Here is a 71,829-nt window from a genome sequence, read left to right as displayed (position 1 = left end):
ATATATATATATATATATATATATATAAATATAGTTTCATTTGCATTTGGATTCGAAAGAGCCTATCATGGACCCTGGTGTTCTCAACTAAAGAGCATTACGTTAGTTTTATAGTCATATGGTATGGGATTGAGAAATTGGAATTCAGATTTCAAAATGCAATCACTTAAAATCTAGAATTCATAACCATTCATTTTGTTTGAAGAAAAGGAAGTGTATAACAGAAATAAAGCCACAATTCAATATTTAGTTGCTAAGAGGTAGAATTCTTAACAAAGAAGTTTTAGCTCCATAACAGTCTATGCAAAAAAATATTCAGAGTGTGAGATGTTGAATATTTCCAACCCCTGGTTATTATCAGCCCTACAAAATCTCTATTTTTAACACCCATCATAGAATCTTCTATTCAATACAATGAGATTAGGATCTTCCTAGAAAGTATAATATTTTATTGATTTTTGTCTCCTTATCTCTTCATTTCACAGAGTGAGAATGTCAATACCTCTAAATCTCTCCATGCAAATGCTGTGAGAAGACTTATGCATAATGGGCTTTCCATAAAATTGGTAATTCTTTTTTTGACGAAAAATTTGAAAGCTAATGAGGAGGCAGTTTCTCGTGAAATATGTGATTGCTTCCTTGCTTCAAAAGAGAATCTCGAGAAAATGTGTTTACTTGCCAAGTCCGGCCACTATGGCTATGATTAGATCTTTTGGCTACTTTTTAGGAAATTTTGTTTCCATCCAAAATTCGAATTACCTTTAATGGATGCCTTTTCTTAAGGTAACTTACACTTTATTTGTGGACCACAAACTACACTACCTAAATTTTTACATGTACCCTTAGTTGTTAGAGTAAAGCATATGGATCACAATTCCATGGTAAGTGGGTTCACAGTCCCATGTAAAGAGGAGCAGAGGATCCACTCTGGGAGCGGGGAGTGGTGTTTTTGGAGAGAGATCATCCCCTGGGGAGGGTGCTTCCCTTGACTATGTGCTCAGATATATTCATAGAGTGAGCGTAAAGTAGATGTGCACGGGTTCTTGAAAGCATCACCCGACTTACAGGCTGAAATTAGTATGCAAGAAAATTCAATGACTTGAGGTTTTTCTGTTTCTGTCATGATTCTTCTGTTGGAATGCCTCAAGAACTGTCATCCACTTATTTTTTTGAACAATGCCTGGAGATGTAGACGATGGAAGTGCCTTTACAGCCAGAATTCAGTATCAAGTCGTTTGTAGAACGTCAAATCATCAAAAGGAGTGGAGAATCATTTCTCAAGGAGTATTGGCATCTGCAAACTTAATACAATAAAAATTAAACTTTTCAAGCAAAAAAAAACCATTTTTCAAGGATTTGTTGGGGGACTAAGTGCTGTGATTCTTAACCTTGGGCAGAGGATCGGGTGATATGGCTACTTGCAGGGAAATCCTTCAGCCATGGAGGTTGAGGAGTTTATAGAGGCTGTCAAAGGAGTGTTGTTGGCACATTGTGGAGGAAGATGGACTAATGCCTATTCGTCAATCCTCTGGTTCTTTCCAGTTAAATCATTTGTCAGGAATTTGGTGGTGTACTGAAAATAATACACAGTGTGATCAAGCAGTTTGGATCTTTCATTGCTTGTTTTCTATCTCATTAACAGATTCATTGACAAAATATGCGCTGGTGATTCATTTGAGTTAGAGGCTTCTACTTTCCCAAGTGATGGTTATTTTGGTGGTATGCTTTCATGTGGTTCTTTGGAGAAATTGGAAGTAAAGAATAATTAGAGTTCAGGTCAAATGGTAGGTCACATATTAAGTAGCATGGTTGCCGGGATCGCCTACTTTAGTAGGCAATCCTTTCTAGGATCTCGATTATATCGCTCCCAGAACGGATTTCTCAGGCATCTCGTTTTTTTAAATTTTGGGATCTTGATTGTTAGGGATCCCGACTCTTGCTATTAGGGATCTCAATCCCAACCTTAAAGACCAAAACAACAATCAAAATAATGACTTTTTTCATTTGTAGCCAGCTAGCAACATAAACTGTACTTTTAATATAGTTGCATTGCTTGCTTACAATAAATAAAAGGATCCCTTCTTTAAAGAGTATATATAATCCTAAATTGTCATGCACTTTAAGGTAGGTAGCAAGATTGGGATCAAGATCCCAAAATGTCAGGATCAAGATTCCTATAAGGTTGGAATCTCTATCCCTAACATTTGGGGATCTCAATCCCTAATATATGAATTGTATGGACGACGCTTCCAACCATAGGGATCTTCTTGCATTTCATAATCCCCCGCTCCCAATCCCAATCCCAATCCCAGTACCATTTCTGCTCCCGATCCTAGTGACTATGGTGAGTAGAGGCAATGTCATTATCTGGGAAACTTGTTTGCCATTTATGAACTGTCAGCAATGGTAGATATGGGCCATAGGATCACAAACATCCAACTACCAATGATAACATTTGAAGAATGGCATCCCCCAGGTCTGGAAATCTAAACCCCAAGATGATGAATACTCGAAGGACAATTCAGGACCAACAAGTATTGGAAGCTGTCGTGCTGGGACTATTAGCTAGCAATTTGGATGCTGGGACTTTAAGCTGCTGTAGTTTTGGAATTGTTCTTTTGTACTTTTCTTACTTTTTTCCTTCTCCATGAAAAAATGTGTCCAAATTCCATCCCTTTCATTCACTTATTTTGGAAGAAACCTAGAATCTGTAGGCTTGAATTGGGATGGAGCCACGATATTTCTCATTTTGTTGAGGTGGGGAGAGTTGAGAATCCATATTCTTTATTTTCTGGATTTTTCACAGACACTGTGTGCCCAAAAGCTTGCAATCTTTAGAGAAGGTGCTTGAATGAGCTTAAATTGATGAAAAAATGGAACGATATAACCCCAGAAGATCGACTGGTTCTTGAAATGTGGAGTTAAGTATTGCAGACTGATATCAGAGATTCTTGGACAGAAAATGGCTTGAGAGATGTTTATATTTGATGAACTGCATCATGTCATAATTGATAAAGGAAAAATTAGAAAAATTAAATGTGAAACAATTACGTGAAACTTCAGTTTTGAAACAGGATTCTTGTGGAGGACCACGGGAAATAGGTGCAATACGAGCTCATCGGAGTCAAATGGGATCCATTGTGTCTAGGTGAAAGTGCATGAAAAGTAAAACAACTGAAAATTAATTTATGCTTTAAACGACGTTCCTGAGGAATGTTATCAAAACTGGACCGGACCTGGCAGTTCAGCTGGGCCAGTCTGGTCCAAAAGAAAATCGTTATTGATAAATAAAAATCATCCGGAGCCGGTCAAAATCTGGTCTAGCTGATTGGTTCACTCAATAAGTACTGAGTTGGCCAATCCCATTTTACTATTTCTGGCCCCCTAAGGTCCTATCTTTGGGCTAAATTTTCTTTTGCCATATTTGACACCATTTTTTAGAACTTAAGCCCAGATGGCTCACCATCCAATGAGGTCCGCCATTAATTTGAGCAATTCAAATTTGATTTTCTTCATAATAAATTAGTTGTCTTCTAATAGTAGTGTAAATGTGGTTGTTAATGGGCTCTCTAATCTACTTTCTCTCCAATGTGTTTAATCCCTCTCTCTCTCTCTCTCTCTCTCTCTCTCTCTCTCTCTCTCTCTCGCTCTCGCTCTCTCTAGATCGCTTTAATAAGAATCGTTTCTCCATCTATAAATTTATTGTTTTATATGTTTTATAAAATTATTCCTTTTTTCTTTAGTTAAAAAGTACCTTTTTAAGTAAAAATAAAGAACAAGTTCAACTGGTTTGACTGCTGGTTCAATCGCTAAAGGCTGGACTGGACACTTTTTTGGTCCAAAGCCAGTCCAGTTCTCAAAACAGTGGTTGTGACCTTCCTTTTTCTTTTTAATTATGAATTCACTGCTTGAGCTTCCTTGAATTTTGTTACTGTATATAAACAAAAAGGGAATGAAGTAAAATCTTTAATTCATCATGGCAGTGAGTTTCTCATGTGTAATCTTTATGTCTCACTGCTGTGGATTCCAAAGTGTCTAGAGAGTGAATATGGATGTCTACCGATACACAAATCAAAACAATAGGTTAGACCTCTTTTAGCTTTCCACAATCGGTTGTGCTTAGCTGCATCTGCAGGGTTAGGAAGGGAAAGAGAACCACCATCACTGCATCCATCTTGATTCTTTCTTATGAGTGGAATCTTCGCCATAAACACTTGCTTGATAATGTGTGCCGAATAGCTTAGAACCTGTACTGGGGTGGTTCCCATCTGTTCCCAACATTATTCAAAAGATGAGCTTCAGCTTGTGGAAAAATGAGTTGAGATGAATTTGCCGTTATCGACAAACAGCAAGGAACTCCTATCAATATGAAGGAAGAATGGCAACCTGGTGATAAATGAATGACGATATGGTGTATTTTAGGCTAATTTATGTAAACGTGGACACAGTGTACTTTTAGGAAGGGAACATCAAATTCATGTGTAATAGATGTGGGAAAAAAATAGTGGAAAAATAAAAGCGTATATTTGTTGACTTTAAACTGCAGATTTTCTTCAAAAAAAATAATTGTGAAAGCCAATGATTCAAACATTGAAGAAGATAAAGTTGGACATAAAAAACTGAATATAATTTTTAAGCGCATAGCAAGGCAGAGCAATTTCCTTTGTTTCGCAGATTGGGGTAACGTAGTCCCAGTCACATATTTTGGTTGACATAACAGCATGAGAATTGGATGATTTATTTTTTGTCTTTTCTTGTCAGATAAATCACCTACATTCTTTTTTGTTCGAATACATTTGAAATAAGAGTCAAGAAAGGGAAAACTATAAATTTTTATTGTTTTGTTGTTTTTGGTTAAGATAGAAATTCAATGTTTGAAAAGAGTCTTGTCGTGAAAAGTCTTAGCTCTAGAATGAGGAAATAAAGAACCTGAAAAAGACGATGCTGTGGAGAATTGGAGAAAAGACTGATCATATGCCATATGCACAAAGAATTTAAAAAGATTAAGATGACTGAAATGCAGCAAATGCCTTATTGGACTGTGAATTACAGTACCAATGTGGAATACACGAATGTAGGGAGGATTCCATGAAAGTAATATTTTGATGCAAATGACAAAGACGGAGAAGAGAATCTACTTTCTGTTGCGAAGAACTTTACATTGACTCTTCACCAGACTCAAAATTCAAAGGAAATTGCCATTTAAAAAAAAGAAAGTCAAAAGTGTTTTTTAAAGTAGTGGTCTTGTAATGTATTTTGCATGTATGGATAGGCGCTTTGCATTTCCCAAGTGTGGTGTTTGAGGATATGGATGAGCAAAGGTGGATTTTGACATCGTGTATGTAGAACATAGCACTTGCTTGGGTGTATATATACCTCTAAGCAAACATGAATCCTATATTTGACAATGAAAACTTGAGAAACGCGTATGTTTGTGTTCTTTTATGAGAAGGGTGCAATAGTTAATGATTATCAAAACCTGAAATCGTGGAACATCGTTAGAATGTTCACAGCATTTAATGGTGCTTCTTATGTTTCAGTAATTACTTTCGCTTTATTCCCTACATTAATAAAAATATTTGTAAATATATAATGTTATCTTTGTATATATATATATATATATATATATGAGAGAAAGAGAGAGAGATACTTTTTCTTTAACTGCCTTGAAATGGGAATCCTTGTTCACTATTCAGATTCAAATCCGCAATTGTCCCCCCACCCCACCTTCCCTGTTATGTGTGGGATATTAGTTTCTGAGTCTCTCTTATTGGAATGTAATGCCTGAGGGCTTCGTATTGTGAAATTTGTGCAGTTCTAAGGAGAGACATTTGGGATCATCCTCCACAAGTCTATTTTCCCCAGACTCTATGTATGTTTTGTTTAACTCTGGCTTACCTCAGATTCAACGTCATCATCGTATGGGGGCACGATTTGTTGTTAGAGCTGATAGGGTGAGTATATTTTCTCGTCATTATTCATGTTTGATGTTGCTTGTGGTCAAATGTCTATAGTACCTAATGCTTAATATTTGTCATTGGCTTTCTATTGTATGCAGGATTATTATTCTGTACTCGGGGTGTCTAGAAATGCTAGCAAATCTGAAATAAAGAGTGGTGAGGATCTTGTTATGCTGTCTGCTCTCAGTGGCTGTTGGTTATTGGGTTTTCTATATTTCTTATTTTTCTATGTCTTATTTCTATGTTTTTCTTTATTAGTTTTTTTTTTGTTCATGTTTATCAGTACTGGTGTTATTTTTATTATTTCGTGGACATGAAACTTACTTGTTTTAGTTGCTCCAAATGAGTTATGTGGTCAACTGTTGGGAGGGGTCATATTTAAATTTAACAAAGAAATCCAATAATCTCAGTTCTGTTTTGGAGTTGAATCAAAGATTTTTTCCAAGTGTGGTTCCAATCAAAGACTAATGAGTCTTCTCCAAGGAAGATAACAAGTAGTCTTCTCTAGAAAGTCTACCATCTAAGACTTCATCAGACAGCGGAGATGGGGCATTCTACAGTAGTGTTGAATAGTTCTCCATGATGTCCCATCAACAAAGTTTCAGATGGTGGATTTTCTTGGGAGTGCAGCTATAGAATCCTCTGTAGGGGCTATTATTTATTGTGCCAAAAGATTAAAGGATGACTGCTGCAGTCTTTGAATATTTACTATTTTCTCTTAGTTGTTCTGTGTCAAATCTGATATTGGAAAGTGCTACGTCACATGTTAATCTCAGATCTGTGATTTAGAATTCACTTCCACTAGTTGTAAGCAGTTGAGTGCCAATTTTGTCTAACTAGTCAATATAATTAAGCAGTCTATGTTTTGTGGTTGTTTTTTTTTTTTTTTTTAAGTTCTTTTCTGCTTATGTAGAAACAAGGACGTAGTTGAGATTTATGACCAAGAAATACCTAAAGAGATTATTTTCAATGTCTTGGGATGATAATCCTGGAGAATGGAGGGATTGAGAACGTTATCGTGCATAGAATTCGAGCTGATTGGGCGAAGTGATGGGCATCCGGAGTTTTATGTGATCGCCGCATGCTCATGAAACTAAAGGGAAGTTTGATAGAATGGCTATAAGACCAACCATGCTTTATGAGACGGAATGTTAGGCATTTAGGAAACAAGATATCGGTAAGATGAGTGTAGCTAAGGTGATTGAGATGGATGAGTGGGAAGATAAGAAAAGATAGAATTCATAATGAATACATTTGAGGGAATCTAGGGGTGGCTCCAATAGGGGATAAGATGAGGAAAAATAGACTTAGATGGACTAGCCATGTGCAGCGCAGATCTAATATAACACTGGTTAGGAATGGTGACTTAGTTTACATGGAAAGCTCTAAAAAGGCAAGGGGAAGGCCCAAAAGGACTTGATGGAAGTAGTAAAAAGAGATATGGTAACTTATGATCTAATTGAGGGTCTGACTCTTGATAGAATAGAATGGCGCAGCAAGATTCATATAGCCGACCCCAAATAGTTGGGATAAGGCTCGGATGATGATGATGATGAACTCTTTTCTACTTATTCTGAGAATACATATATTACTATTGGTCTTTGAACATCTCTTTCCCTTTACTCTTTCTTGAGGATGTTTGTCTTCTGGAAAATGGCAATTTATGTGATCCTGTTTCAGGCTATTATAGCCCTCACTTATGATTTTTGTCTTGATATTAAAATCCAGATCATCCATTACAGATCACTTGGATCTAGGTGTAGTTTTGGAAAGGGATAGTGAAATTCTGGGAGTACCAATTCTGGTCGAGATGATTGCTTGTATTTGTAATATTTTGTTGCACCAAACATATTGGCTTCTCTTTGGTAATTATTTTTAACTATCTAAGCTCTCATGAAAATTCAATGAACTTCAATTGTACTGATGATCGACTGTGGTGTCCTACCTCAAAGCTTGTGGAGATCATCAAAAGCGTCAAAACTATTTTCATTTACGTTGTAGCCAAGTTTCTATAGGGGCATCTTGATGAAGGTATAAAGCAGATTATTAATTGGAAAAGAAAAGGGGAATATAGCATATTATTTGCTAAAGCAAAGAAAGAGAATTTCACTATCTTTACCCATGTTGTATTCAAATTTCTAGGGCTGTATATCAATAAAGACCAGACAGCAGATTATTTGTTAAAGCAAAACAAAATGAGAATTGCTTGAAGGAAAGCATGCCATGGTTATGAATCTTGTGATTTATCATGTTTGGTTGTGTATCATCCTTCTTATTCCCGGCAGTTGTATATTTATTGTTAGTTATTGACCCTTATTTTCTGATATTTCAGCTTATCGGAAACTTGCAAGGAATTACCATCCTGATGTAAACAAGTGAGTTCAAAATCTTGATCTGCTTACGTTTGTGGCTTGTTCCCTTATGTGAGTAGGTGTGCTGTGTAAAGCTGTAGTTCAAGTGTGTTTGTGGTATGTCTTATTTGTTCGGTTCAATTGGCTTAATCTGAATAAGGCTTCATCCTCTCCTTTTGTATATTGTAGGGAATCTGACGCTGAACAAAAGTTCAAAGAGATCAGTAATGCTTATGAGGTACTTTTTTTTTACTTGTCTCCATGTGATTAGAGATTGTTTTTTTTTTTTTTTTGTTGACAAGGTTACGAATGGGACTTGAGATGTGCTATGAAAACCCAGCCTCTACCGTCTTTACCCAAGCCCAATTCGTAAGATTTGATTGGAGATTGTTCCACTGTTGAAAATAGAATATGTTTAGATATCAATGCAGAAGCTGTCGGCACTGTGACTTCCTCTCTAGCTATGATATTGTTTTTTCCAGTGAAATTTTTCTGGGGATAAATAGTGTTTTCCATTGACTAATGATGGTCTAATTGGACGATGGGATGTAGGTCCTGTCTGATGATGAGAAAAGGTCATTGTATGACAAGTATGGAGAGGCTGGACTCAAGGGTGCTGGCATGGGCACGGGGGTAAGTAATTCCATCTTCTTGCTGCGAGGCAGCTATCAGTTCTATTCCTTCGCCTCAGCACACCTCCCTCTCCCCCCGCGCCCCACCCAAAAAAAAAAAAAAAAAAAGTGATCACCACACCATGTCTTTCTCTGTACTAATAGCTGTAAAATTTCTCCCCAAATATGGCACTCTTTGTTCATATAAATGGCCTCTCTCTCTCTCTCTCTCTCTCTCTCTCTCTCTCTCTCTCTCTCTCCTCCCCCCCCCTCTACCCCACCCCCCCGCCAAAAAGAAAAAATAAAAAAAATCTCCATACAGATTACTGCAATTTTTTCCCCAAAAAATGGCTCCTCTCCTGATATAAATGGCAATCTCTGTGTAGGTGTGTTTATGCACGTGTGTTTGTGTGTGTAAATCATTATAACCCTCCTATGTAAATAGCTACAATCTGCTTTCTCTCTCTCCTGCAGGATTTCAGCAACCCATTCGACCTCTTTGAGTCCCTTTTCGAGGGCATGGGTGGCATGGGGGGTATGGGTGGCATGGGACGTGCTGCTGCCCGTAACCGGCCCACACAGGGTGACGACCAGTCCTATAGCCTCATCCTCAACTTCAAGGATGCTGTCTTTGGCGTCGACAAAGAGATTGATATCACCCGTCTCGAGGCCTGCTCCACCTGTGACGGCTCTGGTGCCAAGCCTGGCACAAAGTCCGTCAAGTGTACCGCATGCAGTGGCCAAGGCCAAGTTGTCACCTCTGCCCGCACCCCACTAGGTGTCTTCCAACAGGTCTCAACATGCAATGTGTGTGGCGGGACCGGCGAGACCTCTACCCCATGCCCTACATGTGGAGGCGACGGCCGAGTATCGAGAACGAAGCGTATAAGCCTTAAGGTGCCAGCCTATGCAACTTGGACACATATATACATTGTTCTTGCCACATGTTGACATGCAAGACACAACACACATCTGATACTCCACTTTGGAAAAACTTGGATACTGTTTTTTTGTCTAGTGTCTTCCCCATTGAAAGTGCTTATTGTCCTAAAATCTCACTTCCCACTCCTTTGTTGTCTCTCTCTCTCTCTCTCTCTCTCTCTCTAACAGGCATCTCTGTCAGACACTGACATTTGTATCCATGTCCTCCTAACATAGGTGCCAGCTGGTGTTGACTCGGGTAGTCGACTTCGGGTTCGCTCTGAGGGTGATGCAGGGCGACGTGGGGGCCCCCTTGGGGACTTATATGTTTTTATTGAGGTTCTTGGGGACCCGGTTTTGAAAAGGGAAGGAACAAATGTTTTGTATACTTGTAAGGTATCTTATATTGATGCAATATTGGGGACGACGGTGAAGGTGCCAACGGTAGATGGGATGGTGGACCTGAAGGTGCCAGCAGGCACACAGCCAGGGACAACGCTGGTGATGGCAAAGAAGGGTGTACCGTATTTGGGGAAGCCCAATGTGCGGGGGGATCAGCTGGTGAAGGTGCAGGTCGAGATACCAAAACGAATCAGTAGTGATGAGAGGAAGCTCATTGAGGAGCTCGCATCATTGAGTAAGGCCAAGACCGCAAATAGCAGGCGGTAGTGGTGACAGTGTTCTCTCTCTCTCTCTCTCTCTTTATTGGTGGTATGAGGCATCTCTCTCTCTCTCTTTTGGGGTATGAGGGCGTGCCTCATATAAATCCTTGAATTTTTTTGTGGGCGGTGATCGTGGATGTTATCTGTTTCTATAGATTTATCATGGTTATCAATGTAATGTTAGGATGTTAATTACTTTTCAAAGGAAATGAAGGAAAATGAAGTCACTGATTGGTGTACCCTGTCAACTCTCTCGCTCTCTCTCTTATCTCGTTGCTGTGTGCGCCTGCCAAGGCTGATGAATGTTGTGTTATACATGTTAAAAATTTCACCTGTTTCGTTAGTTTCTTGATGCCCTTGAAGTTATTTTACCAGGAGACTGGATGAACTGAACTCTGTTAATTCAAGCCTAGAATAGGGGACAGGCCCTGGGCTATTGGCCTAGTGGGTTTTTATAAGGATGATCTCTTTGCTATTTCTTTTATGATAATTTATCAGAATATCTACAAGAGATGAGTTGCTAAACATTCTGTACATTTGTAACCATTCAAACTTATGATCATGTGTTTTTTTTTTTTTTTGTAGATATTTTGAAATTGAATAAACAAGAATTGGGTAAAGTGTTAAATTGAGTAAATGATAAATTTTTCTTGTAATAAAATCTTTTGAACATTGTCAAAAAAGGAGATAGATTCTCTTTTTATTAGGGGCATCCTTATGTTATTTTTTTGCCCCTATATTATTTTTTTTTGAGGGTTTATGTTTTATATTATTTGTTGGGATAATATTTGGATGATGATGATAATGATGACTTTTTGTGTCTGGATTTCGAACAATTTACTAGCACTTGCTCATCTGTGTAATGTCAAGACTAGGATGTTCTGCTGCTCTTCTTTTTTCTTTTGTTTTGGTTTGAGCTGCTAAAGCATTTCTTCTCGTTACAATTTAAAGTAAGGCAGGGAAACAAAATATCTCTAAAATCCAAATGACTATATATCCAAACCAGCAAGTTGTGCATGTATATTGTATACTGCTTAAACATCCTGATGTCCAAGGTGGAGGTTGAACACCATCAGAGGTGTTCCTACAGTTAACCGCTGTGACCAAGGTTTTTAATATGGATCACAATATATTTTTCCCATTCTAAAATAGAAAATAATGTGCTAATGGGATTGTAAAAAGTAATTGTATATTTTGAGACCGTTTATCATTGTTATAAGGAGATCACAATCACTGCTAGTCATTAGATGTCAAATTAGATGGCTTAGGATATGCAAAGAAGTTTTATATTTTATTTTTAATTTTTTTAATTTTGAATTTTATCAATGACACTTATAACTATCCGATTTAAAATTTGACATATGAGAGTAACTGTTACCTCTCTATATTAAAAGTAAAAAGCAAGCTTTCTATGCTTCCCCTAGAGCATAAAACTTGTATACTTCTCCTATCCAACTGTCTATTCGCGATGGCTCCAATCACAATGTTACGACTCTACACTATTTTATTTTTATTTTTTTAAAATATTTTGACATCAAATTTTGGGTGTCCACTCTTCTCTTAAACTCAGACTTGTAAAAAATATAAAAAATATTCTCAATAAAATAAAATGACTAAAATACCCCTGAAATTTTCAAGGGATATTTTGGTCATTATAATTTTTGAAAAATTATTTTTAAATTTTTTTTAGGTGCGCTGCATTGATTTGATGGCACAAATTTCATATTCATACAATATGTATAAAAACAATTAAAAATAAATACTCTAAGACATCAAATCTAGATCAAACGATCAATGATTCACTTGATCTAAATTCGACGGCTGGATGAGAGGGGAAGTACACACCTTCTATGCTGGATGAGGGGGGAAGTATATACCTTCTAGAGGGAGTATAGAAACCTTTTCCAAAAGTAAATAGTCTCTTTGTTCACTTTTCCTAGCAAATGTTGCTCTGGTGTATGGGATACATTATATCAATGGAGATTCTGTAATCCATTCTTGGTGAAGACTGTAGAGATTGACTAGAATTGAATGAATTTCGATCTATTTTAAGAAGAGAGCATGGATTTCACAAACGAATTATGTAATTTTTAGCTATTCCAGTAATCATGGTCACAAATGGGCCCCTATCTCTACATGATGCGACTAAATTATGGGCAGCTTGGAGCAGGCAATCGTCATTTGCATTTGCACACATGTTTTTGTGTCTATACTCATGCATTCCTGAGTGGAAGTTGTGGCAGTGTAGTTTAAGTACGAGTCCGATGAGAAATATAACTCTGAGGGCGTGTGTGTTTTTGTAAATAAATTTTTTTGTTTCAAAAAATGAGGGAGAGAAAATCAAAACTGCCCTTAAGGGTGAGAACCAGCCTTCATCCTAGCCTGCCCTAGTTCCTATAGGGGCTAGGCCAGTCAAAAAAAAACTGAAGAAACGGTCAGTCCTGGCAGAGCTGGGCTTGCTATAGCCTGGCCCTAGGGTCGCAATTGGTGTCCTAGCCCTACTTTTTTATGGCCTGGTTGCCCCACCCATTGCCAGGCCTGGTTGCCCCACATACCCCACTGAGCTAAAAAGTTTGGAAGGTTTGACTTTCACCAAATATGGCAAGTTTGTTAATCATAATGGGTGTAGTTTTTATAAGGTTGCAACCTTAAACAATCTAGTCAAGATGTACCTCCAAATTTTATCATAACATACAATTTTAATGTAAAAAATTCTTAAAATTATCTAAAAATCTATTTTCATGTCTATTTAAACTTAAAAAATGGTTAAAATCAAGTAAATATATAAATATTTGAAAATCTTGAAAATGGACGGTCTAGATAATGTGTTGCAAGATGCACTATTTCTATAACTTAATTTTTTTTTTTTCATATTTATTAATCTCGATGTCGAGATGATCAATGGAAAGGTTTTCAACATTAAAACAATCCTTTCCAATGGGATTTTGAGGCGCATCTGTAATTCTACATTTTAAGGTTGCAACCTTATATAAACTTTTTCCAATCATAAAATGCTTTGAGAAAATAATGACTTTATGGTTTTTGAAGATTATGTCATTTATCATCGTCACAGCCATTCCCAACTATTTGGGGTCGCCAAGACGAATCCTGATCCATCATTTTGCTCTATCAAGGGCCATATTATCAGTGAAGCAATTAGTCCCTATATCGTTTCTCAATATCTCAATACTTTCAACCATGTCTTTTTAGGCCTACTGCTTGTCTTTTTTGAGCTTTTTATTTGAACTAACTTGCACCTCCTAATAAGTATGCTATTGGGTAGCTTTCTATTTGAACTGACTTGCACCTCTTGATAAGTGTTCTATTGGACTGGCATTGCACATGTCCAACCCACTTAGTCTATATTATCTCATCTTATCGTCTATTGGAGTCACACATAAGTTCTCTCGAATGTATTTATTTTAAATTCTATTCATTTTTGTCTTACCACTCATCCATCTCAACTATATTCATCCTATTCGTATATTGTTTTTTGACTGCCTAACATTGTGTCCCATAAAGCAATGTTGCTCTAACAGTTGTTCTATTGAACTTCTACTTCATATTTATTAGTATATGATAATCACATAAAACTCTGGTTACACATCTCCACTTTGCCTAGCTCCAATTCTATATGTGTCATCTTTCTCAATCTCTCCATTTTTTGGATTATTGACCCAAGATGAAATATGATAAAAAAAATTCCAGTTGCACATCTCCATTTCCTGAATCATGCCATTCATATAACCAATGAAAAACATACAAATCCAAATAGGAGTTTAAGCAAAGGATAGTTTTAAGATGGATGTTGTGTAAAACACAGTGTCAAATTAAATAGGGACGGTGTCAAAAACATCCCCCAATAAACAAAATTTAAAGTATTATCTTGGCTTAAATGATGAATACTTAAAATTTTAAATAAAAAATTCTATATTTAACATGAATTGTTGAGGGGGCCACACATGTGCATATGAGTAAGCTGACTCATAGAAACCCGATACTCAATCAAATCACATGTAGATGGATAAACAAACATAATTTTTAGAAGGGTGCAGTTTTGTATAGAGCCTAGGCTCTAAACAATCAAATTAGAGCCTACCTTCAAATAGTATCAAAAAATGTGGTTTCAATACTGAAAATCTTTGTGATAGCCTTAAAATATATTTTCGTCTTTATTTATAAATTTTAGGAAAAATATCTTTGTCCCATATTTTTAACTTCTATATCTCATGAGACCCCATAATTAAAAATATTACTTGTGAGCAAAAAGTCTTCATCTTTTCTATCTTACAATCCCTTGGACTCCTTTGACTACATATTTTTTACCCCAACAAACACTAAAATGATACCCTATCTCAAAAACTCCACCTCTCTCTCTCTCTCTCTCTCTCTCTCTCTCTCTCTCTCTAAAACTTGAGAACGGCTTGGTCCACTGGCCTCGCCATTGGAACCTCTGATAGCCCTAACGATTCATGGAACCCCTTTCAATTTGTTGTCAAATCTGGAATAGGGTTATGGCGCTCGCTTGAGAGGTCCCCAATATCCATGGCTGTCAAATTTGGAATAGGGTATGGGCCCGACCATTAGAGCCTCTTCTGCAATCTCTCTCTCAGTATGGTGGCTTCACATTTTCAATATGTAGGGTGAAGATAAAATTAGATTTTCAAATATGGAATAGGGTATGGGCCCGGTCATTAGAGCCTCTTTTGCAATATCTCTCTGTATATGGTGGCTTCAGATTTTCAATATGTAGGGTTTGTTACGAGAAGGTCGACTATAAGATCAACTCTCTCCACATTTAGTGATGGAAAGTGGATTGCAGAGACATCAGTAGTGGATTTTCCAAAACCGACTGCTTCTTCAATCTTCTCTCCAATGTCATGGATGAAATCTTTTACTTTTTCAAGGAAACCACTTTCTCTTCTTCTGTTTCGATCGTTTCCACTGGTTTATCAAATGAAGCCATGGCTTCATAGAAGACAAAAAATGGAAAATCAGAGATAGAATCAACAAATAAAAAGAAAAATATAGAATTCAATAGAAATAATTTGACCAGCAAATATTGAATCATTCAAATGGTTGGAAATTTAATATAATATAAGAAGTTGATTACAAAGTGGGAAAACAATCCAAGGATCCACGAAAACTTTAAAACTTACTCTGTTTATTTTTGATGATTCTACGGCGATGGGTTTCTTTATCTCTATGTCCTTTCTCTCTAAAAGCAATTCAGAAAGTGCATATTTGAACATTAAGCAAAATTTTTAAAAAATAAAAACTAAATGAAAGAATTAAGAGATAGAGAAGCTTATTGGATTAGCCCGAAATGCTCAAAACAATGTATTACACAAATCATGTTTCTTCTCTCTCAAAAATTGGTTCAAAAAGTGATTAGAATAATAAGGAGTACCTTAAGAGATAAAAAGTTTGATAGATTGATTTGTTTCTTCTATAGGTGTGATCTTCAATAACCTATCCTTTCTCTAACTTGACTGTGTCCTTCGTTTATAATCTCTCTTTTTTCTCTCTCTAACTTGATGAATTTGTTCGTTTCTTCATATCATTAAAAAATAGTCATATTGCATAATTTTATCCTAATTTGTGGCGGTTGGTTTAGTTTTCCGGCAAATGGGTTGCCGGAAAAGGAGGAGGAATTTGTGAAGGGCATGTGCTTTGTTATGAGGAGCGAGGTGGAAGAGTTGAAGAGAGAGAATGGGCGATGAGAGTATTGAGAGAGAATGAAGTTTTGAGAGAGAGATGGAGTTTTAAAGTATCATTTTAGTATGTTTAGGTAAATAATTGATGGTCAAAGGGCTCCGAGGGGTTGTAAGATAGAAAAGAAGAAGGCATTTTGCTTACAAGTAATATTTTCAATTCTTGGGTCTCATGAGATATAGAAGTTAAAAATAGGGGATAAGGGGATATTTTTTCTAAATTTTAAAGTTTCAAAAATAGTGTAGATCAGCAGATCTGTAAAAACATTAAAATCTTGAAAATTGATGGTCCAAAAATACATAACAAAATACACTACTTCCAAAACTTTAATCCATGTTTTTTTCTCATGTCCATGCATCTTAATGTCAAGATGATCAATTTGAGGTTATTTGTCCATATATTTTTCACCCGAATAAATACTAAAATGACACCCTATCTTAAAAACTCCACCTCTCTCTCTCTCTCTCTCTCTCTCTCTCTCTCTCTCTCTCTCTCTAAAACTTGAGAACGACTTGGTCCACTGGCCCTGCCATTAGAGCCTCTTATAGCCCTAACGATTCATGGGACTCCTTTCAATTTGTTGTCAAATCTGGAATAAGCTCGCCTAAGAGGTCCCCAATATCCAAGGTTGTCAAATTTGGAATAGGGTAAGGGCCTGACCATTAGAGCCTCTTCTGCAATCTCTCTTTGTGTATGGTGGCTTCAGATTTTCAATATGTAGGGTGAGGATAAAATTAGATTTTCAAATCTGGAATCGGGTATGGGCCCGGCCATTAGAGCCTCTTCTGCAATATCGCTCTGTGTATGGTGGCTTCAGATTTTCAATATGTAGGGTTTGTTACGAGAAGGTCGACTATAAGATCAGCTCTCTCCACACTTATTGATGGAATGTGGATTGCAGAGACATCAGTAGTGGATTTTCCAAAACCGACTGCTTCTTCAATCTCCTCTCTAATGTCATGGATGAAATCCTTCACTTTTTCAAGGAAACCGCTTTCTCTTCTTCTGTTTCGATCTTTTCCACTGGTTTATCAAATGAAGCCATAGCTTCATAGAAGGCAAAAAATGGAAAATCAGAGATAGAATCAACAAATAAAAAGAAAGGTATAGATTTCAATAGAAATAATTTAACCAGCAAATATTGAATCATTCAAATGGTTGGAAATTTAATATAATATAAGAAGTTGATTATAAAGTGGGAAAACAATCCAAGGATCCACGAAAACTTTAAAACTTACTCTGTTTGTTTTGATGATTCTACGGCTATGGGTTTGTTTATCTCTCTGTCCTTTCTCTCTAAAAGCAATTCAGAAAGTGCATATTTGAACATTAAGCTAAATTTTTAAAAAATAAAAACTAAATGAAAGAATTAAGAGATAGAGAAGCTTATTGGGCCCGAAATGCTCAAAACAATGTATTACACAAATCATGTTTCTTCTCTCTCAAAAATTGGTTCAAAAAGTGATTAGAATGATAAGTTGTACCTTAAGACATAAAAAGTTCGATAGATTGATTCGTTTCTTCTACAGGTATGATCTTCGATAACCTACCCTCTCTCTAACTTTGACTGTGTCCTTTGTTTATAATCTCTCTTTTTCTCTCTCTAACTTGATGAATTTGTTCGTTTCTTCTTATCATTAAAAAATAGTCATATTGCATAATTTTATCCTAATTTGCGGCAGTTGGTTTAGTTTTCCAGCAAGTGGGTAGCCGAAAAAGGAGGTGCAATTTGTGAAGGGCATGTGCTTTGTATGAGGAGCGAGGTGGAAGGGTTGAAGAGAGAGAATGGGCGATAAGAGAGACTACCGAGAGAGAGAGAGATGGAGTTCTAGAGTGTCATTTTAGTATTGGTTTGGGTAAAAAATTGATGGTCAAAGAGGTCTGGGGGTTTGTAAGATAGACAAGATAAAGACTTTTCGCTTACAAGTAATATTTTCAATTCTTGGGTCTCATGAGATATAGAAGTTAAAACTAGGGGATGAGGGGATATTTTTCCTAAATTTTAAAGCTTCAGAAATAGTGTAGATCGGCAGATCTATGAAAACGTGAAAATCTTGAAAATTGATGGTCCAAAAATGCGTTACAAAATACACTACTTCCAAAACTTTAATCCTTTTTTTTTTCTCATGTCCATGCATCTTAATGTCGAGATGATCAATTTGAGGATATATGGGCATCAAAACCAGTGTTCGCAAAACTGGCAGGTCCGAACTGGGACCGGCCGGTTAGATCGGTATCGGCAAGGTACCGATTCCAATTAGGGCTGGTTTTGGAGTACTAGTAAAAATTCGGGGACCTTCAAAAAAAATGAGCATCAAAGGCGGCCGGTTTGAGTTCGAACCGACGGTTTTACTTCAAAACCAACCAGTTTCTACTAACCGGTCTGGTTTTCTGATATAACAGGCGATATATCAGACATAACGATATTCTATTAAATAACGGTTGTTATTTTTCACAGCGGCCGTTTTTTTAAATAGAACCTATGATTCATGTTTTGCAACCTTTTTTTATTAGATTTTCTTGCTTTTTTTGGTTTTTTCGGTGAATTAATGCACTTACACACCTGAAAGTTTCTATAATTAACTGTTTATTGAATAAAAAATCGAAGAAGAACGATTTTTTGGTGGATTGAAATTGCAGATTTCTGCCGCCATTTTTGTCAATATGAGCTTCAATAACCCATGCATGGAAATCGAGGGCTTTGATTCATTACTGAATCCTAAAACTTTTTTGTATTTCAATTTGTTGAAAAAGATGAATTTTGGAGGTTGATTTCGGCCGAAAATGCTGCTGCTCGAAGAACTGTGCTCAATGAAAACAAAATTGATTTTTTATCGATGTATTGATCTTTTTTTATTGAATTGATCAGTTAATTTTGATCATTAAGGCTTCATAAATCGAATACATCAGGTATGTTGATTTATCATTCAGTATATTTATTTATATGAATTTGTTTTTGGCGCGTTTTTGTTTTGAAAATTGCGTGAAGTGAAATATCCGCCATTTTTTGAAGAATGATCTCAATTGTGAATTGATCTTCATGATATTTGGGGCATTTTAATTGTGATTGAAGTATCTATCATATCCTCCTGTCAATTTGTTCAAAAAATGAAAGAATTTGGGCTAATTTTGACTATAGAGAATCTGTGTTCTTTGGCTCGATTAAAAAAATTTTGTTTCTTAATAAAATTACTTTTTTTTTTTTATAAAAATATATTATTTCTGATGGATATGAGAAAAAATGGATTCTTTCTTTTTAATTTTATATATTTTTTGTGAGCTTGTTGGATTTTTTTTAATGTTCTATATATTTTTTTACGAAAATATGTCTTTTTGTGATGAATATGAGAAAAACATTTCTTTTTTTTTAATGTTATATATATTATTGTTTTTACAAAAAGATGTTTTTTTAATGAATATGAGAAAAAAATATTTCTTTCTTTTAAATGTTATATATATATATATATATATATATATATATATATATATATATATATATATATATATATATATTACAAAAATATGTTTTTTGTGATGAATATGAGAAAAATATTTCTTTCTTTTTAATGTTATATTTTTTTGATGTGTTTTTTGTGATGAATATGAAAAAAATATTTCTTTCTTTTTAATGTTATATATTTTTGATGAGCTTCTTGGATTGTTTTTAATGTTATATTTTTTTTTACAAAAATATGTTTTTTTTTTTTGTGATGAATATGCGAAAAAATATATTTCTTTCCTTTTAATGTTATATATTTTTGGTGAGATTGTTGGATTGCTTGTAATGTTATATATTTTTTTTTGTAAAAGTATGTTTTTTTGTTCTACTTTCTTCTTCAGTGTGGAAATGTGGAATGAGTTTGTGTTGACTAAATAATATCAAAATATTCATGTTTCTTGGTTAAGTTTACAATGAAAGGTACTCCATTCTTTACTACATTTTATCTTTCAAATCGTATCCTTTTGCATTGCTACATTTTATCTTTCAAATCGTATCCTTTTGCAGGTTGGCATGAGTACATTCATCATAAATTTCCAGCCACATCTGGACTTTGGAACAATTACGACCTCATTATATAACATTTCATTAGGCTAAATTTTATACGTATCGATATATTGCATACTGTTATTTAGTGAGAATCTATAGAATTACTGTAGAAGTCTTGTGAATTTGCAAGAATTTTATGTTGCTCTATTGAAGTCATGAATTGCCTGCACCTTATGATGCAACTTGTTTCAAATGACTAATATATGACCATTCTAGAAGATGAAAAGAAAAAAGAAAAATGACTTATATATAGTTTAATCTAAGTTTTTTTATTTTTTTATTTTTTAAAATATTTTGAGGGTTTTGGACCCTTTTTTTTTGAAAAAAAATCTACTTGACCGGTTAGTCCGGTTAACCGCCTCGGTTGGTCCAGTTCCGGTTGGAACTGCTCCTAGGTTGATGACCAGTTAACGGTTCCGGTTCGATTTTACGAACACTGATCAAAACAACATCTTCTAGTTAAATTTTTGATGTAGCGTCTAATTTGATTGTTTAGAGCCTCAGCTCTATATAAACTTTTCCCTTTTTAGAAATATGAAATTTACAAGAACTTAATTTAGCAATTAAAAGGATAGATATTAGACATATACACAACAAAAATTAAAGTAAAAAAACACGTGAAAAACTCACCCAGTGATGAAAAAACAGTCTCTAACCCTTTTATTTTTTAATAAATCGTTCGGGGTCTTCGCAAAGGGCTAAAAAGGCCCCACCCTGTATTAGCTGAGTCCTTTTTTATGCAGGGGGGAGAATGCAATGGAAAGGAAGGCTCTCTCTCTTCATCCCCATTTTTAAACCCTATATTCTCCCCCTTTTCTCCCCCTGCAACTCCTGACTGCAAACCCTAGAATATAGCTTCAAACCTTAGAATAATGGCTGATAGGATTCTGAGAATGGGCCCTATCCTTGCATTTATTTTGAGTACCTTATTGCTTGTTGTGCCCCTTCAAGCTCAGTCCATTTGCCCCATAATTTCCATCACCGATTTCATTTTAAGGCGATCAGATATATGTTACACCCTTGATTCCATCTGCCCCATAGCTTCCAGGGTGGAAGTTCCCACTGTTGCTGTGGTATGTTGTTTCCTAATGGAGTTCACTCATTCTTGCGTGGTTTTCTCATCCAATTTCATGCTTTTTCACATTTTTCCTTGAACTTGGTGTATCGGTTCTTGCTTTTTCTTTTTCATTTTCAATGTGCTAGGATCATTGGTAATCTTGATTGCATAAGGTGTGGAATTCTGGTCTGTTTGCTTCGTTTACAGGTTTGATTTGTTTAATAATCTCTTAGGCTTTCTTGCTTATTGGAGTTCTTGGTTTGTAACATGTAAAATTGGTATGTACACCTTTTTTTTCTATGCAGTGGTGAAATTTTTGAAGGTGGGGTGATGTCAAGTTACCTTGCTTTTGTGAGTTTTAGTTGATCGACGGCTTCAAGTGAAATAAGATCGTTGATTTTTTCTGCGATGTTTAAAATTAGTGAAATTTTTTGAAGGTGGGTTGATGCCAATTTTGCATGTTTTTCTGAATTTAAATTGATTAAGAACTTCAAGTGAAATCAAGATGGTTTATTCTTTTCTATGATTTGATAATCAGTTTAAGCTAGATATCAAAAAATAAAGAAAAAATAAGCTAGTGATATGATCGAGATATATAATTTTGATGTATAATGTGTTCTTGTCTCTATGTTTTCACGCTCATGGATATTCTGAATGTGATATTGCATTTCATTTGTGCACTACTTTACTCGCAGAAACTAAAAGATGTATGTCTGTCTGTGCATCTTATTACATTTTAATCATGTGGATTATGGTGTAAGAAAGGTTTTTATTTGTTCCATGAGCTATTTGTTGTGAAATCAAACATTTATGGTTCATTATTTCAGCATTTTTTTTTAATATAAAAGGAAAAGTTCCTTATTTCAGCATTCATACTTAAAGTGTTTATTTCCTTTGGAAGATAAAAGTGGTTTGGTTTCTTAACTATATTTTAACATCAATTTTAAGGTTTTGACTTCAACTTTTTCTCCCATGCATGAAATAACAGTGGCATGAACACTGGAAAGGAGGTCTACAGATTGCCAAATTCAGACTTTCAGAGTTGAAATTTGAAATTATTGGTGGAGTAATAGGAGTGAAATCTCTGGAAATTTAAGCTTCTAGTGATAAGAAATAACCCTATATGTTGGCAAACCATTTAGAAAATTTGGGCTGTCAATTGCCAGTCGATCCTAGTGCTAGGAAAACTTTGAAGTTCAATTGATTTTGTGAGAGAATAACTTGTTGCAGAAAAGTAGCAAGCTTTATATCATTCTGGTGCTCTCAAGGAGATGTAGTTCATCATTTAAGGAGCTGTAGTTTATCATGTAAGGAGGCTTAAACATCTTAAGAATTCTGTGGAAGAATAAAGACGCATGATGACGGCAATAATCAAGTTGGAGCTTTGTACTCCATGCTGATTAGCAGGGCTGGGAAGATATGTTGCTGTCATAAAATAATTTTTCTCTCTACCATCATATTGTGATACAATCGTGAACCATTTGATAGAAAGTAGGATAGTATATAGAATGACTTGTACCCAATGGATCATACTACCCCCTTTCTGATTGATGATTCAATTGGAAAAGAAACATAGGTTTATATTTATGTTAGGATGAAAAAATTAGGCATCTCTCCAACCACTGAAATATCTACAAAATCCTCGGTATTGGAAGAAGTGTGGGATTGGTGAATATATCACATCCCACTTGCAACCTTTCGTCCCTTCTGGATAATTGGAATAGCTTAGGTTATTCAGTTAATGACGCTTTCTGTTCCGGTATTGGGAATCCAATTCAATTGTTTGTCGTTCTAGAAAGAATCGAACCCTTCATGACTGATTATCCCAAGTGGAATCTGTTAAAAAGAAGTGTTAAGCAACTCGTTTATCTCATATCATAATGTCTTTGATTTGTTTTTTTATTTTATTGAATAAATTTTATTCATAGGGTAGAATCGGGTCAAATTGGATCCTTGCTGATACTTCCAGATAGGTACCTATCCATAGGTAAATGCGTCTCTTCTTAATAGAGAAAATTATTTTCCACTATCTAAAGAGCTTATTTACCTACCCAATTTTCCAATCCTACAGGTGCTTCTTGCACTACCATGCTATCCCTTCAACACCATCACTTATGAAACTTTAAATTCTCTGAAGATACAGATGGCACTTATTTAGAAGAGCATAATTAGTCAACAATAGGCATATTTCCTCAAGCTACTGTAGAGATATGGCTTGCACTCATCATCCTAGCTAACTAGGAGATACTTGTGAACTTCATTGCTTACTCTCCAGTGGAGCTCCCTCGGGATGCTTTTGGTTTATCTGCTACCACAATGGAGATTTGGAACAATGACATGTAGTAAGTCTACCACCAAAAGGCAAAAATTAACAATCTCATGCTACAAGTTTTCATCGGACTTCCTCGATCCAATGGTGTCAAAAGATTTTCATGGTTAAGGCATATAGCCCTAGATATCTACCAAACAAACCTTTTACCTTGCAGTCTAACCTGTTCTAGTACCTCAACTTCGGAGATGTTGCACACCATGGAAAACAACTTTTTTTTTTTTTGCTTGCTCTTTGCATAAGTTTTGGTCCTCAACCCCTCAACTTCAGAGGTGTTGCACACCATGTAAAACAACTTTTTGTTTTTGGCTTGCTCTTTGCATAAGTTGGTCCTCAACCCAAAGTATTGTACATCACTTGTGTTGCAGCCACACTTCCATTTTTGGTTAGTATCATGTTGGCATGATCTAGTCCTCTAGACGTATTTTCTTTTCATGTTTGTGATATTGGGACGAAAATAGGGAGCGCTGAGATGTCTGATGTCTGTCCTATAGGTGGACTTCTTCAAGCTTGGTGTCACACCCCCAAATGGAAGCATATCGTGTTTTAGGTCTGTATTAGGATTTGATTGAGGCTTCTAAGTTCTTTCTATTTCTGGACTCCTCATAACTATCGCAGAAACAACAGCAATTATATATAAAATTTTTTGGTTTGGCTTTTGTTCTACTTTTTGGCTCCTCGTTATCATTGCAGTAGTTATTGCAATTTTCAAAAGCATATATAGCTTACCTTAAAAAGTAGTATAAATAATGGGAAAATTTCATGAGTGGTTCATAGGGCTGTTTTCATCCCAATAGTAGACGCCATTAAGGGACCCCATGTTACGTGGTGCTCTATAACATTGGGATATGTCCATTATTCCTTCAAATTAGTGTGCAAAAGGGGGGCATAGTACCAATGGTGTTATAAAACCTATAAAGGGGTTTTATCCCCTCAGCGTTTTACTCCATTAAGGGGCGTGCTATGGGCACACTCAAATTAGCCCTTGAAATATTTAATTGGTCTTGAAAAAATTAGCGAGATTGGGACACATGAAATGATTTCTTTTCAGTGTGGGGTCCAAAAGTTGTGGAATGGGCATCAAACTTGATTGAGAATAGGACCCTGCATAGAGTAAGGGTATTTCTCCAAGGTCTTCCCTACAGCTCCACTTTCCATTTGTTCTTCCCTTTCTTCACTTCTCCTTCTTCTCTCTTCTTGATCCTCTGTTTTCTTTCTTGTACTATCAGTGTATCAAAAAGCGCTAGGTGGGTCCTAGGCAGCCTGAGGGGTCCAAGCCGCCTAGCGCCTAGGCGGCGCCAATTGTCACTCATCTTCCATATGCGGACGACACCCTAGTCTTTTGCAATGCCTCACCTGAAGAAATCAGCAACCTATTTATGTTCCTCAGATGCTTTGAATTTTCCATGGGATCAAAGTCAATTCCAATAATTTTAAGATGATGGGGGTGGCGATAGACTTTCCTACTCTGAAAGAGTTCGTGGATAGTTGGGGTTGTGAGGCAGAAAATCTCCCATCCAACTATCTTGCCTTGCCCCTTTGCATTGGCAAACCAAAGAAGCGATCCTGGTCGCATATTATTAACAAGGTCGATCGAAAACTTGTGGGCTGGAAGGGTCGTTTACTAACAAGGTCGATCGAAAACTTGTGGGCTGGAATGGTCGTTTCCTTTCTCTGGCAAGAAGGTTAACCCTCATTAAAGCCACCTTGGCTAATATTCCCGTCTATCAAATTTCAATTTTCCATATGCCTATAGTGGTGAGCTCTCGACTTAAGCAGATGTTTCGCTAATTCTTTTGGTCAGGAGAAGCAGTGAACCAGAAATTTCACCTCATCTCTTGGGAAAATATTTGTTGACTAAAGAGACTCAGGCGATTAGGGATTAGAAACTTGAGGAAACACAACACGACTTTACTTGGTAAGTGGTGGTGGAGACTGGAAGTGATCAGTTCTGGATTGATATCCTCAGGCACAAGTATTGAATCCCATCGTCCCCCTGGCTACCCAACTGTAGGACCAATAATATATCTTCCAGGGTATGGAAATCAATTTGTTCCTCCTTCATGTTGTTCAAAAGGTGCATTCGGTTTCACCCAAAGCTAGAAGTTGGATCCTATTTTGGCAAGATCTGTGGTTCGGACAAGAACCCCTTAATGAAAGGTACCCAGACCTTTTCTCCCTCGCTCGTTTTCTAAGGGCAACTGTTGCAGACGAGATGATGGTGGTTGGGTCCTCTCGTTCTTGGAACCTAGTTTTCAGAAGGGTGCTTAATGAATATGAGATAATTCACTTCTCCCACCTGGCTGCTGCCCTCCAAGGCTGCTTTATCGCCATACAGGGTTTGGACTCATTATATGTACTCCTTGTGCTTCTAGTATATTTTCAGTCTCTTCCTTTTACCAAAAATTACCCACTTTCCCTCTATCTCCCACTTCCACCGTAGCCCAAGCTTGGTCCTCCTTTACCCCTCCAAAGATTCGGGTCTTTACGTGGCTAGCCCTCTCCCAGAGGGTGCTCACGGTTGAGCAGTTACAAAGATGAGGTATCCCCTTACCCAATCGTTGTGTCCTTTGTTTAGCAGATGAAGAAAGCAATGCCCACCTTTTTTTGCACTACCCTTTTCTTCGCCTCTTCAATTGCCATTGGGTCCTGCCAGCCATCGTACCCCTTATCCTTAATTCCCTCCAACCGTTCCCTCTACCTAAAGCTGGAATTTTGTTGTGGAAATCCTCTGTGTCGGCCTCTATTTGGGCCATTTGGATAGAGCGCAATAATAGGATTTTCCGGGGTGAAGACTCCTCGTGGTTTAGTATCTTCATCAAGCTCAAATCTTTGGTGGTTTTTTGGGCAACTAACCATATAGTTTTAAAGAGGCTACTCCATCTGCCTTCTATCAGGATTGGGGCACTATCCTTCAGTTTAGGCATAATCGACTGCCCGGGGCATCAAATTGGAGACCTCTTGATCCGGGATGTTTCAAGCTTAACTTCGATAGATGCGCTCTTTGGGGAATGACGGCCCCGGGGGAATAGGCGCTACACTCAGGAACCACCTGGGTTCAACTATTGATTCCAACTTCAAAAACATTGGCCATGCCAACTCCATGGAGGCCGAGGCGACAGCTTTACTCTAGGGGCTCAAGGTTTTGCGACTCCATAATATTGTCTTTGTTATCATTGAGGTTGACTCCAAGAATGTTATAGCATGGGCTTCAAACTCTTCTCCCCCTCCTTGGGTGTTGGCTCACATTTTTGAAGAAATTAACCACCTCTATAGGGATATGCGCGTCTTATGGAGGCGTACTTGGAGGGAATCGAATTAGGAAGCAGACACCCTCGCTAAGGAGGGGACGATGCAGGACAGTCTGTAGTCCCCCTTGGTTTTTGGATCGGCTTCTTTTTGTTGGTTGCTTTGCTTTCACATCATTGTAACTTATAAAAAGATAGCTTTTTGATTCTTCCCCCTCCCCCCGATTTATGGTGGGCTTTTCGTAGATAGAGCTTCTGCCTTGTGGATAGCCTATACTTCTCGTTTCTTTGCGACTCTTTATACTACTAAAGTATATGGATCAAAGAGATCCATACTAGTTTAAGATTGAGATTTATAATAATATGGACTATGGAATGCGTTTGACGACCCCTACCAAGAACCAAGATTTCATTTTTATGGAGAAGGAAGCGACAAGCACATCTTGAGCCTCATCAACTTTAGAACCTATGTTGGATGTCTCTTATTAGAAGGTTTCCCAAATTTTAAAGTGATTGTGTTGACTATTGAACTTACGGCCAATATATACACAAGACAAGTATTTTTAAATTGTGATTTGACTTCATTATTATCAAGACAAAATAGGACTATGTCTACACCATGGTTTTACTTTTAATTCTATGTGTTGTATTTACCAGTTATATTGTAAATTTAAAGTAACGGCCATCCAGGGTGGCACAAGTAAAATAATGAAACCCTGCAACCACTAGAAGCATTCGAAGGAGGATTTCTACTCCAATTGATGATGTGGAATCAAGATTTAACCCTCACTGGAACCCACAATTAATAGGTTCAAGTTTCTAAAGATGTGTTGAATCGAGATTCCGAAATTAAGGAATCGAATTTCCTTGGTTCCGATAATGGTTTCTAAAAATGTGCTGAATCAAGATTCCGAAATTAAGGAATCGAGTTTCCTTGGTTCCAAAAAATGGTTTCTAAAGATATGTCGAATCAAGATTCCAAATAAAGGAATCGAGTTTCCTTGGTTCCGAAAATGGTTTCCATGGAGATTCCTTAGCGAAAAACGCGGAATCAGGTTTCGGATCCAAATACGCGAGGTTGGTGGAGAGATTCCAGTAACTATGAGTAATATATTGTCACCTTTTCAGAAAAAACAGGTGGGGGGAAGTAAGAAAACCGCAATTAACTCTCGACTTCGTACTTTTCCTCTCCGTCAAATTCATCTTTTGTCAGGGGAAGTGCCTCTCTGGTCTATAGAGAACATAGAACAGATTTGCATGAAACCATCATGAGAGTCAAAAAACTGTCCTCCAACTACAAGAAAGAACCAATGAATGTGGTGTAAGACTCATCCTGATGTCAAAACTAAGACTGATATCTTTGTTGCTATGGTTCTGGGGAGGATTAGTAACAACCCCACATTGACGAGAATAGATGAGTAGAATCCGTGAATCATTAGAGTCCCAGGAAAGACTAGCAATATCCTCTTCTGTATGACATTAAATCATGATTGAAACTATGTTTCTGGCCATAGCATTATTTTCATCTTCTCCAAATCTGAAGACCTAAAAGCAGGTGTCTATTATGTAGTTAATCAAATTGGTAGTCCATTGTGCTAATTGATTTAACTTTCTTTTGCTCAATAGAAGATTCCCCTGACTCCATTTGATTGTCAAAGGAGTCGCAGTGTGCATTCCAAAATTAGGTTTAATATAAGGAAGAAATTTAGATTTAGTTTACCTGCTTGGATATGAAGAGACAAACAAGTAGTTTGCATTCGATAGCCTTATGAAAAAATTTCTTTGGCAGTGTATCTAACCAAACAATGGTATTTGAGATTAACCAAACAGAAAGAAAAAGAAGGATGCCATTTACAAACAAAGACAAAATTGTACTTCGAGTGTGTTGCAATTCATCTTAAAGAGGAGAAACACTGTTGCACTTGGCTAGAGAGAAAATGAGAAGAACCTGCTTGATGAGAATTGGATGCCAAAGTATCTGAGAAACCATAGTTAATGATAAAAAGAAAAAAAATGGTATTTTAAATATTGTAGTTTTTCTTCCAAAGAATTACGGATCCTAACTGTGATTGTTGGCATTTTCAAATCCTGAAATATGAAATTAGGGAACAAAAGTATCTCTAGGTTTCCCCTTCCACCAAAAATAAGGAGAATCCAGTTAACTTATCCTTTTTTGGGGAGAAATCTCTATATATCTTTACCTACAACTTTATAAGAATAACTGATTAGTGTTGAATGCTTGCACTTTGGTGTTCTGAATTGATTGTTTTCAAGAAAGCATGAAACTGAGGAATAGCTTATTGAGAAATGCTTCTGGATTGACTTCCTGGGTTATTCTGCCTTTTACATTGTTCTGGAATTGTCTAATCTGTGAGCAAGTTATTAGCTGGATGGTTAACTAGCAATGCACTGGCTCAGCGATGACATTTATGAGCATTTGTGATGATTAATGATCATTTCACTTCACTTTATAGGTGCTTCTTCATATGCTTATCAATAAGTTTAATGCTGGAAAATGAATATTTAATTTTTGCAGGTGAATGAAATTTCATTGGAGAGGGCTTTGAACCTGATCCATAAGAACAGCGAGAAATATGTAGCTATACTGTTCTATGCGTCATGGTGTCCTTTCTCCAAAATCTGCAAGACCTCCTTCGCAATCCTCCCTTCATTATTTCCCACCATCCATCATTTTGCTGTTGAAGAATCCACCATTAAGCCAAGGTACATCAGATGAATGAACACTTTTTTCCCATCTTTGCTTTTTCATCTACATCAACTTGCAGGGTGCTTGTATTAGAATAACATTGAGAAATTTTACAGCTCCCTCTCAAAGTATGGCGTTCGTGGTTTCCCCACCCTTTTCCTTCAGAATGCTACAACCCGGGTGCGATATCGTGGCGCACGCAATGTCAGGGCTTTTGCTAGGTTTTATAAGAGTACTACAGGTATATCCAGGTTTCTTCTTTCTTCTGTGTGCCTTATCCATACTTCCAAGAAATGGATGTTTAGAATACTGAATCAGATCCTTATAACAATGCCATATTTGTTTTCATTGCTTGCTCATGATGTGGGTTTTGTGATTGATAGAATCTGAGATATTTGAATCAAAATTGAATGGGTGGATTTTCTTATTTGTCACTATAGATGGTATTTATTTATCTCTCTCACTATCTCACTCTCTCTCACTCTCTCACACACACACACAGACAATGATCACATTTATTAAAGAACCTTAAAGTACTCATCATATCAGAGCAGATCCATGACGGTTACATTTTGTTCATAGGAATCAATCCTATTTCTCCAAACTACTTTGAGCAAAAGCAAATGGAGAGCTTATTACTGAGCCTGTCAAGACTTGGGGATGATGAGGCCGAGCATTGCCCATTTTCATGGGCAAGGTATCCTGAGAAGCTAGTTAGGCAAGAGACATATCTTGCGCTTGCTTGTTCATTCCTCCTTGTCAGGCTCCTGTACTTTGTATCACCAACATTGATTGTGCAAGCCAGACGGTTATGGAGGCAACGGTCAAAGCCCTAGAAATGATTTGAAAGCCTAGAAATATTTCAGCCTGATGTTTGAGCGCTTTAGAACATGGGGATCTGTGAAGTTTGAGATCTTATGAATATCAATTCAAACTTTATTCTGAAGTTTAAGAACATGGGTTCTACAACTTGTTAATGACATGCATATATAGGGCACAACAGAATCTCATATGGAGAGCTTCATGCCACACAAATCGCATTGTTGGACCAATCACAAGATGAACTGCTGAAGGAAGCTGTGGGGTTTTTTTATTCCTGCTGTTGCAAGCAAGGCTTGAATTGAGCTTTGTTTGGGTGTCAAATTAATGATGTAATTGGTCGATGCCTCTGTAAAATGGTGGGGGCTTTGTTGGGTTTGTTGGATATAGGAGCAGGGTGTATAGCATTGCTCAAGGGGGGGTTATGCATCCATAATTCTTATTAGTTGTTTACTCCCAACTTCTGCCCACTTGCTTTGGTTAACATTATGCTGAAGCTGATGTTAATTGTTTTTGTCTATTCAATATTGGGGTTCACTGATTTGGGCTCTCGCTCTCATCAAATTTTGCAAATTAGGACTGAGCTATAGCAAATCTGTATTTGCAGGTTTGCACGTGTTGATAGAGCTCTCTCTCTCTCTCCTCAAATTTTGCAAATCGAGACTCAGCTATAGCAAATCTGTATTTTGGGTTTCACATGTGGATAGGGTTCTTTAAATTGACAGTTATTGGACAGCTCTCTCTCTCTCTGCGTGCAATTTATCTTTATTTTTTTTCTACTAATAGACTCAATTTTATCAAAATTTGCTGAGAACTAAAATGCAACAAAGCCACATACCGCTGTAGAAACTGCTTTTCTGGGATATCCAAACTGTCCCTTAAAACTGTTGCAAATCTGAAGTTTTATGAAACCACAGAAACTAAGGCGTTCAATTGATAACCGTTGTTTTTTTCCTGAATTGGTAATGGCCATGCTTGAAACAGATTTGGTCGTTTTGGCCATGCTTGAAACTGTATTCTTGTTCATGTTGTTTATGCATGTCGATGAGCTTATATGCAGGCACTCATGTGTGCATGCACACAGAGAGAGTGAGAAAGAGAGAAAGTAAGAGTGGGTTAGCCCTTGCAGGTAGAGGTGCATATATCAATGTTCAGAAACTTGAACTAGTCCCTGGGTGAAATGGAACCCAAGGTTGGTTCAGAAGCCGGAGTTAGTTTTTTCAACAATCAATTTTGAAGTGATTGCATGGTACAAGACAAGAGACACTTTACACGCTTTGAACGGAACGAATGCCAAGCATGCTAGCCTAGCTTCGTTTAGAGAGAGAGAGAGAGAGAGAGAGAGAGAGGCTAAAAAAGTTCATCAAGATGGGAAGCTTTCTGATATCAGATAAAGTTTAACTGTGCCAGTCCCAAGAGTAACTCACATACTTAAAACTAATAACTGCTCAAATCCACCACTGCTACCGGAAGCAGATTGTGATGCTAAAGGAGTACACCAACCTTCATTGGTGATTACTTCCTTCCAATGACTTTGTCATCTTGTAATCTATTTTCTTTTAATGGAAATTATTATTTGGTAATGTTAAAAAAAGAAAAAAAAAGTAGAGCAGCCCCAGATACTATCAAGAAACCACAGCGCTGTAGAAATATGCAGGTTCAAAAACTCGATCTTGCATATCTGCATGCGCATGTAACAGGCCCACGTGCATGAAATTCAAGTATGAGGCCTAGAAGGGTGCGGTTGCATAACCACGTATGTACAAGGGCATATATTCCCAAATCCTATGCATGCATGCTCATGTACGCACATGTATGTGCCCCATATTAGCACATTACATGTGAACCTCACAGTCAGAACTATGCACGACATCAGAGGCCCTCATCCTCAATGAGTTCTGAGAGACAAATCAACTTTTGCTGAAAATGTATCTTGAGCAACTCGGAGCTTATTTGATCTAAACCTACGAATTTGACAGGGATGATTCTCCACTTCCATGTTTTTGACCTATGGGCTTTCTCGAGAGGATTCTTCAGAAATCTTGTAAAAATATGAAGACATAATTTTAAGCACCACAACAACATGGTCGGACACTTCGAATTTTATTGAATCCCTGGAAATGATGAACTGAATTTGAAGATGCCCATCATGAAATGTAGAGGTAGTCCATTATATTCCCCTGCATACACATTGACATACCTGTTTGACACTTGGAAGTTGAATTGATTGCAGAGTCAGAAAGGTCAAATCGACTGTTACAAATAATACTGGTGAAACTAATCATTCACAAAATAAAAGATTCTTAACTGCATCAGAGATGCAAGGCAGTAGCCGCTCCCACAGCAAATATTTGTTGATACGATACCTCCCACAAATTGTCCCACTGGTGGAATCACTTCACTTTTGAAATGCTTCTTGGAAAAAATCAAAGAGGAGTTGCAGAAAGCTCAATGCTAACATTTTCTACTCAAGTAGTACTTGCACTTTCTCAAAATTCAGAGATGGGCATTTAAAAATAAGATAACTTTAAGAGTTCCATCACCTGATGGAGGTACAGAATTACCCATAGCAGTCCTTTTCTGGAATAAAGTTAACTTTTGGGAAATAATAGAACCAGTGTTTGAAAACAAGGACTCAGGCTCAAGTCTGCAGGGTCTTGGGCCTGAGTCAACCATGGACTCAGCAGCCAGCAATCCGACTCAGCTAAGTCTCTAGGTAAACTCCACGAGGAGACTAGGACTGCCAAAGTTATGATCTTTCCCATCCGGATCAAGCACCTCAGGTCCAGTCATTCGGGTAAGTCCAAGCCTAGGTCCCCAACTTTTCAAACACTGAATAAATCAATCTTGCGTTGTCCATGGAAAACAATCTTGTGAGACCAAGTCTTACAAAAAACATGTCAAACTCCCATCTCCACCATCAGTGGCACAGCATATATGATGGAGATGATTTTTCTACTCTGCTTTACATACTAAGGCTAACTTCTAAATGAGGATTGATCATGGTACGCCATTGATAGTGAAGCTCAGGATCCTACATGTCTCGTGAAGGATTCATGATCATTTCCCATAATTAAATTACCATAATCATCAGGCTTGAATTATACCAAAAGAAATTTCTTAAAATCATTTTAAAGACATGAATAGTAACAATGAATAATGCACTCCAATTCTAGGAGGCAGAACTTTTCACCTGGATCTCTGTTCAGAGTGATCCAAAGCTTAAATAAAAGAACGGAGATCTACAACCCATATCTCAATGGATTAGTTCTCAAAAAAAATATAATAATAAAATAAAAGAATTAGTTCTCAAAAAAAAAAAAGCTTAAATAAAAGAATTCCTTGAGATCTACAACCCACATTTCTCAATGGATTTTTCATTTCAAATTGTGGTTGAAAGCATAGTTACCAAAATCTCTCACCGAAGGTCGCAATTCCAATTCAGAATCCAAATGGCTGATTCTGACTAGGAATCTTCGTGGAACCTGTTTTCGTAAAGTCTGAAATCTCGACTTCTTATTTTAGGAATCTGGATTCCAACACTTATAGAATCTCGTTTTCAATATTTACTGATTCTCGATTCTGCAATCGATGAATCTCGATTCTACATTGTTGAAATTGATTTCTACATTTACCAGAATCCTACCACTCCCCTTCCCCATCCTTTTTTTTTTGTTTTTTTTTTTTGAGAAGTGATGATTGAAAGTTTTCAAGGCATCAAATTACATGAGCTAGACACCCACTCTTAAGCTACAAGGTGTAGTCGTCTTTAAATATGCATTGTATTGACCCAATGGAAACATTGCAACTCCAAGACGTTAGAAATAATGTAAACATGCATGTATGGCATATTAGTCAACAAATGGCATTGAGACATGTATTGTTTTCCTCTCAATTCCAAATATGTCAAAATTTCAATTCCATAAATGAAAGAATCTCAATTCCATATTGGTCGATTCCAACAAGGTTGGAAACCTGATTCCAAAGAGCTAGGAATCTCGCTTCCATTTATGTAGGGATCTCGATTCTATTTTGGTTGAATCTCGATTCCTAAAAAAAAGATTCTCCTCCTCCATGATACCTCTTGTACGGACATCAATTGCGAAAACAATAATCTTCTAGCCGGCAGCGATTCCACACTTCCAATTCCTAAATTGATTCGGTTTCCAAATCACTTTGGGTAACTATGGTTCAGAGGATATTGAAAAAATTAGTAACATATTTTGCTTTCTTAGTGGATTATTATATTTAATATTAATTACTTCCTAGTTGTAATGGGTTTAGAATTAGTTTTATTTCTATATGAATTAGAATTCTTAGAATTATCAAATTCCTTGGACCAACTATAAATAGATTTACAAGCCAGTGGCCTAAGAGTGGATTCTTAATAAATAAAATTTGAGTTTCGATGTAGTTGGAGTCCACCTTCATAGGAGAGATTCCTCAACTCTTTTTGTAGAGAAAATGATTCAGCAACCCCACTCTGGGTCTCCCCCAAGGTTAGAGCCCCTCTTCTTGTTTTGGTTAAGATATTTACCAAAATCCTAGTCGAATGAAGTTTTCCGTGTAACTTCATTTGCACTTTTTCTTTCCCCTCCTATGTGGCACATTCCCAACCAAGATTCCTCAACCAAATTCATCACATTCAAAACCTTCAATAAGCCCTAGCCAAATCTTTCCAATACGTAGATTAGCTGAGGCTACCCCAGAAATGCACCTATCCTCTCAAACTTAAATTTAAACCCTAGCTTTGCATTAATTCAATCCTAAAATCCATCTCATCACCAGTTTATCTTGCTGCACCTCCTAAATCCAGAAATATTTAACCCCTTTCCTAAAGCCATTCCTAAACATTACCCTAACCTAACTAAATCCTTCCCCATAACCCTAACCCCAGTTCCACTTCAATTAGACCATGTATTATCCAATTCTACCCCAAATAAACCTTCATAAGACCCAAAACCCTGCTATCCTGATCTTTGAAGGAACCCAAAACCATTTAAATCTCAGTTCATCATCATCCTCATCAGAGCATTTTCCAACTAATTGGGGTCAGCTAAATCTGCATTTAAATCTCAGTTAAAACTCCTAAATCTAACTTAATTAGAATTCCAAGTAACACCCAAAATTCTTTCTTTCTACGCCTACCTTGCATTCACAATTGTGTAGGAGCCAAGGCCCTTGGTCCTACATAAATGGATCTGTTGATAGAACACAATTTACCATGCTTCGTAATCAAAACATTCACCAATATGTTTCTTCCATGCATCTCAATAAATCATTTAAGAACTAGGACAGAGTCAGTAATTACTGACCAACTTCTTTTCAGAAGTATCACTGACCAAAATTTTAGGTTTTGTGTTCAAACTGCACCAGAAGAGCTTCAACTATTTGCTTGAGCACCAGAGGAAATGTGAGCAACAGTACAGCCCCCTGCATCAAATGAAGGCCTCGCATGGCAGGTTAAGATGATTCTTCAGGCTTTACATAAGCAGCATCATTTCTTGTAACCTGACATCAAATCAAAGCCTCAATACACCAAGTTCCCAGTTACATGTGTGTATGTGTGTGTGTGTGTGTGTGTGTGTGTGTGTGGTTTGTGTGTGGATGGAAGACGAGTACCAAGCATACACTGGCAGACAAACCATAATTAATAAGCTACCCACTATTTCTCATAAAACATTAGAACTTTTTTATAGCATTTTCTGGTCCTTGCCACAACCTCGGTGGCTGTATAGTGCTCCCATTTCATGGGCAGCTATCTTTTGTACTTTGTAATTTCTTCTTCTTAATACAAGGTTAACATTAACAATAAAAACTAAAAAATTAGAACTTTCTTGCATCACATTTGTTTCCATATTCTAAAGACTTAGGAAGAACAAAGAACAATATCTGCAAGACCAAAGAACTATGTTTTTTCTCTAAGAAGTCAAGGTCTGACATGTAAGGCATCTAATTTGGTAGAAACCTTTTACAAACATTGGTTAAGACTAAGACTGGACTTCATAGAGCCATTTCTGGGTATCAAAGTAAAAAATTTATAAGCATTAGGTAGCATGAATGGAGAAACAATGCTCCCCAACGGTCTGTTGTTCACATCTAATGGTTGAGGAAGCTGCTTATATCCAACCATGATATAAACCGGTAACATAGTAAGCACTTATACGAGCATGTAATCTTTTTTGAGAAGTTCTAATTTCCTTTTTTTCTTTTTGAGAAGACCATGAGATTTAAAATTTTAGAATTATGAGATCAAAGTTTAGCACTAATACAACGATGTCATTTCAAAGTTTAGAATCAATACAACTAGGATTTCCAGCAACCAAAAACAGCGAGAGATCTAGAAAATGAAATCCAATACATAAGACCGAGAAGGTGGGAGAGACATGGATAAATAGTGACGATTTCTGCTGATGTGGGCTAGGCATAACAGATGGGGACAGGAGATTTTCTAGGTCTCAAGAATTGCGTTTGTGTTTATTTTGTAGAATAAGAATCCTGATATCAGTTTATAAACAATTATTCTAGTGACCTGCACTTAATTAAAAAAATAATTTTTCCAAAAAAGAGGAAAATGGAAGGACTAGCCAGAATCCACAAATATTGTACTTATGCCAGTGTTCACAAAGGCACCGATTTCCTTCCCCATGTACATGATGGACATTAGTCCCACCAAACTTTTGTATATAAGTCCATGATTTCCAATGTCTCCAGAATGCAAAACCTCTGAATACAAATATCTGGGGTGCATTTTCAACAAGAAACTGGTTAATTTTTCAAATTCCATACTATCAACCATTATTTATGTGGTTCACAAATACAGAATTATTTCTGCGATTCAAAATTTTCCAGCCACAATATTTATTTGGTCTGGAGACATTCACCACTACACTAGCTTGCATATAGATCAGGTACATTCTTATTTCAAACCAGCCAAGGATAATTTTGGTTTTCTTATTTGATGATGGATATGTTATGGGCAATTAGTTTACAGTTTAAAAACATTCCATATTTAACTTTGATTCATGAGCCATAATTTCCTTTGGAATCACATTCAGCCACTCACTTTTTAAGTTTCCATCCAATGCTTTTGATTCCACTCCTCAGAGCATGGGTAGCAAAACTAATAGGAAGGAAGATTTGACCACCAACAGTGTTAAGCGGATTATCATATTGTTGACCAACCAGAGCCGAAAGATTTGACCACCAAAAAGTGAGTTATAAAATATGTGCGCTTTCTTTTCTTTTTAGGTTGATAAATTCATATTTTTTATTCACATTTTGCATTCAATGTTTGTCTTTATCATTTTAAGAATGTCAGAATAAAGGGCCATGGATCTACATTTTATTTTCTGCTAGCATAATTTTTAATCGCAATAAAATTTTATATAGAAACACACACTCCTTATCCAAAATGAGTTAGCTTCTACATCATAAATTTCTTCAAAGAAAAAAAGCTTCTATGTCATAAATTATAATTATTAATTACAACTTACACATTTATGGGCATTACTATATACTTCAGATTATTAACACAATCTTTTAAATTTCCAAAATGAGTCCTGAGTGCCAGCCTAAGCCTTTAGTTGCCTTGCTTCCCACAAAAGCAATGCACTATTCTAGTTCCATTGTGAACATTGAACATTTCCAGCATGAAGCAAAAAATAGGCTTGTGACAACCCAATTGTACAGAACAATGTTAAAGCAAAACCCCATAATTTAAAGATAAAGACAAACCACCATGTGATTAGCAAAAGTCCCATTATTTCAATCACTGTCTTGCATAAAATACACTTACAAGTAATCAATTATTGAATTCCATCATAAATGCCAGCCAATGGAATGCAGAACTTGAATGGATAGCTTCTCTAAAATATTTGCTCATGAATAACCTTTACCACTAACAACCGCTCAACACTCTAAAGATGGACCTCATAGATAATAACCTTGATGACTCCCCTCTGTGAAAGACCATCCACCTAATTGTGTTTCTTAAAGGTAAGCCATGGGGATCCATTCCCACTGTTTTAAAATCATTGACTCCACCTGGGATTTGCATGGGTAGATGTGACTCAGCAACACGGTGAATCTTGTTGTTTATCATACGGTTTGCTTGAGTCTTGCTTTCCTTTTTATAATTGATTCTTCCATTTTTCTCTAATGTTTTTAAAGAAACTCGGCTCAGTCAACTCAATATCACTCAGATCAGGACCAGGCCAAGTACAGAGCAGAGTCAAAGTTTAACATCATGGCTTTGACATACAAGCCCTTCAAAAGGAAAGCATCCAATTATGCTGACATTATTTTACAAGAAGCAGATGCACAATTTTTGGTTATGCTTTCAACCACTACTTCCACAGTGGGGAATATACACTTTCATTCCTCATGCACACCATGTGTCTTTTGGTTATCTATACCTTTTCCCAACATCAACAACAAATTATTCTCTCCACAGCCATCACACTTATTGCCCTCCAGGCCCACTACCAATTGTCTCCCTACACCTCACACAACACAAACATCACAAGCGTATGGTCTTCCCATTATGATGATTCTTTTCTACCAAGACGAAGAGAGATATTTAAGTTACAAGTTTCTTTCTTATGCACCAAACACAAGCACTCTATTGTCCTCGTTCCTTCCCTAGTGCCTTTTCCATGCTTAGCCCTTGCTTAAGTGATTTTCAACATATGAATTCCTCCTCCATAAGCAACCCCTTCACTACTAATGCACAATACCATCTCATGAGCATTGCAATCTACATCACCATAATATTTCTAACAATCAAGGGCTCCCAAGAATCATAATTTTACAGTTGCGTATCCACTACAACTAATGAAAATGGTCTACAGAATCTCCCTTCTCTTCTTTTTTTGAATGTCATAATAATTCTATTGGGAAAATTTGTGCATCAATTGCACATATTTTGATTACTCCCTTCTCCAAATTTCTCTTCAGCTATGGAACCTTTGAGCCACCACACACAACATCCTGAAGCATCTCTTGTTGAAACATAAGCTGCAAGCAACAGAATTTACATTTCTAGGCAGCAATTATGTTAATCAATTCCAAAATGGGCTACTACAGCTTTGTGCAAACAAAATCTTCACCAAAAGGGGTACTAGGTGAGCGGAAGCATTCTAGAAGAGGATACTCTCACAACAAGGAGAATTCCATTGACCTTATACTTGTCAACTCTAACATCCATATTCATTTCCCAAGATTAATTCGCTGTGAATAACAGTCTCCAAAGCATTTAATCACAAAATACAGGCTTAGTGCCCAGGCAACAAATCAATCCTCTTTAATATTCATGCCATTCACAAAATAACGGTGCGATTGCAATTTCTATGGCTAATGCATCACCTTCAAGACTTTATGGGGAATAAACATATGCTATCCAACAACATCCAGTTAATGAAGTTGTTTTCATTGCCTAATCACTTAGTTTTACCTTTTATTACATAAAAAAGTTATGCATATAGCACAAAGCAGCAAGAAAAAGCTCAAATTTATCTTGCCATAAATATTTTGGACATTAAATCTTAAGTCTCTTTTCTAGATAAGTAATAATTCCATTAACTAAGAAAATTCTAACATAATGGGAGTCAACCTACTCATAAATGATCACAACATCATAAATTTATATTCTCATACTCTATTTTCTTGGTTGTCCATAAAGGATACACATCCCGGCGCATGTCAAAAATGTTTGCTATTTTATCATTAAATCCGTCGAGGACGTTCTCAATTAGCTTCCCAATGGTCATTGTAGCAGATAAAAATCCTTTCATCCATGCATAATGTGTACGCCAACCATGGCTTTTCATATGGTTGCAGTCATCACATATTCCAATTTAATATTCCAAATAAAGACATGACATTAACTCAAGAACATGAAGAAATTTCCTAGATCTCGAGAATGGTTGAATCTCGGTCTTAGGTTCCAGACAACAATTTTACAATCCTCCCTTTTTGATCTTGCCCAAAGAAAAAAAAACTAGCCAAGTAGTATAATTCAATGAATCAGATACAACGTACCATGACCTCACTCAAGATCATTCTCATTCCCATGAGAGAGATCCAACCCCATGCAACTTTAACAGTTTAACTTCGTGTTAAGAAACACCCCTTCGAGTATTCTGTGTGAGAGATTCTCTGTATGAAAATAAGCACAAAACCTTTCTGTTGCCTGAAAGATATTATCCAATGTGCCCCTGGCAATATTCTTCCTTCCACTATTATAGAATAAGGGGAAAATAAGTACACGTTTCTCCCACTATTACCAAATAACAACTATTTGGCAGTGGTTTCTAGACAAGCAGGTTTCATAAAGCAACGGATGCAAACGACTTGCAGTAGTATTGCCACACAAGCGGAGGAAGAAATAGTATGGAACACATTTAGTGATCTACCCAAAGGCCCTGAGCTCTCACATAGTTAAGCACCGTGTTGTCTGGGATGATTTACCAAAGAGAACTCATGCGAACATGATCTGAATAATGCAGTGAATGAGAACTTAGGTTCCTGAAAAGGACAACTATAATCGCTTACAAGTCAAGATCCTCATCACCTTATAGCATGGCAGTGCATGAATCTTCTGCTCAACCGTGGCATTGTGGATTCAAAACTTAGCTTATCCATAAGAAACATTAAATAAAGTGACGAAGCCAGGATTCCCTAAGAAGTTCCCAATTGAACTAAGATCTTGATCATACAATTCTTTTTCTTTTTTCTTTTAAGATCCGAATACTATGCCTACTAAAATTTTAAGATATAATAGATGCCGTTAGTGATTACTCTGAAAATGTCATTAGGCACAGATAACATCATTCGCGAACTTTTATAAAAATAAAAAAGGAAAGTGCATCATGTTGTCAAGAAATAAAATAAGAAGGGGAATTTGCTAACAAGAGCAACCCAAATCATCCGTGTAATAATTATAGTTTTCCAAAGAACACAATCTTAGAAGTACATTCAAATGAAATGCTTCTTTACTTACCTTGGCAATGCACCCTTTCAACCTCTGTGCAATTGATTCATCTAGTGCTCTCTCAGCAAGCTCATACATCACACAATTTCCTTCTGGACCATTAACTCGTTCCTTTTGCAAGTATCTACACAGCACCAACACAGTACAATTGAGTTTTTTATGGCCAATATATTTCAGAAGAGTTTATTTTATGAATTATTCTCTCTATAGATGCAAAAGTACAATTGAGAATTTTATCACCAATATATTTCAGAGGACTTTATTTTATGGATTATTCTTTCTATAGATACAAACACTATAGCAATAGCAAGTTTGCGCACAAAATGCAAATAGTCAATATACTTTAACTCTAACCTTTGTTGGACAAGAGTGTCCAATGCCGAGCTAACATTTCCAAATATCGGATGATGTTCCTCACTTCCATCCAATCCCAATTTTCTCATGTGTTGCCAAAGGTTCTCTGTGACACTTTCACAGAAGTGCAGTCCACATCAACAATGCCATCAAGAATGAGAGAATTTAGTAAGTAAACATAAAGAAACCCACCTTCTGGAATTTTGCCTCCTGCAAGATGGATGACGCTCAACACTGCAAAAGTGAACCCAGCAAAATGAGCAGTCTCTTTGTTCTCGACATATTTACTATAGATTTCAGATGGTAATTTGCTGATGAGGACATATGATTTTGCATCAGCTGCTGCGGATCCAATGTGATGTTATACATGTATCAGATATCAAAGTAGAAAAAAAGGACAAAGTGAACAGTCTCTTTCCTTTTGGCTTATTTAATCGAGATATTGCTGGGTTATGCAATTTGACATAAACTTTTCAATTTTGTAACACTATATCAATAAAAAAGAGAAAATGTAGGGAAAGATACATGACACTGAAAAAAAAGAACCATGAAAAGAGATTGGTGGTGCAATTCCATATGAATTTAAATAATGTGACATAATTATTTCTAATGCTTTTTCATATGATAACTTTTTTGTTTAGATCTAAAGAGAATGAGAAATAATACTAATAGATAGTAAAAAAAGAAAAAGAAAAAATAACTCACCCTGCCGAGAACCACAGCCCTTATTGTTTGAAGAGGAGCGCAAGCGTTGAAGCTCTCTCAATTCATACCCAAAAATGCTATTGAGCTTCATTCGTGCCTCATTTATCACAAGAGATGGAAGTTGTCTCTGACGATAGTTTTTGGTTATCAACTGAGCAAGCTCTTCTCTTTTAATGGGAGCACCCGAATTTTGATGATTTTTAAATAGAACATAACGAATTACTTCAGATACGAGCTTGTCCTTCTCCTATAATATTGCAATCAAGCTTACAATTCAGTAGAAAGATTCATCAGAGTTATCTAAATGTAGGTTACATGAAAATGGCAGTGAGTCAATAAACCTCTATAGAGACATCAATTTGTGAGAGATAATCAGCATCAGCAGTCTCCATTCCTACAACAACAGATCCAAAGGCAGTTCTTTGAATGGTGAGGAATGTTATTAGATCATGCTATCACAGATAATTCACTTACTCTAAAAAAGTTATCAAAGGGAATTCAAATACCCTAAAACAAATTATCTGAGAGAAACCATGCAAAAAAGGAAGTGATTCACTGATCAGAGGGTGTAAAGAGAGAGAGAGAGAGAGAGAGAGAGAGAGAGATGGGAAACCACTTGCCACTTTATGCAAACGATTGTGGGGAAAAGTTGAGATTTCCGCAAATCTGAAGGTCTTGCTCGTCTAATGAAGTGTAGAGAGAGACGAATGGAGGGAGGGTTACTAAAAACGTGGGAATTCGTACCATGGGCCTGTACCTGGAGGAGCGTGTTATGGGATAAAGCACTTGATAAGAAATAAAGAATGTCTGTTTGGATCAAAATCGCCGTTTAATTGGCGATTTTTTTAAGAATTCGCTGTTTTTATGGAAACATTTTTAAACGGTGACCTTTGAAAAGGTCGGCAAAAAATCAAATTGTTTTCATAAAACCGTTTAAAACGTGTCTTTTTTCATAATACGATTTAAATCAGGCAATAAAATCGTATTCTTTTTTACCTATATTTTTTGTTTGAAAGATTTTTCTTTTTTTCCTGTTTTGTGTATTGCAGCCATTGCTACTTTCATGCTTTTTAAAAAAATTATTATTTCAAAAAAAAAACCTAAAATAGAAACTTTTATCCCCTGTGTTCTTCAAATCCACAGTTGCAGATTGATGGTATGAATTTTTTTTTTAAAACTTAAACAAATAGATGCACATTTCAGTTGTTATTCTAGAAAATCATTGTGTAAATGAAATTCTGTTTATAGCAAATCATTTTGTAAAGTAAATCACTGTGTAAAGAAATCATATACATGCAGATTTCAGTGATTATTTGTGATAATTGTTTTTATGAAAATACTGTTTATGGCACAAATTAGATCTCAAAACATAGTCTTTTACTGATGATGAGAGGCAGAGATAGTGACTACAGGACCAAGTAATCGATATTTTGTTTTTGATTGTATAAACTGTATACTTACAGGAGGAAGCAATTGTACATATAGGATTAGTTCCCCAAACTTAATCCTTCAGCTCTGCTTGCCGTTTCTCCAAGAAAATGAAAAACCCTCTTCAGACTATCCTGTTTCGCCAAGAAAATGAAAAACCCTCTTCAAACTATCTCAAATCAGAGACAAAAACCCTCTTCAAATTATCCCAAATCATCCCATTTTCCTTTTCTCTCTAAAAATCAGTTAGGGCCTCTTCCATTAGGGTTCTTCATTTTCTCTCTCTAAAAATCAGGGTCTCTTCCATTAGGATTTGTGAAGCCCATAAACTCTTTCTTCTTTCTTTTTATTCTCTCTATAAACCCAAATGGCTATGAGCCCAGCCCTATTTTCTTCTCTTCCTTCTTCCTTCTTCTCTCTTCTCTTCCTTCTTCCTTTCTTCCTTTCTTCCTTGTCTCTAAACCGTAAACACAGATGTGAAACCCAAATTTCTACTACGAGCCTTCTTCTCTCTCTATACCGTAGACACAGACGTGAACCCAAATTTCTACCAGCCTCTTTTCATTTAAAGAAATTTATAAAACTTTAACGGAATGCCCATAGTCACCATACCATAGTTAAATCATGGTAATGAGAAAACAAAAATCGTGTATTTTTTTTATACCTGTATATAGATGTGAGGTTTAAGTATTTAATAAATAAATTTATAGAGTATATTTCACACCATAACATAGTTAAAGTATTTTAATAAATAAATTTATATAGTATATTTCTTGTTGTACGTAATAAGTAGGTGTGATGTTTGTTAAAATATTTAACGGGTACATTTATATGGTACATTTTTTTGGTATATACTACTTAATTATGTATTTAATATTAAATGATTGAATGAGAGTCACAATACATCTAAATTAATTGACGTAATTATATTAGTCTAATAAAGTTTTTATAGATGAATTAATAATTGATGATTTTGACATAATTTTTATTTTTTAAAATTTCAAAATTTCTAATATTATAAATTTATCCGATTTTTTTACTCCAATTTTTTTAGTCTAATCCAATATATTAACGATATTTTTATATGAAGTATTTTTGCCGATCCTTATTTTGTATCCAATTTTTTCATCCAATTTTTGAAAATAAAAATGATTTGTTTTTTATTTTATGGTGAACCGATTTATTGATAGTCCCCGACTTGCTAACTATGGTTTGGATTGCCTAAAAGATGTGAATAAAATTCTTTTTGTATTTTGAGAAAAGTTTGTTTAACGTTGCAACCTCATAGACACCGGACCCTGGTATTTTTTATCTTACATTTAATGTTAGGCTGTACTAAGTAGCTTCTCATATTGTTTCTTAACAATAATGAAATCCGTATTTTCTTTCTTTTTTTCCTTTTTTTTTTCCTTTTTATTGTATCCCTATATATTCTTCTTTTTACGTTCCAAAGATTCTATTAACGTTAATGTATTGAAAATATATGTAGGATTGGGAAGCCATTGCTCGGTCGCTAACCATCCCCGTTTGGGACAATATTCATCCCATACTTCAAGCTAATGAGTTGGGACTATATAAACAATGTTGACTCTGTAGTTGTCGTTTCTCTCTATACTCTTTTGTTGTCTTTTCCCTCCATACTTTAATCCATTTGGTTTATTATAAGGGTGTGATTTGGTTTATTATAAGGGTGTGATTTCTATAAGGTTGCACCTTCAAATTTAATCATGTAATTTTTGTGAAAAATATTTTTAGGATTATTTTAAAATCTATTTTTATATCTAATTATAAAATTTTAAATTTGAAAAATGGTTAAAATCAAATAGATATATAAACATATGAAAATCTTGAAAACAGATGATCTAAAAAATGCATTGCAGATACACTATTTTTTGGACTCAAAATCCTATCTTTTTTTATTTTATTTCATATTCATGCATCTCGATGTCGAGATGATCAGTTAGTGGTTTTTTTAGCATTAAAACAACCTTTTCTAATGGATTTTTAAGGTGTATCAATGATTCTACACTTTAAGGTTGCAACCTTATATCAACTTTGGTTCATGTAATGGACTTCAGGAAATGGATGTGTTCATTATGAGATTTTATGCTCAGTTTTCGATTCCTTTTCTGATGGCAAAAACTTTATTGGCAATTCAAGACTTGGCACTATATGACTGAATCTGCATTGTGTTTTCATGCACACGACTGAGGACATTTCTCTAACAAAACCCAACAGTTTGCCTTCTTAACTCATATATTAAAAGAATTAGAGTTCACTCAGATCATTGAGGTTGGGATTGAGTAAGAAATTGTTCTTCTGACCTGGTTCACATTTTTCTTTGATCACTGATATTCTAATTCAATTCCAGGTGACTCGTCCATCTATAATGAGTATGTCTTGAACAGTCAGTTTGAGACAAGAATTTACCTTCAGGTGAATCGTTGCTGACAAAGACCATCGCTTGCAAACTGTGGTAGATAAACAGGGCTGTGTCTCTCTAATTGTATATCTGCCATTCCATTAATTGCTTTTGGTTTCCGTAAAACATGACCTTCAATTTAGTGAGTTGTTCTTGTTCATGTGGACGTTATAAGAACTTTATCTGTGGTGCTGCCCCTTGGTGCCCAGGAAGAACCTTTTTCACCCTGAAACCATAGATTTTTTCGAAGCATCTTTGCTGAAAATTCAAAATTCTTTTGACACATGCTAGCCATTTTGGTTTGGAACTGTTGGTAGTTTCATCTTGGTTGGTTTATTTTGCGGAGGATGTCCCATACAATCAGATTTTCAGAAATGCCTGTTCAGATTTAAGTACTTATTTGCCCTTCTATTCAAAGTCCTGAACATGTCTGACACAAGGGCTTTGTTTTCTATGATTTGTAGAACTTATTTTTGTACGGCTATGGCGCAATATTCAACTTCATTGCCATTCTTGGGATTGGTATATTCAAAGGTAACTTTTCAATTCTGAAGGACCAGTTTGGAGGCACTCCAACAAAAGTTCTATAATTTTCCTCTTTCATTAATCATCCATGGCGTCTAATTTTGATTTTGGGCTTGGACCATTTTCCACTGCTTCAACTCTTTCCTTTGAAACTGCTCAAGATTTGGTTCTACTACTATTCTTGAGCCCCAAGCTACAAGTTCAACCAAAAATATACATACAGGTTATCATGAAAATCTATATATAGACACAGAATGAAGCCTCTCTCTATATCATCGTTCTCCGTGCTCCCAAACCACCATATTCTCATATAGACACAGACCCATTATTCCTCTCTCTCCCTCTCTCCCTGCAAATGGAAGCCCAAAAGGAAATATTGCTTGATTATCCCCACTTTGTCCTTCTTTACAAAGACAACACCGTCGATCAATTCAGAGGCACTGAGACTGTGCCCCCTTGGGTTGATTGCTTCTTTTCACCATGTCTATCGAAAAGATAATAGTCTGACAGATGGGTTAGCAAAATATAGAGCACATTTGGAATCTCTCCTTCTTGTTGATGAGCTTATTAATTGCTCGTGATATTGTAATTTTCTTTGATCAATAAGATTTAAGTAACATTGTCAACTATATATATATATATATATATATATATTCAAAGGTATCAAAAACTGTTGTCTGCTTTGTGCATATGTGCATTATGAATGTGCAACTTCTATTGTAGTAACAAAGGCTGAATCCTGGAATAATGGGATTTACCAAAGAAAAAAGTAGGGACTACTTGGGAATGCAAATATTGCTTGTTGAAATTTGAATGCACATAGTGATCAACCTTATTTACATGTTGCAAATAATTTTTATTTTGTATTGTTATTTAATTACTTTTCCAGGGCCAAGTCACTTCAATATTCTTCAAGGGCATTCAAAGGCTACAATGTTTTCTGATTGTAACAATGCAGATCAGGGAATTCTTTCCTCTTTCTTTTTCAAATATGCAGGTCCAAAGAATTTATTGTTAACTGGTTCATTTTTTCAAATTTTTATGGTATTGGTTGGGCAGGCTGATTATATTATTTAATGCTCCTAAGTTTGATTTTTCCATTCTTACTATTTTTTGTTTGTTTTTCTTAAGTCCTTTCTAACTGCATGCAGACCAATTTTGAAGAAGTAATCTCTATTGTTGCGACAATCTTCACTGGCATATCCTCTGCAGCATTGTTTGGTCATACTTTGACCATAAAATTTGTCTTAGGAATCTCATTTGTCTTTATCTCCATGCATCAGGTGGTTGGTTGGTTCTGCTCCACGGAATTAAAGGTTTTGTTTTTGTATGCATGCATGCTTATTTTTGTTTGTTTCATTCAGGTCATCTCTCCACTATCAAAAGTTAGAGATGAACCACAAAATGGAGCAATAGAAATGGAGGTTCAGAATAATCACAGGTTTGTCTTTCTTCACTTGTTTTACTCTGCTGCCATAAAGTGTGGCCATGAACTGATGTGGTTATTGCATTTGGTGCTTTTCGTAAAATATGTCATTAACATTTTCTTGGTTATAAGCTGAGGGTCATTGACATTTAGGTATCAAAGACTTTCGATCTATGTTACTTCAGGATACATGCATATTAATGTGATAATAGTTTGGGGAATTATAAGTACTACTTGTTTTTTAAGTGCTGAACTTCATCCTATAGAATATTGACCATGGAAGCCATGTGGCTTTCCTCTTCTAACAAACTGTCATATAAACTATGCTGACCTGCTTTCTCAGCACTTGTCAGTGTTAAACATGTTTAGATGATGATAATGCATGTGCGTAATGCCTTTTTTTGTAGGAAAGTTGTGTATTTTATTAATGTGGAATATGGAACTCTTATTTTGTTATTACTTTCTCAAGCCAATACAACCATGATGTACTATTTTAAGTTCCATTTGTGCACATGGATTCTCATGTTGACATAGGTAGACCTACAATTTCTGAGCTATTGTTAGTCATAGCATCTTGGGTAGCTGAGTTCTAATGCGCCATTAGAGAGAGTGGGTTGTCCTTTTAAATGCAGTTAATTTAGTGATGTATCTGCCACTGTGACAATTTATTACATGCTTCTTATGTTGTCACATGCAGAAGTAGACTTCTGGAGACATAGGTGTGTTAGGTCTCAGTCCAATTCCACCCAGCCACAAATGCATTTAATGTGCATATTTTCAAGCACCCAAGTATGAAGAAACACTAGAAAAACAGTAAAATTGGTAGAGAAATAGTAAGAAAGAGGGAGGGATAGAAGTGAATTTAACAAATAACAAAAAGATTTACGGAATTCACAAACTTTCAGTCCGATTCTACCAAGCCACTCAACATACATCAAATTCAAGCTTCCCAATATGGAAAAAGAGCTCTGGAAAACAGCAAAGCCGATAGAAAGAAATTAAAAAAAAAAGCCAATGACAAAGTTCAGTCCTATTCTATCCAGACAAGCAGTATGAAGGATATAGAAACAAACAGTAAACACTGGTACAGAGACAGCGAAAGAGAGACATGTAAAACTGGTAGAGAGAGTGAAAGAGAAACACGTAAAACTCATACAGATAGAGAGAGAGATGGAATTGACTCTTAAAAATAAAAAAGAGGCGTCCACAATATGTCAGTCTAAAGCTACCGTACCTCAAACATGTTCAATGTACATCAAGCACGCAAGGTGAAAACACTTCAAAAACAGTAAAAATTGTTTAACACAACTAAAAGAGCTCAAATACATTCACAAGCACATGGAATGCACACCAAACATTAAACTAACATCAATTTCAATCTCCCAAATCATAACCAAAACATTCAAACAATCATCACATGCAAGCTCCCAAATCATAACCAAACCACCCAGTAAACATCAAATTCAATCTCCCAAACCTTAAACAAAACCCCCCTAAAATTTTTGAAAAACCGGGTTCCATCAAGCATTCAATAAACATCAAACTCAAGGTTCCAAAACACAACCAAAACACCCAATAAACATCAATTCCAATTGCCCAAATCATAACCAAAACAACCAAAAATAAAAAATAAAAAATGGAAAACTGATTTCCAAATTCAATCTCCCAAATCATGACCAAGTTCACCCAAACAAAAATAAAAAAAACTGGGATCGCTCAAACATTTAATAAACATCAAATTCAAGCTCCCATATCATAACTAAACCACCCAATAAGCATCAAATTCAATCTCCAAAAACACAACTAAAAAATAAGCATAAAAATCAAGCTCCTGAGTTATAACCGGAACACCCAGTAAACATCAAATTCAAGCTCCCAAAACACACAATAAGCAGGGGACAATACCTAGCAATGAGATTTGCAGTTGCAATTGGAGTGAGCTTTACGAATGGCTGCGTGAAGAAGGAGAGAGAGCTTCTCAGCGGTCTAGGGTTTCATCAGCAAAGTCTACGGTTCTGATTTATGAATTCACAAGAGCTTCGTCAAAGAGAGAGACTTGCATATAGGAGCAAGCTTAGGGCTTCACAGGGGGCTCACGTTCGTCTGTGTTTGTTTTGGCCGGACTCCAAGGGCCTGTTTGATAATTGAAAGCAAGTTCATGAACTGTAAATTAGAAGTTCCTGAGGAACTGTAAATTAGAAGTTACTTAAGAAGTTCTTGGTTTCTATGTTTGATAACCTCCCTGGGAAGTTAAGAAGTTCCTGGTTTTTGTGTTTGATAACTTCCTGGGAAGTTAAGAAGTTCTTGGTTTGGTCCCAACCAATTATATTCATGAACCCAGAAGCAATATTCACTAAAAATAAAAAGGTAACAAAAAGAGCATGGTAGCTGCAACATTCATAATTGGAGCTAAGTAAAACTGAACAAACCCAAAAATAAAAAATAACAAAAAGGTAAGTAAGATTATTCTCAATTCCAATAGAATTAAGCATTTTATTCACAAACCCACATCATAGATGTGTATCATAGAAAAAATATATCAGATTTCATGAACCCACATCATAGCTGTATATCAAAGCAATTTCAAAAAAAAAATAGCAAAGCAATTTCAATAAATACTTGGAACAAATGAAACCATTGAGTGAAGAACAAATTCAGGAATGAAAACAAGCAAGCTAGTAAGCAATAGCAACTAAACTTCACAAGTTTTCAGAAAATCATGAATTGTGACTAATGAGAATCAAAAGAGAACTATGGGAGAGACTTGATAATTGTGAACAAAATTTTAGTAATCATTGGAAGCTCAAAGTACAATCCAGCAACCAAGTTCTACACCAACGAGAAATCAGAACGGTTTAGCATTTGACCACAATTCAAAGATCAGAATAAGAATGCATTGACCACAATTCAACATGCTGAACTGTTTAGCATTTAGCACACAAAAGGTTCCCAAGCATGCAAAAAAAGACAATGTTGGAAATGTACATGCTCAACCAGAAATATAACCACCCTGTACTATTGAACCATAAATAAAGCATAACAAAAGAGAGCATAATATTCTCAATAACTAAGCTATAATTTTCTAAAGGCCATTGAAAAGGTTAATGAATAAATTGAATTGCAATCCAAACAACATCCGAGCAATTTCTCAAATAAGGATGTGACATGGATTAGTTAAACAGAAATACAGAAAAAAAGACAAAAAACATTTTAATTAGCCATGAAAGTAAAGTTCATCACTTCGGAAATCAGTGTTCAATAAGAGCACTGAAACCAAATCCTCATTTATTATGAATCCAAAACCACCTTCCAATTTCCAAATTTGACTATGACCATTCCCAAAAACTAAAGTTCCTTGACAGAAGTCCTAAAAAACTAAAACCAATAACACTCATTTGATGCGAATAGTCTCTAAAAAATAGTATATGGGTGTCAAATTTCTTCTCTCTCTTGGTGTCATGGCATGGACAATAGTCCCCGTGCTTGGTATCACAGAACTCGAAGAAGTTGGGGATGGTGGTATCATAGTCTGATAGATTTGGAAGTGAAGGATCAGAGTGGTGGTGTTCAAAGTCCATAAAGGGTCCAGATTGGTGAAGAGTAAAGAGATCCAGCCTTACCCCATTACCAAAACAATCTGCAGTTGAATTGGAGAATGAGTTTAGGAGAAGAAAATATGGTTTTTTGTGGAGATTTAAACCAAGCAAGTAGGAGAAGAGATACAGGAAAATATGAATTACCCAAGCTAATCAAAACTACTTTTTTGACGGATTACCCAAACTATAAGTCTTTTTTTTTCTAATCCTCTTTTTCAAATAAACTATTTTTGGAGTGGCTTCTCTAAATAATATTCGATTTCGAGCTGCAAAAGATTTAAATCTTTTGCATTTGTCCAAAATTGAGTTTGAGGGTTGAGCATTCTTGGAGCACTAATTCAATTTTTTCAATTTTTTATGGGATTGTTTCCATAATAAAAACAATATAACAATTTTTAAGGTTTGCATGAACTAGGGTGATACTAATGTAGTAAACTCACAGTAAATCAAGCTAATCAAAATTACAGCAGTCTGGAATGAAGTATACTGATTCCAACAGGAACCCAAACTATCAAATGATTGGGCATCCATATTCTTATCATGCAGACAACCAACAAGCTCTCCAATATCCCATCATGCAGACAACCAACAAGCATTCTAATACGGATCATTGTCAGGGAACTTGATGTCAAGCACTCAAAACAATCAGTTAACCCTGAATCTAGATTTACAACATAGAAAAATCACGAAATAAAGCTTTTGCATTGCCTTAGAACTCGATTTACAACATAGAAAACTATTAAACCAATTTAATACTACATTCAACATAGGAAATTATACAAAAATAAGTAGATTAAACCCTAGAAATGTTTTTATATGGTTTCCTCCAAAAAACCCTGAGAACAATGTTGTTAACAGAGAAATCCAAAATTAGCAAGAAAAAAAGAAGAAAAAAATGCAAAATCAACAGAGAACTCACTGCTTGGAGGTACTTGTTGAGGTTGCAAGGTCGCGAATAGTACTGGGCGAGAGGCTGCCTTTTCTGGGAAGAGAGAGCGAGAGAACTTTCGCAATGGAGCTGCTGTTTTGCTGAGCGCCAAATTGCGAAGACAGGGGTGGGTGACCGGCTGAGTAAACCCTAGGGCACTTTTATCGGGGAAGTTTTGATCTAAATTCTCCCTTTCAAGTTCCGTACTATTCGTCGGAACTTTTTCTACATGGGAACATGGACAATGCGAGGCATACCTTACCGTTTTTTATCAGAAGATCAGATAGAACAGGTAAGTTCTAACTTCCAGGAAGCAACTTCCTAATATCAAACACGCTCCAAAAGAATTTGTCCACCGAAATTATCTAGGGGTCGTTTGGATGGAAGGAAATTAGGAAATTTGGACAGTTGAAATCCAAAAAAAGCTATAGATTTGCAAAATGAAGGATGCCTAAAATAGTCGAATCTATTGTTTGTTCATTATTTGATAACAAAATTGAATATAGTTTCTTTCTCTAAAATTTTAAAATATTTTTTCTCTTTAAAGCTCAAAATTGTTTTAACTTAATTTCTTTATCTAAAATTTGATATGGTTTTTCTCTCTCTAATTGTTTTAACATAATTTCTTTCTCTGAAATTTGATATGGTTTTTCTCTCTAAAAGTTTGAGATAGTTTATCTCTCTAAAACTTTCTTTAAAATTTAATATAGTTTTCTTATCTAAAATTTTAAGATACTTTCTTTTTAAAATTTAAAATTTGAGATAGTTTCTCTCTCTAAACTAGAATATAATTTCTCTTTAAAATTTCAAGATACTCTCTCTATATAACTTAAATTTGATATAATTTCTCAAAAAAAAACTTTGAGTTAGTTTCTCTCCCTAAAACATTTTAGGTACTTTCTCTCTCTAAAATTTGATATAGTTACTCTTTAAAATTTTAATATATTTCTCTCTAAAAGTTAAACTTTGAGATAGTTTATCTCTTTAAAATTTAAGATAATTTCTCTATTTAAAATTTGATATGGTTTTTCTCTCTAAAATTTTAAAGAAAAGTATATGATGATATCATTTACTTTTGGTACAAGGTGATCACAATAAATCTTGACCATTGAATATGAAATTGGATGGCTGCATTTATTTCATTGACCAAGCTCAAAGTTCAAAAAAAAAATTTCGAACTTTGTGAAACACTCCAAGCTGTCAAAATTTACGTAAGTAATTGTGGCCTCCCTATTCCAAAGGTAAATGGTCTTATACCATACAATCCCAAAATTTAATATATTTTATGTCTCTAAAACTTAAAATTTGATATAGTTTCTCTTTCTAAAAACTTTTAGATAGTTTATCTTTCTCTCTTTAAAAATTTCATGTACTTTCTCTATCTAAAATTTGATATAGTTTCTCTATCTAAAATTTTAATATAGTTTCTCTCTCTAAAATTCTAAGATAGTTTCTCTCTCTAAAAGTTTTGAAATAGTTTGTCTCAAAGAATATTTGGGTACTTTCTTTATCTAAAATTTGATATAATTTCTATTTCTAAAATTTTAATATACTCTCTCTTTCTAAAACTTAAACTTTGAAATAGTTTTTTTCTCTAAAGAATTTGAAATATTTCTCTCTTTCAAAATTTTGAGATAAAAACTCAAAGCTTATTTTATCTTAGAGCAATGATCTAATGCAACGGTTGTATTATAATATAATGCAATGACATTTCTAGAAAAGTAAGTTTGTGATCTTTGTATAACTCCAAATTTTGCATACACTCTCTTTATCGCAATAATCAATCCCCCCCCAAAAAAAAAAGTTCAACTTGAGCCCTAGATATGGTCAAAAATGGGTCCCCTCCAAAAACGAATCTAAACCATTCATTTTGTGATTTCAAGATCTTAGCCTTTATAAACTCAAAATCAATTATTTTATTTTTTTTTAACATTGTTCATCTAATGATAATAAAGCCATCCAAAAAAAATTGAAAATGAAAAAATCCTTTTAAGGCCTAGATCTAAGCATCTCACCAAAATGAACGGCCTATGTTAATTGGGCCAAAAAAATACTTTATAGATTATGTTTTCAATTTTTTCTTTTTTTGTGATCGTTCATTAGAATGAAAAGAATGTATATTTCAAAATTTGGATCAAATAAATAGCTATAAAATAATTTTTTAAAGTTGCTGCATCATATTACTATACAACGGTTGCATGAAACATTGCTCTTTATCTTATCTTTCATTTTTAACCCATGGTTTCATTCCTCCTCTCCCACTTTGAAAATCCAACATTTTCATCACTATGATGTTCTTTCTCTAAAAACCTAATTCCTTCTTTTCTCCCCTCATATTCTCCCTCTAAAAATCCAGCATATTCTCCACTCTAACATTCTTTCTTGAAAAATAGTGCCCATTTTTGTATCCTCTCATATTATCTTTCTAATCGACTGGTTAGCAACTGATATTAGTAACAAAAAAAAAAAAAATCAATGAGAAAGAGGGAAAAACAAAATAAGTTGCACAAAAGCAATCATACATGTATAAAAACCCCCATAATGTGATTTCTCTCTCTTCCTTGATTTGCCCCCGTGTAATTTCTCTTTTGTCATATTTTAGTTTTGGGAGTAGTTTGTATAGACCCTAGGCTCTAAATAATCAAATTAGAGCCTACCTGCAAATAGTGTCGAAAAATGCGGTTTTAATACTGAAAATCTTTATGATAGCTTTTAAATATATTTTTATCTTTATTTACAAAGTTTAAAGCTTAAAAAATAGTGTAGACCGACAGATCTATGAAAACTTGAAAATCTTAAAAACTGACGGTCAAAAAATACGTTACAAAAAACACCATTTCCAAAACTTGAAATCCATTTTTTTCTCATGTCCATGCATCTTGATGTCGAGATGATCAATTTGAAGATATTTGGGCATCAAAACAACCTCTTCTAGTGAAATGTTTTAGGCAAGCTCTAATTTGATTATTGAGAGCCTTAGCTCTATATAAACTTTTCCTAGAATTTTTTTTGTTTTTTTTTTTAGGGTTAAAGAGATAAATAGACAGAATATGAGAAGAGTAGGGTATGAGAGTAGACCAAAACATATTAGGTGTTTAGAGAGATAATGTGAGAAAGGAATAATAGGTTAGGTTTTCAAAGAAAAGGTGAGATGGAAGAGGTCAAACGTCTTTTAGATAGTTAAACAAAGGATGGAAGAAACCATTAAAAAAAGAAAAAAATTAAGATAAGAGAAAATTGGGTTCTAAAATTTGGTCTTTAAAGGCCCGTTTGGATCCCTGAATTTTTCAATCCTGAGGAAAGTCAATCTTGGAATTGAGATTTTACGGGAATTGACATTTCGTGGAATCTGGTATATGTTGTTTGTTTCAATCCTGAGGAAACTCTTTCTAAAAGTTTTGAGTGTTTCTCTCTCTAAAAATTTTATGTACTTTTTCTCTCTAAAATTTGATATAGTTTCTCTCTCTAAAACTTAAAATTTAAAATAGTTTCTCTTTATAAAAATTTTGAGATGGTTTCTCTCTCTTTCAAAAACTTAAAAATTTCAAAGTCTATTTCTCTAACATTTTGATATTGTTTCTCTCTCTAAAAAATTTATATAATTTCTCTCTCTAAAATTTAATAAGTTTCTCTCTCTAAAATTAATTGTTTCTCTCTCTAAAACTTAAAATTTGGGATAGTTTATCTTGATAAAAATTTTGAGATGGTTTCTTTCTCTCAACAATTTCAAGTAGTTTCTCTCTTTAAAATATGTTATAGTTTCTCTATCTAAACTTTTATAGAACTATCTCTATCTAAAACTTACAATTCGAGATAGTTTTTTTAAAAAAATTTGAAGATAGTTTCTCTCTCCAAAAAATTTTAGGTACTAACTCTAAAATTTGATACGATTATTCTCTCTAAAGTTTTAAGATGCTTTTTCTCTCTAAAACTTAAATTTGGTGATAATTTCTCTCCAAAGTTTTCAGGTAGTTTCTCTCTCTAAAACTTAAAATTTGAGATAGTTCATCTCTTTAAAAATTTCAAGTAGTTTTTCTATCTAAAATTTGATATATTTCTCTATCTAAAGTTTTGAGATATTTTCTCTCTCTGTTTGATACCGGGAAGCAAATCCATGAATGGTAAATTGGAAGTTCCTGAAGAACTGTAAATTAGAAGTTCCTGAAGAACTGTAAATTGGAAGTTACTCAAGAAGTTCATAGCTTCTGTGTTTGATAAACTCCCTGAGAAGTTAAGAAGTTCTTGGCTTTTGTATTTGATAACCTCATGGGAAGTTAAGAAGTTCCTGGTTTCTTGTTTAATAACCTCTTGACAAGTTAAAAAAGAACTGGATATCTATATCTTGGGAAGTTAAGAAGTTCCTTGTTTCTTATTTGATAACCTCTTGAGAAGTTAAAGAAAAACTGGATATCTGTATTGGATTATCTTTAAATAATAAGGAATATGTAAATGTTATAATTGAGACTTAGATATGTATTTTTTATTAATTTGTATAATTTTATTTTTTGGAATACAATATCAATTGAAAGCAAAGTACGTTTGATTTAAAGAGAGAAAGAGAGAGAATTTTAAATTGATGCCTGATAAGCGTCCTAGAGAGAGATACATTTGTACACCAATTGAGGCAAATGTTTCATGATAAACTTTTAGAGCTCCAGAACAAACACAAAGATCAATAGATTTAAACAGAGCTCAATAAAAAATATATGTCCCACCTAAAAATAACTGTAAATAGATATCAAAGCTCAGAGTAAAAAAAAAAAGAACAAAGACAAAGATCAATAAATTTAAACAGAGCTCAATAAAAAATGCATGTTCCATCTAAAAATTACCGTAAACAGAGATCAAAGCTCATAGTAAAAAAAACAAAAACAAACACAGAGATCAATAGATTTAAACAGAGCTCAATAAAAAGTATATGGTCTATCTAAAAATATCTGTAAACAGAGATCAAAGTAAAAAAAGCAAGAACAAACACAGAGATCAATAGATTTAAACAAAACTCAATAAAAAATATATGGTCCATCTAAAAATAACTGTAAACAGAGATCAGAGCTGAGAGTAAAAAAAATCAAGAACAAATACATAGATCAATAGATTAAATAGAGCTCAATAAAAAATGTATGGTCCATCTTAAAGTTATTGTAAACAGATATCAGAGCTCAAAGTATTGCCATACAAAGTCTTGCCAAAAACAAAGAAAAAGCACAAAACTATATAAACAATTTTTAGAAATTGTCAATAAAGAACACCGCATGGAAATCATATATAGATCAACACCAGAAGTATATACGAACAAACACCAGTCCAATGAAATTTAGGGCTTTTGCCAAAATTCACAATTTACATTTGGGACTTCCACATAAAGCAGGACCATGGAGAAGGAACCCACAAAATCAATGAATAACAAATAAATACAGAAAAATTGAATAATGCAAAAAATAAGGAAACCATATGATTCCATAATGTGGGCAACCTAGAATTTCTCCCACATATGATAAACCAAATCAAGCATTGTTAGCACTAAAAAAAGCGATAACAACCAATATCACAGGATCTTAGAAGATCTTCGCATAGAGAAACCCTAATTTTTCGCGCAAGAGACATAGGTATATAGAAAAAAAAAAACCATACCTTTTAATGGAGGGTGGGAGGTTGGTGACTCAAGCCTAGGAACAATGGAGCTTGACCTACTGATGATTCCCCAAATAATAGATTTTTCGAGCTCTTTCTCTTGTGTAAGAGAGGGCTCTCTGTGAACGGCGAACTCTCTTTTTCTGTGTGAGAGATGGCAGAGGGAGGGCTATGTGCAAACTGCGAGCTCTTTTCTGTGTGAGAGATGGTGGAGGAGGACTCTGCGAACTGCTACGGCTTCTGCAAAATGCTAAGGAACTAGGGGGGTGGCGGGGACGGGTAATAAAAAAAGTTCCAAGTTTAAGTCCCGAACTAGTTTTTTTTAACGTGAGATTGTAACATGAATAGTTCGTTGAAGTTTTGTTTGAAGTTCTTTTTTTTTATCAAACACGAAACTTGAACAGTATTAAGAAGTTCTCAACTTTTAGGAAGACATTTAGTATACTCTCTTTCTAAAACTTAAAATTTGAGATAGTTTCTCTATCAAATTTTTTTTAAATAGTTTCTCTCTAAAAAATTTAGATACTTTTTCTATCTAAAATTTGATATAATTTATATATTAAAGTTTTAAAATATTTTTTCTCTCTAAAACTTAAAATTTGAGATACTTTCTCTCTCTAAAAATTTTCAAATATTTTCTCTATCTAAAATTTGATATAATTTCTAATTTCTAAAATTTTATTATGCCCTCTCTCTAAAACTTAAAATTTGAAATAATTTCTCTTTCTAAATGCTTTGAGACTAAAAATTTTAAGTAGTTCTTCTCTCTAAAATTTAATGTAGTTTTTCTCTCTAAAATTTTAATAAACTTTATCTCTCTGGAACTTAAGATTTGAGATAGTTTCTCTCTCTAAAATTTTAATTTGACCTCTTTAAAACTTTAAAATTGAGATAGTTTCAATCTCTAAAAATTATATGTTTTTTCTCTCTAAAATTTGATATAGTTTTCCTCTCAAAAATTTTAATGTGTTTTTTCCCCTAAAATTTGCTATAGTTTCCCTATCTAAAATTTTAATATATTTGTTTGTTTTCAGCAGCAAAATGGGTCATTTGCAAAATTTAAGCTTAAAATAAGCATTGAGGAATCCTATGGAAATCTCAATTCCAAGGAATGTCAATTCTAAGCGAATCAAATACGACTGGCCCAGCTTTTTCAGGAATAGTGACTCCTATAAATCTGAATCCAAGGAACCAAACAGGCCCTAAAAGACGGTCCATTTGCCCCTCTACATGAGTTTGAAGAGTAAAAAAAAAAAAAAAAAATTCCAAAGAAGTTTAATATCTTAAAAATGATATTTTTTAAGACTTTCTTCCAGAAAAGCTCTAAAAATAATAGTAGCAGTAACTACCTATTTCAGCTTGGATTGAAGGTTGGATTCCATAAAATGAGGCATCCAACATGAGCCCCTCTTTACCACTTGGGAATCAGATGCTGCCAACTTTTATGTAGTGGAAAACACTCACTCTGCCTTATCATCATATTGCCATTGGAATAAATGACTAAAATATCTCTCAGAAAGCATCCTTTTCGTCAAACATTAGATCTCTTATTGTGAACTATTAGATCACTTTGATTTGATGTGATAAGTTTGAAATTTAATGGTGTGGTGATGGAGAACAGAAGGCACATTCCTGATCTTTTAAAAGAACATGGACCTCTTTCTCACATATCTGAGACTTGAACATCTGAAATTCCCTACTATATCCATGATAGGAAAATATACAGTACTCTCATAGGAGTGCTATTTGGTGTGCTCAGACAGGCCATCCACGGCCTGGTATTATAAATAAATGATGATGATGATGATCTATTTTCCTTTTGTTGATTCCTGTCAGTAAAAGCAGCTGATCTCTATCGAATACCGACTATTGAAGGTTCAGATGGTCGGAAAGAGAATCCCACTATACGAAAGCTTTTTCTCAAAAATTTACTTGCATCACCTCTAAACCATCCAATGAGGTCAATCATTTTAGACTCATTGAGGAAATGATATCTGCTTTCTATCCTTTGGATTGGCAAAAAGGGCATGAAACTTAGAATATGAGATGTGTAACTGCATAGAGATCTTCTAAGGATGTTTAAACTATTGTAAACTTTTCAATAGTGATTGAAATTACCACTAGGGTATTGTTTGACATGTTGCATGCAGCTCATAAGCACTATGCTAAATGTTACCTCAAGCCAACTGTTGTTGGGCAATAAAGGCTTAACATGAAGTGTCTTGCTATGCTTTGATGAAGGAGTGGTTCATTTCAATCTTTCATCATTGAAAATGATGCATGATAGTTTTTTCATATGCTACATGAATCATGTTATACTTTCCTTTGCTGGAAAGTATTTACTTTTTTTTTGAGTGATTTACTAACGCATCCTAAAATTTTAAGTAAAATACAAAATGCTCGTTTATGGGTGAAAATTACATAGAAGGTTGGTCAACCCATATGTAAATCACTCCTTCTTTAGTGAAAATTACAAAGAAGGTTGATCAACCCATACGTAAATCACTCGTTCTTTAGAATCCGTACGTAAATCACTCTTTTTGTTTCTCATGACTTCACAACAACAAATTAAGTTTGCCAATAACTAATAATAAAAATCAGGGCACTTCAAATATATCAAGAAAAGTTGGGCAATCTGATACCTTTTTTCACTTTTAGAAGTTAGCATTCTCAACTTCACCTTCTTAACGAGAGAGAGAGAGAGAGAGAGAGAGAGAGAGAGAGAGATGTCTTACAGAAGAGAGAGGTGTGGCAACTGTGGTGTGGAGCTGCAATTCCCACTCGATGCAACGTCGGTCCGTTGTGCAGCTTGTCATGCCATCACTACCGTTCGAACTCGAGATCCAGTGAAGCAGGCAGCTAACTGGATCAAAGGATTTGTCAATCATGTTGCCTATAATGCAATCAATTCTCTCTCATCTTCGTCCTCCTCCCCCCTTTGGGCTAGTGAGCCCTATACCTATCAATCTCTAAGGCCTCCTACCTATCCTCAAGTGCATGGGAAGAAGAGGGCATTGTTATGTGGAGTGAGTTACAGACAAAGGTGGAATGAGCTCAAGGGAACCATTAATGATGTAAATTGCATGAAGTATTTGCTTTGTGATCGCTTCGGCTTCTCTCCAAACTCCATTCTCATGCTCACAGGTAGGTGGCAACCAATGGTTTTTACCTTTTCTAAAGCTTAATTTGCAATCTAAGTACACTTCCTTTTACCAATTACCTTGATTATATGGGTAAATAGGATTTTCTCATGGCTAAGCCTTGGGTTTGGACCTTGGAAGAGATGTGGGAGTCTAAGAGGGATATCTTTCAAAAGGTCAAGCTTTTACCTCGTTTGGATGGACTACTAAACAAGATTTGTACTATTATCTTCCACCATTTGTGCATGAATACTGCCATGTCATTTGTGTTAACTGCTTTTGAGTTCCACTCTTGTAGAAAACATAGCCAAATAGTGGCTTCTGGTAACAACAGGGAAAGAAAACCTAGATCGCTAGGAAAAAGAGCCCGGGCTTAATTGGTTAGCGCTTGACGAATTGCTATTCTACGTCCTAAGCACAATTCCTACCAAGGGCAGGGGCCCCTCTCCCCACTAGCTCACCCAAAAAATAAAGGAAAACCTATATCGGCTTCTTTGAAGAGTAGAACGAAGAATATCTCGAGGGTCTTGTTCCAAACTTGTCATTAATAATTCAGGATGAATCAGCTTATGGGTTGAAGAGATGATAAACATGTCTGATGTAGAGAGGCACCCACCTAATCAAGATATCACCCTCATGAAGTTATGGATATGGTTTTAGGGGCACTTGACATTTCTCTGTATAATCAAAGTAAGAAGAATTAGAATGATCTTTATCCATTTCCTCCAAATCACAACCTGAATTTAGTGGTACCCCCCATGACTATGTTTCGATATTGGATCCTCTAGAATCCTTTTATAGCTGCAACAATTGCTTGTTTAAGCCATTGAGATTTGAGAGAACTCAGTTATGCATTTGAGATTTTATCCTTTCGGAGGGTCTTTTGCATTGAGATACAACTGAACAAAGCGAATTTTGTTTTCATAGCAGCCCAAGTAATTGACGACAATCAGATGTATGATAACTAAATCCAATTTGGAATTGGTAGGTTAAGGATTCTGGTTAAGGAACTTGGAGTTGCTCGATTTCCCTCATTTTATTTTTTATTTATTTTTACCCAAGGTTCAATTATTCTGCTTGGGCTCTTGTCTCAGGCTCTACCTGAGCCGAGTGACATCTGAGCCGAATTTGTCTGAGTAGTGTTAAAGCTCGAAAAAGGGCTAAAATTTTAAAATGATAATTTTTTTTGCTAAAATGCAAAGAATAAAAAGTAAACTAAACTATAAACAGCATTAAATGTCCAAAAAAAATGGAAAAAATACATGAAAAATATAATTTGGTTGTACAGAATTTGGAAAAAAGAAATTGCCTTATAGCAGGATACAATTTAGAACATCCAAATAGAAAAACATAGCATATGATTAAAAATAAAAACTAAAAAATCATCATAAAAATATTAATATTGTATAAAATATTTATGCATTGATTTAGAAAAAATATAATACCTTTTTATGGATTTTAACTTTTTTATATAACTTGATTTTGTACCTAGGAACTTAGGCAAGCTGTAGAGTCTGCGCCACTGGCTGAGTCCCAGTCAATTCAATTGAGTTTTAAAACCATAGTTATGTGAATGACAATCTGGAATCGCTTGAGTGTGATCAGTTGAACCAGAACCATTGCCCTAGCATTTTAGATTCTTGTTCTTAAATCAATGCGTATAAGTTTCAAAAGAACCACCTCAAAGCGACACATCAGTTATCCATCATGTCTCCCCCAACCATGACCACTGCCTAGCCGCCGCTGCCGTCGCCACCACCACCACCCTCCCGTTGACAACAACACAAAATTGCCATTTGCTTAGTGACATTTTCAATCAAAATACCATGAAAATTTAAAAATAAGTCGGAGCTAAAATCAATCCCTTACGACTCCTTTACAACTCCACTAGGTTGATAAGTTCACTCGTCACGGTGGTTCTAGAGTGGTTTAAAAATCGGCCGTTGGTTCTAGAGTGGTTTAAAATTCGGCCGTTATTAATGTAAATAATAATCCTTATGGAAAAGTACGTACCTATTTGTTATAGGTTTTATTATTACCAAAATATCAAATAGTTTTGGTTATTATTGGAATATCAGTTTCTTTCACTTCATAACGAAAAATTTTTAAAAAAGACTTTTTTACTTTTTTTTTTTGTTTTTGAACAACCGAATTCGTTGGATTTTCAGTTGTTCAAAAACTATAAATAGAACATTTTTGGTTGTTCAACATCCGAAAATATCTTGTTTTCGGTTGTTGACAACCAAAAATAGGACAAAAGCTTGGAATTTGCGTCTTTATTTTCGATTGTTCGACAACCGAAAATAAAACATTTTTGGTTGTTCAACATCCGACAATGTATTGTTTTCTGTTGTTGAACAACCGAACTTAGGAATACGCAGTCATATTTTCGGTTTTTCAACAAATAAAAATAGAATATTTTCGGTTGTTCAACATCCGAAAATGTCTTGTTTTCGGTTGTTGAATAACCAAAAATAGGACAGAAGCTTGAAATTTGCATGTTTATTTTCTACACTAATAAATAAACAAATGTTTCAAATGTTTAAACGAGCCCCACTATTTTCGGTTGTTCAAGAACCGAAATGAGCATATTGTCGATTTTTGAACAACCGAAAATCTAGCGAATTCGATTGTTCAAAAACCGAAAAAGGGTAAAAAATTATTTTTAAAAAATTTTCATTATGAAGTGAAAAAACAGATATTCTAGTAATAACGGAAACTATTTGGCATTTTGATAATAACAAAAACTATAACGGATTTATATGTAATTTTCCCTAATCTTTATAATGTTAAAGGCTGCAATATAAAGGTACCGTGTTGGGGGTTAAAAACATAGTATGTAATAAATAACGGAAAAAGTTTATATAAGGTTGCAACCTTAAAATGTAGAATTACTGATGCACCTCAAAAATCTATCAAAAAGGTTTTTTTAATGTTGGAAAATCCTCTAATTGATCATCTTGATATCAAGATGCATGAAAATGAAAAAAAAAGAAATTTTTGAGTCCCATAAATAGTGCATCTTGCAACACATTATCTAGACAGTCTATTTCAAGATTTTCATATGTCTATAGATCTACTTGATTTTAACCATTTTTAAAATTTAAATTTTTTTAATTAGACATAAAAATATATTTTAAGATAATTCTAAGAATGTTTTACAACAAAATTACGTATTATGATAAAATTTGGAGGTGCACCTTAATTGGATTGTTTAATGTTGCAACCTTATAGAAACCGTACCCATAAATAATTATGGGATTGTATACTATGAGATTGTTTATCTTTAGTACAAGGAGGCCACAATTAATCCTAATCATTAGATGTCTAATTAGATGGTTTGGGGTGTGTCATGAAATTAAAAAATTTTGTTGGGCTTTGAGCTTAGTCACAAATACACTTGCAACTATTTCATTTGAAATCTAATGGACAAGAATGATTGTGCCATCATTGTAAAGTAAATGGACCGAGTTTCCATGCGGCCAAGCCCGCATATGTAGAAATGCGAGACTCTTGATAAATCTATTTTTGAGATAGATTTTAAGACTTAATTTGTAAAGACATAATCTATAACATAGAGATCATGAATATGAAAAACAAAAAAAAATTAAAAAAATTTAAAAATAGAAATAATAATTATGGTCAGAAAACATTTGGACCGTTCGTTTTTATTGTTTTTAGATGGAATACCTATTTACATCCATCTTTAAAATTGACGCTTTACACTTTCTAGACCGCATATGTAGAAATGCGGTCCGGCCTGCATGAAACAATTATCCAAAGTAAATAGCCTCTTTATATACTCTTCCAATAATTATTTATTCAATAAAATTACAATTATATGATGGGTTAATATCAGTTTTACATCTTTCGGTTGGCATCTCGTATCAATGCTTTAGGACACTTGACAATATAGAAAAAAATAAAAAATTTGTGGACGGGCTCATTACAAGATTCGAAGCCCTTCTACCACCTCCCCATCCATTTAAAATGTGGTATAAAAAGGAAACTTGCATTATATATATACCGAGAAAAATAAAATTACTTGTATTATATATACTAAGAAATATAAAATTTTATTTGTAAACCATAGTTGTACAGATGTGTCTAGTCATACTAGATTTTTAAACTGTGGTACACACACTTAACACTTCTTATCTCCCATTACGTGTATTCCAGTTAAAGGTGATCTATCTTACAATTTTGGACCTAACTTTTATATTTATCTTGTTGAGGCTAATCAAAATAAAATTTTGAACTCATTACCTTTAGTCTTAAATATGGAGGAAGATCCTACATTTCTAAATGAAGCATTGGCATCTCAAGATGCAATTTTTGGAGAGAAGTTATTAATGATAAAGTGGATTCCATTATAGCTAATAAAACTTGGATATTAGTAGATCTTCCACCTATTTCTAAACCCATTGGTTGTAAATGGATTTCTAAAAGGAAAATGAATTCTGATGGTTCTAGTAATAAATATAAAGCAAGATTAGTTGCTAAATGTTTTAAACAAAAAGAAAGTATTGATTATTTTGACACATATACACCAGTAGCAAGAATTGCTACCATTAGATTGCTTTTAGCAATAGCCTCTACTAATCATCTAGTCATATATTAAATGGATGTAAAAACTGCATTATTAAATGGTGACTTAAATGGAGAAATATATACATGGAACAACCCAAAAGGTTTGTAATGCTAGGTCATGAGAATAAAGTCTGTAAACTGGTCAAATCTCTTTATGGACTAAAACAAACATTTAAATAATGGCATAAGAAATTTGATAATATGTTGATGTTAAACGCTTTTAAGGGAAATAAGGCTGATAAATGTGTATATAATAATAAAATAAATTCTTTGTGTGTCATAATTTGTTTATATGTAGATGACATGCTTATCTTTGGCTCTAATCTAGAAATTGTTGAGGAAACTAAAAAGTTTATCGCATTTAACTTCGAGACAAAGGATTTAGGAGAGGCTGATGTGATACTTGGTATCAAAATAGTGAGAAAAGAAAAAATATTAATTTTGACTCAATCTCACTACAATGAGAAAATGCTTAATAAATTTGAGTATATTGTTAGTAAGTCAATTTCCACCCCTATAGATCTTCATATTAAGTTAAAGAAAAATGATGGGAGAGGTATATCTCAACTTGAATATGTTTAATTAGTAATTTAATGTACGCAATGACTAGCACGAGGCCTAACATTGCATATGCGGTGGAGAAACTTAATAAAGAGCATTGAAATGCTATATCTCGAGTATTAAGATACATGAAAGGAGCTATTAATTATGAGATAATATATGTTGGTTATCCTGGAGTGTTGGAAGGGTATAGTGATGCTAATTAGAATAATGAAATCTAAGATTCACTATCAACATCTGGATGGATATTTACATTAGTGAGAGGTGCGAGATCATGGGGGTCAAATGAACAAACATATATTTCACGCTCTATTATGGAGTTTGAAATTATTGCTTTAGACTCTGCCGGCAAATGAACCGAATGGCTAAATAATTTGTTATATAACATTCCCATATGACTAAAACCAATACCTGTAAGATCAATATATTGTGATAATCAAGCTACTATTGCGAGGGCTTGTAATGATATATATAATGAAAAATCTACACATATTGCGAGAATGTATTTTTCTTTAAAATGTTATTTGGGGATGGAGTGATTAATGTAAAATATGTAAGATTAAAGGAAAATTGAGCCGATTCTTTGATTAAAGGCCTTGCAAGGGATGATATTAGTAAGATGTCAAATCGAATGAGGCTAGAGTCCATTTAGTAATCATCTACAATGGGAACCCAACATAATATTTTGTAATTTTTTCTTTTCTTTTCACCAAATAATGGGTTCTTTTATTGCTTTTTCTCCGTGTTAAAAATTGTCGAAGAGAAAGGGAACTCCATTTTCTATAGAGGTGCATATTTTATTATCTCATATGGCATGTGACCATTTTTTTTCATTTTCTCGACAATAAACCTGGGTTTAACTTGTAACAAGGTAACAAGTTAAACCCAGGTTTTGAAACAAGCATAAGCACAAATAATTAGCAAATAACCTGGGTTTAGAAACTTAATTGACCATTTATACCGCTGCTTTTGCTAATTATTTGTGCTTGTCTTGGTTATTACACAATCTTATTTTTCCTGTTAACTTAATATGCAGAAGACGAAAGAGATCCTTATAGAATACCCACGAAGCAAAACATGAGAACGGCTATGCGTTGGCTCGTTCAAGATTGTCAACCAGGAGATTCATTAGTCTTTCATTACTCTGGTCATGGCTCACAACAAAGGGATTCTAGTGGAGATGAAATTGATGGATATGATGAGACCCTGTGCCCTCTAGACTATGAAACTGTAGGAATGATTGTTGATGATGAAATCAATGAAACAATTGTCAGGCCCCTTCCTGAAGGTGTTAAACTTCATGCGATCGTAGATGCTTGTCACAGTGGCACCGTACTGGATTTACCTTTCCTGTGCAGAGTAAACCGGTTAGTAGCTGGTGTTGCATGATGTGCTTGTTTTTCCTTCTTCTTATTTGTTATTTATTCTTTCTTTTATTTTTACTTCATATTTTGCGGGCTATCTCTGATGCATGTTTGTTACATATTTTGTGGAGCAACACTTATTTGAGACTAGAAGACTAGCAAAGACATCTTTTAGAGTTTCTTTGTGGTGTCTTTGTCATAATGTTGTTGATTTCAATTGTTTTTATTTTTGAAGAGTATTTTTAAACAAGTAAATATTAAGATCCTAATATGAGCAAATTGTTTTTTATATGATTTAAAATCGATAATTTCAAATTTTAACTGATAAAAAAAACCAACAGCACATGATTTGGAATATTATGCTTGCATACGGTTTAAGGGGAGCTAAGCCCTGGTTATTAGAGATCTTTTTTTTGTTGTTGTTGTTGTGATTTTGTATGCATTCCTAGGCGTCTGATGAGGTGGGTTAGGACCTTTTACAAGCATTTCACACTCTTATTTACTTTCTGAGGAGAGGTCATATAATACATACCTTCATGGTCGTTAGATACAAAAAGTGTTATTATTTTGAGATTCTGAAATGGTATCTTTAAAGAAGTTTTATGGAGCTTTTTGAGATAGGGCCTGGACCAGGGCCTCTTTGCCCCACTCCGGGCCGGGCCTAGGCCAGCCCTCAGGGGAACAGGGCCAGGGCTGGCCTGGCATTTTGCCATTCCAATTTGTCCAATATGTGAACTCGATGTCTATTTAGCAGACATTCCTTCAGCACAATTCAAAGGAATAAAAATTTCCAAACATGGACGTCAACAATGATCTCCCATGTCTACACTAGCCTTTTGCATCAACATATCTATCGAGTGTTTTGTGTTGTTGGATTCTCCTAACACACACAACATGTGTCATTGTTGCACATGATTTTGCAGAAGTAGGGTAAGTGTAATTATTTATTTTTCATCATCAAAAGGAATGGGTTATTCAGTTGTTTATGAATTTCTGGGTGCCATGTCCGAGTTTAGAAAATTGCTGAACTTTTGTCCTTACACTTTTCGCTTGTAGATAGTCCTGTATTGCACATGTCCTTGCCAATACACTGATATAAAATGATAAGGTAAATGGCAGCCATACTAATATGCAATTACTTTTTCTCATGCTCCCTTATCTGGAGATGCAGCTATGGGTACTACCAATGGGAGAATCACAACCCTCCATCTGGTGCATACAAGGGTACAAGTGGTGGGGAGGCCGTATCTTTCAGTGGTTGTGATGACCATCAAAAGTCTTCAGATACCTCGGTAAACAATACTATAATTTTCTTTATGAGAATCTTAAATCCTCTATACAAAACTGCATTAACTACATATACAGCTATAATAATGGCAACTTGCTTGTAACTCTCTTTACCTTAAAAGTATAGTAACAGCTTCAGAAAAGAAATAATGGCAACTTGTGTGATGTGATACGCTGACAAATTCACTCTTGCTAGACTATTTAAGAAATAGATTGACAAATGAAATGGGATATGTAATGAAAAATAAATCTAATCTCAAGCTGCATTCTCGACAATTGAGAAAGGCTTCTGGTGCCATTCAAAGGGGTAATGTCTCAAAAAAGCTTCATAATACTCCTAAAAGAAACCATTTCAGAATATCAGAATAATAACACATGGTTCATGCTGTAGATCTTAAAACACCTATGTAATATGAACACATAGGTTTCCGATCGCAGATATTTGAACTATGGGTCTGCTCGTTTTGAAAATGGAAAAGAGGAAAATGAAAGAAGGGAAAAGCTTTTGCCCAACTTGCAAAAGTTGAATGACTCATTCTGGGTAACACGACTTTTTCCTTTATTTTTTAAAGGATACCCAACTGGAACCTGATTTTCAAGTAGGCTAGCCACTTGAGTCGGACTCAGCTTGCCCAATCAAGTCCATTCAGATTTTCAAAACTGTGAGCTAAGTGATGCTGGATTTGATTAAGTGTGATTATTTGTAATTTAGTATAGAATAGCAGGTTTTTGAAATTTATTAGTTAATTCACAGGGCTACATTGAAACTGTTCTTTTATACACACAGGAAAAGATAATCAGATTATACATATATAAATATCACATGCGTATATCAAAGAAAAGCATTGTATGATTTGTAAGTAAAGTTGGAGCAAGGTTAGTTATCATATTGCTATGTACATGCAGGCTCTATCAGAGGGCACGAATACCGGCACTATGACTTATTGCTTCATCCAAGCATTGCTCACTGGTTCTGGAACAACATACGGCAGTCTACTTAATGCCATGAGGTCTGCGATACGTGGGGCCCACTCGGGTCTTATAGGTGGCAATGGTCCTCTCACCTGCCTTTTGAAAAGGGTTTTATGGGAAGGGATGAAGCAGGTTTTGACTTGTCCACTCACCATGCATAGAGTCATAATCATGCTTTATCATTTCCCTCAACTTGCCGTGTTTAAATATATCTTAACTTTTGCTTACCATACGTGCATACTGCATTAATATTTACATACACGTCTGTTTTTGTGCCAGCATTTGTTCAATTGTGAATTATAAATGTATATATATGTGTGATTCACCAAAAGCAGAGTGGTACTTGTGTGTGTATGACTATGAAGGAGTTGTCATTTGATAGTGTTTCCTGTAAGCTTCTCTCTCTCATTTATGAACAAATTATCTCATGTTATAGTAATTATTTGTGTGTTTTATGATCAGGAGCCTCAGCTGACATCTTCAAAGCATTTCGACATATACAGGACGCCATTCTGCCTGTGACGATCGTCTTGTTCTAAAGAATGGCTGGTTGGAGGACATCATGGAATGTGGGCAAATTACTCAGGGCTGATTTTCAGATTGTCCTTAATTGCCTTTCTTGTATCCTTTCAAATAATACACCCTGCATTCGCCTCAATATCCTTCCATGATTCATGCAATGGACCTCACTATAATAAATTGGACTATCCAATATCCTGATGGTTAGAATTGTTAGCAAGATTAAGTCACAAACCTTTGTTTACCTTAATTTTTGTGAGGCCTCATTTAGGAGAAGAATTCATGTTAAGCAACAATTGCATTTCTAAGATCTATGTACACTGATTGTCTTAAGTGTACTCGCATGTATGTGTGTGTCTGTTTGCATGGGCATACATTCTAAGAACCGGACTTGGTCTTGGAGAAATTGTAGAATGTTGAAAAATATTCCCATTAAAAAAATGGCAGAAAGAGGTCAGGTTAATAAGTAGCAAAGGAGAGGAAGTCATATCAGTGGAGGAAAAAATTTATATAGGGTTGTAACCTTATACTATAGAAGTAAAGTGCCCATAAAAAATCCAATATAAAAAATCCAATACCAAACAATGTTCCAAAGTTAGAAAACTTTCCTATTGATCATCTCAACTTTAAGATGTATAGATATAAAGAAAATAAAGAAACAAAAATTTCAAGGATTAAAAGAGTACATCTTATAACAAGTTATCTGGACCATTTATTTTCAAGATTTTTATATGTTTATAGATTTGCTTGATCTTTTCAAAAAATTGATTATGGCCTAGAATCCCCACTAATATACCCACAAAAAAAAAGATATGCTTGATCTACATTGCTTTTTGAATTTTAAATTTCATTTTCATGGTTTAATGTGAATGTTATTTCATTATCATGGTTGAATGTGAATGTTCAAGCTATTGTAATGTTTATGACATGGGAACTACATCTTCAATAAAAATTTAT

At 35.1% G+C, this 71,829-nt stretch overlaps 4 protein-coding genes and 1 long non-coding RNA gene across 25 annotated transcripts in view; 3 read left to right on the top strand and 2 right to left on the bottom strand.

Annotated features, from left to right (window-relative positions):
* Positions 1-10,732, top strand: part of LOC18442918 (chaperone protein dnaJ A7A, chloroplastic) — a 17,472-nt gene extending 6,740 nt beyond the window's left edge. The window contains exons 3-9 of one of the 2 annotated variants that reach the window (XM_011628232.3): positions 5,816-5,954; positions 6,059-6,116; positions 8,293-8,335; positions 8,501-8,549; positions 8,864-8,944; positions 9,397-9,819; positions 10,081-10,732. In XM_011628232.3, coding sequence (XP_011626534.2) covers positions 5,816-5,954; positions 6,059-6,116; positions 8,293-8,335; positions 8,501-8,549; positions 8,864-8,944; positions 9,397-9,819; positions 10,081-10,512 — 1,225 coding nt within the window. In that variant the 3' untranslated portion in view covers positions 10,513-10,732. Of the gene's footprint in view, positions 1-5,815; positions 5,955-6,058; positions 6,117-8,292; positions 8,336-8,500; positions 8,550-8,863; positions 8,945-9,396; positions 9,820-10,032 lie in introns of both variants that reach the window. The other variant, XM_088864871.1, reaches the window with a different exon arrangement.
* A 10,275-nt stretch (positions 10,733-21,007) lies between these two features.
* On the top strand, positions 21,008-30,969 carry APRL4 (APR-like 4). The gene is made up of 4 exons (XM_006853123.4): positions 21,008-21,341; positions 29,439-29,626; positions 29,726-29,850; positions 30,192-30,969. Exons 1-4 carry the CDS (start codon positions 21,141-21,143, stop codon positions 30,443-30,445), a joined length of 768 nt encoding a protein of 255 aa, XP_006853185.1. The 5' UTR covers positions 21,008-21,140; the 3' UTR covers positions 30,446-30,969.
* A 1,523-nt stretch (positions 30,970-32,492) lies between these two features.
* On the bottom strand, positions 32,493-32,843 carry LOC148782255 (uncharacterized). Its single transcript, XR_016054114.1, has 2 exons — positions 32,737-32,843; positions 32,493-32,628 (listed from the first exon to the last, which is right to left on the bottom strand). It is a non-coding gene; the product is annotated as an uncharacterized LOC148782255 (long non-coding RNA).
* A 2,716-nt stretch (positions 32,844-35,559) lies between these two features.
* Positions 35,560-58,834, bottom strand: LOC18442916 (melanoma-associated antigen G1-like protein). Of its 19 annotated transcripts, none has more exons than XR_016054113.1 (8): positions 58,440-58,773; positions 50,187-50,414; positions 42,822-42,874; positions 42,481-42,727; positions 41,968-42,009; positions 41,776-41,889; positions 41,431-41,545; positions 35,560-35,939 (listed from the first exon to the last, which is right to left on the bottom strand). XR_016054113.1 is itself a non-coding variant. In XM_088864865.1 (8 exons), the coding sequence occupies exons 3-8, from the start codon at positions 42,870-42,872 to the stop codon at positions 35,892-35,894; spliced, it is 714 nt and encodes a 237-aa protein (XP_088720991.1). In that variant the 5' UTR covers positions 42,873-42,874; positions 50,187-50,414; positions 58,440-58,834; the 3' UTR covers positions 35,560-35,891. The 19 variants fall into 19 exon arrangements, 12 of the variants coding, with proteins under 12 accessions (XP_088720991.1, XP_020528262.1, XP_088720995.1 ...); XR_016054107.1 differs by lacking the exons at positions 50,187-50,414; positions 58,440-58,773 and adding exons at positions 43,101-43,237; positions 43,942-44,548 and having other exon boundaries at positions 41,968-42,117; XR_016054109.1 differs by lacking the exons at positions 50,187-50,414; positions 58,440-58,773 and adding exons at positions 43,101-43,237; positions 43,942-44,548 and having other exon boundaries at positions 41,968-42,114.
* A 2,247-nt stretch (positions 58,835-61,081) lies between these two features.
* LOC18442915 (metacaspase-1) lies at positions 61,082-71,205 on the top strand. Of its 2 annotated transcripts, none has more exons than XM_006853121.4 (5): positions 61,082-61,583; positions 67,767-68,097; positions 69,266-69,386; positions 70,288-70,485; positions 70,816-71,205. In XM_006853121.4, the coding sequence occupies exons 1-5, from the start codon at positions 61,166-61,168 to the stop codon at positions 70,873-70,875; spliced, it is 1,128 nt and encodes a 375-aa protein (XP_006853183.2). In that variant the 5' UTR covers positions 61,082-61,165; the 3' UTR covers positions 70,876-71,205. The 2 variants fall into 2 exon arrangements, with proteins under 2 accessions (XP_006853183.2, XP_020528257.2); XM_020672598.2 differs by having other exon boundaries at positions 61,095-61,583; positions 67,770-68,097.
* Positions 71,206-71,829: the final 624 nt, after the last annotated feature.

The sequence above is a fragment of the Amborella trichopoda genome, chromosome 4, assembly GCF_054954075.1.
Source record: "Amborella trichopoda isolate Santa Cruz 75 chromosome 4, AtrichopodaSantaCruz75HAP2 v2.0, whole genome shotgun sequence".
Taxonomy (NCBI): domain Eukaryota; kingdom Viridiplantae; phylum Streptophyta; class Magnoliopsida; order Amborellales; family Amborellaceae; genus Amborella; species Amborella trichopoda.
Note: the sequence above shows the minus strand (reverse complement) of the source record. Positions and strands in the feature narration are given on the sequence as shown.

Bases quoted from the DNA above. Each gene is read 5' to 3' on its own strand.
- LOC18442915 (XM_006853121.4), top strand. From the start codon at position 61,166: ATGTCTTACAGAAGAGAGAGGTGTGGCAACTGTGGTGTGGAGCTGCAA. The intron at 61,584-67,766 runs GTAGGTGGCAAC...CTTAATATGCAG, and splicing joins CTCCATTCTCATGCTCACAG to AAGACGAAAGAGATCCTTAT. The intron at 70,486-70,815 runs GTTTTGACTTGT...TTTTATGATCAG, and splicing joins TATGGGAAGGGATGAAGCAG to GAGCCTCAGCTGACATCTTC.
- LOC18442916 (XM_020672603.2), bottom strand. From the start codon at position 42,872: ATGGAGACTGCTGATGCTGATTATCTCTCACAAATTGATGTCTCTATA. The intron at 42,728-42,821 runs GTTTATTGACTC...GCAATATTATAG, and splicing joins AAATTGATGTCTCTATAGAG to GAGAAGGACAAGCTCGTATC. The intron at 42,118-42,480 runs GTGAGTTATTTT...TTGGATCCGCAG, and splicing joins GGGCTGTGGTTCTCGGCAGG to CAGCTGATGCAAAATCATAT.
- APRL4 (XM_006853123.4), top strand. From the start codon at position 21,141: ATGGCTGATAGGATTCTGAGAATGGGCCCTATCCTTGCATTTATTTTG. The intron at 21,342-29,438 runs GTATGTTGTTTC...TAATTTTTGCAG, and splicing joins AAGTTCCCACTGTTGCTGTG to GTGAATGAAATTTCATTGGA. The intron at 29,627-29,725 runs GTACATCAGATG...GAAATTTTACAG, and splicing joins GAATCCACCATTAAGCCAAG to CTCCCTCTCAAAGTATGGCG.